At 45.5% G+C, this 72,089-nt stretch overlaps 1 protein-coding gene across 1 annotated transcript; it reads right to left on the bottom strand.

Moving 5' to 3' along the window:
• Nucleotides 1-26,722: 26,722 nt before the first annotated feature.
• On the bottom strand, nt 26,723-63,511 carry GJD2 (gap junction protein delta 2). Its single transcript, XM_069209040.1, has 2 exons — nt 61,968-63,511; nt 26,723-29,195 (listed from the first exon to the last, which is right to left on the bottom strand). The coding sequence occupies exons 1-2, from the start codon at nt 62,036-62,038 to the stop codon at nt 28,352-28,354; spliced, it is 915 nt and encodes a 304-aa protein (XP_069065141.1). The 5' UTR covers nt 62,039-63,511; the 3' UTR covers nt 26,723-28,351.
• Nucleotides 63,512-72,089: the final 8,578 nt, after the last annotated feature.

The following is a 72,089-nucleotide window of genomic DNA, read 5'->3' as shown; positions in this document are numbered from 1 at the left end:
GCCATTTTTCCCATCATTGTTAACGCCTGCCCAGGGAGGCATTAAAGTGGTGCTCCCATTGTTTCCAATGAGCCTCCCCACGCATTGCTGGACTAGTGACATCATTTTTGGCGTTAGTCTACCAATGCACTAGAATAGCATCAACAGTTTTGTGCTAAAGTGTGCCATGGTGCACTGTATTGTAAGTACAGCGCTACCATGATGACATTAGGGGTGCAGGGGGCGCAAGAAAAGTGGCAGATCTTAGCTGATGCAGCGCTTTCTTGTAAATATGCACATCGGGCAAGAGTGAATCCCATGTCCTGCATCTCCACACCCCTCTTCTTTTCCTCATCAGCATTGCCGTTATTTAGAGAACCACTATTTGTAAAATGCTGAGCACATCCGTTGTATGTCTTCAGTGAACTTAGATTTATGCTAATGTTGTAAATATCTGTATTCTGAGCCTTGTTTACCACCCTTTACCCTGCCCTCTTTTCCTCTAGGACTCAGGCGTGCTCCTTATCTTCCAAACGTGTATGAAAAACCTGCTGCTCCCTCTCCTTCACACTGCCCGTATCCACAGCTTGCTCGTCCGCAGCAAACATGGCCAAGTTACTCTTCCTATCAGGTTGCTCCCTTTATTCATTCTCTTCACTGGACAAAGTTGTCCATTTTGCTACACAAACTCTCTTCAGTCACCTCAGACACACACCTTCCTCAGTGCACTGTGCATGCTGGGTGTCCCCGACAAGTGCTTCTGACACAGTCTCCTATGGAGCCCCGCATTCGAAGACATATAGATGTGCCTTCTGTCCTGACGTGCCTTTAGGTTGGTGCTCAATGGATGGCAGGGGATCCCCTTCTTGCCCAATTCTGTGCTCAGTAGATCATTTTTCTTTTTGTTAATAAACATTTTCAGACTTCTGATTGGGCGTGAGTGCAGATTTCTTTGACGCCTTGGTCTTTAAAACCGTAGGTAACTCCTGCCAAACTACCTCTCGGTACTCCTGATTCAGTACACTCAACCTTGACATCTAGTTTCACTCAGCAAACCTGGCTTGAACCAAAACTGCAGGGCAGGTCTGCTAAGTTTTTATGTAGAGCAGAAAAACAGTATCCTTCCAGTACAAAAACTATGCTTAGTTCTTAATAATACTTACTGCGAAGTATTAATACTTAAAACTTTTCCCACTTTGTATATGTGCTGTACAGAACAACAAACATGAACAGTTAGAAAATGTGCACCACTGTTCGCCCGCCTTGAGGAGGCATAATGTACTTTTTGGCACACAATTCTGTCTACAAATGTTAGTAGAAAGGGATTTGTGTCAAAACTCCCATGTGGTTGCATGGGACAACCCGTGTACCACCCATGGGACCCCCCCCCACCCCGACATAAAGTAGCACACAGCATTACTTTAGGCAAAATCCCAGCGCAATACTTTATACTGGGTTTGCATCACTTTGGTGTCGAAAACTCCAACACAAAGCGTTAAGTTTTCCCTCCATGTGGTCTTCTAGGTTCCTTTCTTTGACTGGGGTCGCTTCCCTGGAACTCCCCAACAGCTGAAATTCTTCCAATCACTCCGCTCACATGGTTTAAAGCTGCTCTCAGGGAGCCCCACGTCTTACTCGAAAAGGCTTAAATGCCACCTATATGGTAATCTGTAAGTGCCATTTCGTACATTGAATAAAAGCATGTGCTCTTATACTGATCACCAGTCATCATTCACCACATGCAAGTGCCATCTCTAAGCACCCACCCTAAAGTGCTGTGAAGTCGCGTGCATTGTGTTTTGTTGATAATGCACAACATTTCTTGTAATGATCTACGGTCCGCAATTAAATTTAAAAAAAATCAGAAACTCATATATTTCCGGTGCACACACAATTTCGGACAGCCCTCCAAATAAAAATTGTAAAATGAATGACCTATCGGTGATAAAACGTATTGACGAGTACCCCTTAGTCCAGAATGCTGAGACTGAGACACCCAATCATGTGGCTTAAAACAGCAGTCCATAACTACTGATAAAAGCCCTGTGCTGCAGTGCTTACCACAAACACCTGGTACTGACAGAGTTGGAAGCTTCACATATCAGCATCACTGACCTGGGAGCCCGTCAACTACGTCACTGCTGTCCCGGGGTCACCTTAAACCCACCGGTTCATCAGCAGCTCGGTTTTGTAAATCTGAGGAGAGTTTATAATTATCAGGCTTAACTGGTTTGGACGGAAATTGAGCTACAATATTCTCTCTGCGGCAAATTCATTGGTATACCTAGAAAATCCACATTTCCCTTTTTCTACATGACGTTCTCCCGTGCTTTTAAGAAAAACCCCGACATTTAAGCCAAAATGCTGCACTTTTAGTTCACATTTTTAGATTATCACAGTTTTGTTTTCTAAATATTTTCGCCCAAACACTAATTAATGGGTTGAATTTTGTGGTGGATAAAATTCCATATTTTGGGCCTAAAAAGCAGATAAAGCTTTATCTGCTCATCCTGAAATCCGCAATCCCAAGAAAGAAACCGCCCTAAGAAAGTGGTCACGTGATAACTCCTGGCCAATAGCTGTGCACGGTTTGGCGACGGCCTTCTTGCCTGATAACAGGGAGGAAAAGCATCGCTTGAATTATTAGTATTGATGATTTACACATTGATTTACTGAGCGATAATCATTGCGACCACCACTATGAGAGATTAAAACTCCTACCCAAGGCATCCAGGCAGCCTGACCTATAACCTTTTCGCCTGACTTGACAAGATGCTCCCCTGCGACCTTCCCTACCGTTAATATAGCCGTGATATATGATGACAAAGTTTGTAATAAAGTGCAAATATGGTTCTCATGCCGGGAATTCCCCTGATAACGTGCTGCCCTCCCATAGATAACACTTGGAATAAGATTGCTGCATTCCACCGACATGAAGACTGAAGTAGGACTTGGACCACTGTCTATGGCAGAATTAAGATGGCAGCCATCTTGGAAATGTGTTATTGGCTTCTTCTTAGAGTATATGTAGGGATACAAACACTGCAGCTGGAACATACAGGGGGTCATTCCGACCCTGGCGGTATAATCCGCCAGGGCCGTGAACGACGGAAAGCACCGCCAACAGGCTGGCGGTGCTTTCCTGCCCATTCTGACCGCGGCGGTAAAGCCGCGGTCAGAAAAGGGGATCCGGCGGTTTCCCGCCGGATTTCCCACCGGATTTCCCGCCGGATTTCCTGCCGGATTTCCCGCCGGATTTCCCGCCGGATTTTCCCTGTCTGGGCTGAATCTCCATGGCGGCGCTGCAAGCAGCGCCGCCATGGAGATTCCGACCCCCTTCCCGCCATCCTTTTCCTGGTGGTTTTTACCGCCAGGAACAGGATGGCGGGAACGGGTGTCGTGGGGCCCCTGGGGGCCCCTGCACTGCCCATGCCACTGGCATGGGCAGTGCAGGGGCCCCCTAACAGGGCCCCAGCATGATTTTCACTGTCTGCTTAGCAGACAGTGAAAATCGCGACGGGTGCAACTGCACCCGTCGCACCCCTGCAACACCGCTGGCTCCATTCGGAGCCAGCTTCTATGTTGTAGGGCCTTTCCCGCTGGGCCGGCGGGTGCTCCTTTGGCGGGCGCCCGCCGGCCCAGCGGGAAAGCCAGAATGGCCTCCGCGGTCTTTTGACCGCGGAGCGGCCAAATGGCGGTGATCGCACACAATCCTTTACTTGCTAATAGCAGGAGTCCAAGACACACGCTGATATACATGTCAACGGACCTGATTCCGGCTGGAGACCGCCTGATTTTTTAAACAAATAATGACCGTATTTTATCAGTCTCCCTCTTAAAATTGCCTCTGCTTCTCCAAGTCAAAAAGGAAGATCTTCCTGCAGTCATTCTGAAGTCATCGGATGACTTCAGCTGTACTATTCCTGTAATTACCTGCTGAAGTCATCCCAAGCCGTCCTGAAGTATGTGTATAGGGCGAAATATTTAAATGAGATGACTCCAGAGACATCACAACAACTACTCCAGGATGATGCTGCGATTACTCCTTTGGAAAATGTGTGATTATCTTTAACTACTACAGGGTGACTCCAAGAGGAAAGGGTGTTGAGTCCTTTTCTGTGATTAGAAGGCAAATAATGTGAAATCACGCAGCAGTGGGGCTGGAATAAATGCAGAGACGGATGAGCTAACAAGCTGATGTGGCAGTGGTCTGGCTTGGCTCTGAGAGTCCGTTCACAAGCAGAGCCATGCATGATTGACCTGTAAATTGTGCAATAAGGCTCTTGAAACAAAAGGTCTCTTAAAAATTAAACAAAAGTGTTTTTCTTTAACATCCAGAAATATTTCACTTTCAAATATCAAATGATATTGATTTACTGAGTGGCATTTATTAGAACTGATAGTTTTTAAACATAAACTTAGAGACATAGAGATTGTTTCAAGTTTTTGTATTAGAGCAAATTGTATACTGGTGTATATACATTGCATTTTTAAGTAAGTAAAGACTTTGATGTATTGACAACCAAATCGCTGTACTCTTTTATGTCAAACTGCTAACGTGCATTCGCCAAGCCAAAAGGTTGTCTTTTTTAGGCGGATGTTTGCTGTTGTATAACAAGTGTAGCTGCTCACGGACAAGTATCCAAACACTGGTCAGGTTATCTGGAGCACATAATTTTAGTTTACGTATTTTAAAGCATACTATTAATTGCATAGGCCACGCCCATTTTAGAGGTCCCCTCCCCGCCTTATTAATTCCACTTAAAGCACTGTGGTCTACTATAGGCTTTCACCTAAAGATAGTAAAAAGCTATGTAGAAAGCAAGACCTAAAAGTTGTGACGTAAAGCTGTGGAATCCCTAGAGTTCAATCTGAAACGTGGAGCAGTGAGAGCGAGCAACTGCTTTACTCCTCTGTGGCATTGACTATGTAGCATCCCCGGGAGGGCATGGTCAAGCATGGTGTTACATGTCAGAGAAGGGGAGTCATGCACTTCAGAGAAGTAAGCGGGGAGGGAAGTCTGATCTCCTGCACTGTAAAACGTGTCCCGTGCTGTGAGCTTGTGGGTCCTGGGGCTTTGGGTGCTACTGACCCCTGAGAGGTGCAAGTACAACATTTGTTCCCTTGCAAAATGATCCAAAAGTCATGCCCCTCTTTTATTCCCAAGCAAAGCAGATCTAAATATACTCGGCTTCTCTGGGAGTCAAGCGCTAGAGATACAGATGAGGCTTCTTTGCCAGACAGCAGACCACCTGAGTAGGTTGGACATCGCTACATCCTACCCTAGCTCACGAGCCTTTGTAAGGGGACTGAGTGTGACTAGCATCCCCTTCACCCCTCTTCAGCTTGTGCATTGATGAACTCAACTATTTTATTAAGACTACAACACTGGCTGGAGTTTACACAGCGATTTCTGTACTAGATGCTGAACCATTCCCTGTATCATTTTAGAAAAAAAAGACTCCTGCAGATTATCAACTGTTTTCTGCAGCAGGTCCAACTATGCCACTCATATATAAATATGTAGTCCACAGATTAAAAAGAGATACCTGTAGCAAATAATAAACTCATGCACATATTGTTACTAGACGGAGATGTACCAGTAACATTCGAATAGATCTTGTCAGGGAGTGAACTGTCCCTTTATTGATGATTGAAACCTCCACCTTTCAGTTTACACATAGATTTCTAAGCAGTAATCCAAGTAATTGCGCTATCATATTGGAACTGGTGCATGGCCTAAAGGTAAAAGACAGATCTCTGCAGCAGGTACTGTAAGTCTGTTATACATTTTTCTGTGGTTAGAACCTAAGAATGAAGGATACATAGAAGTGGATACAATAGGTAATAAGCCCACTGAGCTGTCTTGCTGGGAGGAATTTGTAATTTGTATGTTACACAAGGAACCCCTAAAGAAACGTAATTCCCTTCTCCCCAGTAAGGTATTTCATGGGATTATACATGTGATTTGCAAGTTTACAGAGACTTTAACAGTACGTTTACTTTTTGCATACAAAACAAAACAACTCCCACTGTGAATTACTTTGCATGCATTTCTTAAATCATTCAGCACAAATTCTACTTTACTAAGATAAGCTTACTTTAAATGGTTGATATGCTTGTGAAGTAATCAACAATTGTTTCTTTACTTGTTTGGAAAAGTTTTGAATGAATACAAAATGTTCGCGCTCTTGAAATAATCAACAAATCATGTTCAAATCATCCTCAGGTCATCAAGAACATTCTCATCTTGTGACATAATCAGATACTCATCCTCAAATCATCAGGAACAATCCCTTTTTGTGACGTCATCAAATACTAATTTTCAAGTCATCTTCAGATCATCAGTCTCAGGTTTCTAAGCTTTGCTGATGACTTCAAGAGCTTGATGATGTCTGGCAATCAGGAAATTACTTCTAAGGTAGTTTTATCCAGTGACTCTGGGATGGCTTCTAAAGTAATCCTCTTTGACCTGGTCAATATAAGTAAATGGGGAAAATATATTCCCCACTTTTTTCAGTATCACCCACTTTACAGTTTTAAAATGTTGCAGCTATCCCCGTACCATTACTGGGTTCCTGGGTCGTTATTGAAAGTGAAAGTTAGGCCACTGAGGCCTCAAGCCCTGGTTGCCCTCAATGTAGGACCCTCACCTCTTCAATCATAACCTCAGTTCAGAACATGTCGGGACTGACACTGTGACTGTTCATCCTGTAAACCAGCTCAATTTGAAGATCAACAGCAATACCCATAAAACCTGTGGCTTCTTCTGCTAGTGAGCACTCCACAGCTCTAGACCAGGCCAACCTAGAAACCAAGACCCATCGTCTACAAGGTCATGTCTTCAGCTGCTCTAATTCTGGTTGCCTCTCACATAGTCCTTCTCCGTTGAGATTCCAATAGCATGCTCACCTCCTTGGTGCAACCTCAAATAAGCCGCATGTAAGTCTTCAGTTGCACTGCCAGTCCTCACAGAGTACCAGAAAGTTTCACTGGGCTAATTGACGATTTATTCTGAACCCATAAAGAGATTTTCCACTATATAAGGGAGCGTGCATGCTATTAGCAACTTCTACTTCTGCAACATTATTTGGGTAATGAAACTAAGTAGAAGTAGTCAAACTGTTCACCACTCATGGCGATTACCTGGTGAAACATTAATATCAGTGGCTTTTCTGCCACTGTGAAGTATGAAATGCATTACTCTCATAATTGGAGAGCGATGGCTTTTTTCTGTAGTGCACTCTATGGGATTGCTGGCTTTGTCTTGCCGAATCATGGGCGTGCCCATCATGGTGCCAGCGTTTGTTACTGAAGTCACTCATTCACCATTGCGACAGGTTGCTAGTGCCAAACCTATTCCACAGAGGATCACAGCATAAATCAGACAATCAGTCAGTATTTTTTTGCTGATGGTTATAGGAGCAGCAAAGAGATTGCAAGCACCAGCTGGAGAGTGAATGGAGAACGTTCTGGTCACTTTACTCGCCTTCAAATCCCTGTGATACAGAACTAACTGTTTTAGAGTGTTTGATGCAAGACATATGGACATATAGTACCGATGAGGGCACCTGCTCCCATAAAATAAATGCATGAGCGCCAAAACATGTTGACAGAAAACACATGCTGGGTCATCCACTCAAACGTCCTGTTTTTTGTTTTTAATGTTTTGATGGGGAGGCACCAGGACACAATATTTTAGCCCATCCACACATAATTTTAAGATAGATTTAGCAGTCAAGAAAAGTGGAGCACTCATTCTGACAAATGAGACGTCGCCTACTGGACTCTCACACTTTGAAAACTGTACAAGTATAGAGCAATTGTACTCTCTGTGGGCTCCCACCAGCATATGAACAATTCTGTGATAAAGAATGAGAGTAGGCGATGAAGATTTATCTTCCTGCATGACTACAGGAAAGCATGTGAAATCCATGAACAGGACTGGCCATTCCCTTTAGGGGTGATGAATGAAGGAGAGACCTGTCAAAGCAAATGTGGCACACTGCAACATCCTATCTATCACCTTTGACTCATTGACTTAATATTGTGAACACAATCACCTGCAGAAGACTGGAGAGGTGAGAATCCCAAATGCAGCCAAATCCATCCAGCCTTTCCTACTAGAGTGAAATGTACATTGCATATCTACTAATTATTCAAATGTTTATCTCTAAAAGCACACTGAGTTAAATTCAAAATAATTGCATCAGAAAGCACGTGAGTTCCAAACACTCCCCTTGTGAGCCTTGATAACCCATGTTCACTAGACCTTCATGGTAAGTTTACAAACGTATGATCCTGGCTATCCAGTCTGAGTGCAGCTACCTCAGGCAATGGGACACCAGAGGACATCTATACAGCACCCTCCCTACTGCACTGCAAACTACTGCCTGACCCAGCACCGCAGACAAGTCCACACACAGTCGCACAAAGAGTCATGCACATGGTGAAATCAGGGCATGGATGGGCCAAACTGATAATAAACCGGAAGCCAAGCTGACTGAAAGCACCGACTTGCTTCAGTCAGACAAGCTGTTAGCAGCTCTGCACATACAGATGGGCACGTCCCCGGCCTATTGTTAACATACAATATTGCAACAACAAATGTATTGGTACATCCTCCGATTTAATGGGACAGTTAACACCACTGACACAAAACATATCTCAACAACCCCTGTCAGCAGAATTCACTGTGGTGTGTAGAGGAGTGAGATCAATCACAGCAGCCATCCCAGGTGGGAAGAGTCTAACATCACATCACCTTGGCACCTGCCAAGCTCTGCCTGAAGATGTTCTGATTAGGAAGCATTTGTTGTTTGACTGTGTGGGAGCTTACGCTGTTTGCTAATCACCCATGCAAGTGCACATATGCTTTGGAACAAAAAAAAAAGCTTTAACTGCAACAACATGTTATCGAGACAGCAGTGTGAAAAAAATGCAGTGGCACGGGGGATTTGCAAATGGCCTTGGCTCCATAAGGATAAACAGAACATGCTTCCTAATCAAAAAAGCCATAAACCAACAAATGTCATCATGTCTGTAAAATAAAATAAATACACCAAAGAACAGTGATTCGCTCTGAATTGAACACTATGGGCCTGATTACAAGTGTGGCGGTGTACCGCCACACTCGCGGTGACAGTCTGGACCGCCACCAATGCGGCAGTCAGACCGCCACATAACAACCCTGGCGGTCGGACCACCAGGGAACTGCCAGCTCCTCCGGGATCTCAGATCCCAGCGTTCTGGAGGATGGTGGCAGTCCTAATCCAGCAGGGCGACACAGCTCTTAGAGTCACAGCGCTTGGACCAAACATGGTCTTCGTTTGTTGGGGCACAGCACCATAGATTAGCTGCAACCAGGGTATTTGGGCCACAGCCACACAGTGACAAGTGGAGTCACAGTTCTTGGATCATAGCAGCACGGGACAGCTGGGTTCACAGTTTCTGTTGCCCCTTATGTTGCCCACTGACACTTTACACCTTCCTCTATCCTGGGTTCTCACTTAATGTGGCTCCTCCCGCACAGTCACTCCTCCTGTAGGATTAGCAGGCACCTTTCCACTCTAAGCAGGGAGCTGGCTTCCTATTACTTGAAGTCACATGAACAGCTTCTCCCCACAAGACATTGCTGATGTTCCCTCCCTTCTGGCAGGCTGACTGTTCAGCAGGCACCAGCTCTGGTGTTGCCTCTCCCTTTCTTGGTCATAGAGAACTTGGATCTGGAACAGCAAGTGGATCAGTGGATCCCACTTTTATAAGGTGAAAGCAGGCAGGAGATGTGGATGTGCACTGTCTGAACATTCAGAACCAGATCAACTTTCAAGTGTCTTTGGTATTGTGTAATGTGAATATGACTTATTTTGGTTAGATGTCTAGTGTATGTGATTAATATACATTGAATGGTCGGTTCTATTTGCAAGATGTATACAGAAAGTGTCCTACATTCCAGATATAGGGAAATGTACACTTGAAGAAACAGTAGACACTGCCTGGTCATTTGCATGTAGGGGCATTTTTTGCTTTGCTTTCTGCGCCTGATTGTCATGAGCGACACTGGAGAGAGATGGGAGGGAAGTCAAAATGTGGCCCTTAGATAGACTTTGCTGTTTTTAAGAGTTCATTTCTGTGGATTTTCCAAACATTTTGAAATTGCTGTTCATCTGTGATTATTCAGCTGCCTGATACCCAAATTAGCCTAAACCTCTGTTTTCCTGCATTTACAGCACATGTTGCTGTTTTGCAGTGATTTTAGGCTATGTATGGGACTATTTACAAGCCCCTACTGATTTTCTGCATTACAGCGTAAATTTTTTAATGCTAATGTAGTGTTAGGAAGGCTTTTTTTATGCACAGTATTTACAAAATGGTGCAATGCACACATAGCGCCACTTTGCACCCCCTTGCGCCGCATTATGCCTGCGTCAGGCATAATGTATGCAAGGAGAGCGTTCCTGCGCTCGGAGGCCCGCAAATATGGCACAGTGAAATCTACGAGATTTCACTGCACCATTTTTGGCAACATTTTTAATGCCTGCTCAAAGCATGCATTAAAATGATGCACCCATAGAAACCTATGGGCCTCCTTCCACTTTGCTGCACCAGCGTCACAATTTTTTATGCTAGTGCAGCAAAGCACCACAATAGCGTCAAAATTGTTGACGCTATTGGCCTTACTACTGCCATGGTGTGCGTATTGTAAATATGGTGCACCCATGGTGTCGTTAGGTGGGGCGGGGCAATGTAAGAAAACTGATGCATGAGCACCGATGCGCCAATTTCTTATAAATATGCTCCACAGTGTCTTCCCACTGGTATCGAGTCAATGGATTCATGATAGACTGTGCTACCCAAAGGCTATGCACTGCAACCTCACCCCCTCACTAACTTTCACATGCCCTCTCTGACATCTCATGACCATTTACACTTACTGTCTGTCTGACTAACAGAACTATTAGTGGATTAGGAAAATGCTATATTCAAATATTTGTAATAAATTGCGGGACAAATTTGAGAGGTCCTTCCCCCACTCCTTATTACATACTATGACATTGTAAGGACAGTCAACTGTGGCAATATCATGCTACAATGTGGAACTTTTACAATTTTGAATCACACTAGATTCCTTTATAGCTGCTGTAGTTCCATGGAGATCCATAGATCCAAAGTGACCTCTTGTCGATTGTCGCACTTTAAGTCAGTTCTGATGTTTTAACCAGCATGACATATATGTATTATAGGATTTGACATTTTGCTATTTAAATTGTAAGTATGGGCCCAAAAGCCTCAGCAGTAAAATGCAGTTGGATAAAAAGCCAGGATTAACTGAACATGTCACACATGACATTGGGATGTCTTGCATCCATGATTTCTTGTTAGCTTGCTGTATTGGTATGTGAAGAATCTTGTGACATGCTTTCACCAATGTGCCAAGCACATGATGACAACACATGTTTCACAGGTACCTATAGCTTCATCTTGCAGTGAATGTTCAAAGCCTAGGTTGTTTTTACAGTTGATCTTCTCTCGATTTTGATTTGTGAGCAAATGAGCCTGATGTATTAAAGGGTTTTACTCTGTCAGAGTCTACTGAAAAGTGTGATAGTATATATTGTCAAAGAGTCATGTGAACCACCAATGTATCCAATCAGTGACAGAATTAAACACTGCCAAAATATCAATTATGGTTTTTATACTCCCAGATTCAGTGCACTGTATAGCATAGTTGGATCAAACTTGAAGCCATGCATCTAAACCCTGCAACTTTAATGTAAACTGTAAAAAACAAAAGAAAAACTACAACAGTTTAGTGCAATCTTTAAATAGCAAAATTCAAGCACTCTGATACTAGGCCAGTCTTTCTTGATGCTGCCTTGTACAACAAAATCACATTGTGTTGCCCCTTCATGAAGAATAACAACTGCACATTCTCTCACATTTTCTTTGAACTGTATTTTAGTTTGAGAACGTGCAGGCGTTTGTTGGTGTTTATAGGTCTACACTGATAAGGACTATTTCACTTTTCAGTGGGGTTTCATCAGTTATTATATGTTTACTTCTTAAACAGGAAACGTCCACCTAAGCGGTCTCTTTCACCTTGAAGAACAGAAGCTACAGTCTCACTCATCACCCTAGCAGGTACCAAATAGATGTGCTACAGGAATACCAATCAGTAGCTCTACTCATCAAAAAGCCCAATCTACTTACTAAAGGGGATTGTCTCCCCTCTTTCCTCTCAAGTGTCTAGGTCTCCTCCCTCCAGCTTCAGCAATGTCAGCAATGCACTTGCCTTGTCTGGAAAGCAACATCACCTGCATCTGCAACAGGCCAGGGTCTCCTAAAATGGAACCAACAGGCCTCCATTATTATGGCTAACTCAAACACAGAATGCATGTACCACACGAGCCACAGTCACAAACAGGTACATCATACACTTGGGATGTTAGTGTAGATTTCAGGTTACCGGATAGAAGTGGATCTTTACACAAACAGGCCAGAACGCCTCCACTCCAGTGACACAGATGGAAAGGTCTGTTTAAAACTATAGATTCACAAAACACACTATGCTGACACCACACCGTGGTACTAAATCTGTGTACTAAACCCATGACAGGGCCAGCAGTTGACTTTCAGTGCAAAGAGAGGATGCACGATGCACCCTTCAGGTCACAGGAATTCTCTCAAGTAAAGGGACAGGACTTGGCCTCTGCACATACCCTAGGGTACAGTGAGACTAGAACCAACATCAAACACCAGGATACCAGCATCCAGGATGTATGTCTGTCCCAACAGGGTGGATATAAGATTCAGTAAATTACAGTGATGGTAGACAGGACAGTGAAAGAGGAATTGGGGTGTGGCCTAGTGGCCTAAAAAAAGGCAATCAGGCAGCTTCATTCTGAATTAAATTCAGTGAGGTCATTAAGCAGAACCTGTACTTAACAGTACATTGTAAATGGTGGTAACAGTGAGATTAATTAGGATCTGGGGTGAATTAGAAATCATTGGATGAATGTCTGAGAAAATGGGTAGGCCTGAGTGAAATATTAATTATGGAAATTTCAGTAATTTTGCATTACTCTTTTGATGCAAAGTTTCAGAAAATTACCAAAAAGTATGTGATTATGCTGCTGGCATACTTTGGAGTAATTCACTGCAAAAATGCCCAGTGCAAGAGCACAGGAACAGAGGTTGAGTGGCTGCTGCTGTTCGTGTTCTGTTGTATTGAGCTCTGTTTTCTTAGCACAGAATGCATCCTTGGGTCTATTTTGGACACAAGGGTTCATTTTGCATCAAAATTACTGCTAAATTCAGGGTTACACTCCTTATGTAATTCTGCATAGTCTTGCATAATTGTAATGTAATTTGTTTAATTACGCTACAGCAAATTAAATGAGTTACCCCCACCACAGAAATGGGGTGACTTAGAGAGCGTAGGGTGATATCAATGCACTTTGAAAACCAGTAGGAAAACATAACTAAATACATTGGAAGCCTTTATACAAATCACTGGCAAATTACTGCTTTCAAGCCAGAGCACAGAAAACAATAGTTTAATTGTTTACTAGTCCTATAGCAGTGAAACACCAGAATTTGATGGTGGTGCTCTAAAAGAAATCAATCTGCGATGTTCTCGGATTTTCCATGAACCAGAGATAGTTGGCAGAATGCGGGCTGAACATTCATTGTCTCGCTGTCTACTTCCTTTACCGGCATCTGCAGACCCAAGTGAGGTAGAGGAATTCAGGCAGTCCCCTAGTGCACTAGCCATCATAATCGCTGTCAGCCCTGGGTCTGCGTGGACCTACAGTAGACAGGATTGCACTCTGTGCCGACAGAGACCAAGGGCCTGATTTAAATGTTGGCGGTAAGCATTCTCTGTAACAATGGAGACCGAGTTTGTCTACCACCAATAGAAAGGTCTGCCCACCAAATTTATATGTGGGCAGGCCATAGTTTGGCAATGGCCGACCGTGGTCAAAGTTCATGGACAGCCACCTAATTTAGATGGGTGGACGTGTAGTTGTTTTTTTACTGCTCATCACCACCAGGCAACCCCTGGCTGTAAGTGATACTAAAACAATTAAAAATGCCCCCCCCCCCCCCCCTTGGCATGTGAGGTGGATCCCATGGCGAGGTGGGCATTTTTTGTGTTTATTTTCAAAAAGAAAACCCCACTTCAGGATTTTCATTTTGAAAATTAAAAAAAAGTTTCATGGGAGGCTCTGTTATGTTGATGCGACAATGTTTCAAACTTTAAAAAGCATTGTCAGGAACCGCCATGATGGTGGTTCCTTCCAGTGCTTTAGAAATTGCTGCTAGCTTGGCAGTCATTCCTAAATTTGGCAAGAGGTTACTTCGTCAGGGTGATGGAGTAATTTACTCGCTACACCAAAGAATACATCAGGCCTTAAGTCAAAGACACTCTCTGCATATTTCAGGTGTTCTGCTTTTACACTGGAGCAGAGAGTATGGCTTCAGATGGAGGGGAGCATGTGGAGCGGTGGCTTAGAGGATGGTGGGAGAGGGTGCCATTATACATGGTACTGATTCTCATTGATGTGCTTTGGAGGGAGACAGACACCAAGTATTTTTCTTTTGTATTTGAACACAAAAACCAAGTGTACTGTTAAGGGTAGTGAGGAAGGGAGGCAAAATCCCAGATGTCTTTTTCATATTAGGGTTTAGATAGATAGATAGATGGATAGATGGATAGATGGATAGATGGATAGATGGATAGATAGATAGATAGATAGAGAGATAGATAGATAGATAGATAGAGAGATAGATAGATAGATAGATAGATAGATAGATAGATAGATAGAGAGATAGATAGATAGATAGAGAGATTGATTATTGGTCCCTGATAAATATTACCCGTTATGGACATTTTCTACTGCTTGAAGTAATGCTTTGTGTTTTTCATATTCTGTAGGACTGAAAATTCATGGAACAAGCTTTTTCAGAGCATTGTGACTCATGAAACATACCTCTCCCACCTGCTATTCATGTGTATGCTTACTTCTTCAGTGCCTTTTCCGCAGCACTAATCGAGGCTATGCTGTACTTTGGTATAAGAGAGTCCAGGTTTCGAAACATTAAAAGAGAGAACAGTCAATGTGGTCTGCAATAAATTGCTTCCCTGTAACCTGTGTCTACCCCATGATGGACTCGCTTAGCAAGGTTGCAGGTGCCCCTCAGCGCAGACTGATTACATGCAATGGCATTATTCAGTGCATACAGTCTGTGAAAACATAGGGCCTCATTTACTAGAAAATGGCGCAGCTCGGTGCTGCAAGCAGTTTTGCTGCATCAAGTTGCATCATTTCCAGAACACAGGGATGCACCGTATTTTTAAAAATATAGTGCAACCCTGTGTTCTCCGCTGCATCTGCACTAAATTAGCTGCCTAGCGCCAAAGCATGTACCCTTGCACTATAGTGCAAGGGTGCCTGTGTTGCAGTGAATTATCGTTTATGTGCAGGAAGGTGTCACTTCAATAATGTTGATTTGTTACCTCTATGTGAGCTGCAGAATGCAGCACACATAGAAGTAGCAAATCGTCATTATATAATGATTGTTTATGTGCAGGAAGGGACACCTTCTTGCACAAAAACAATCATTAATGGCGTTTTGCTCTTTCCATGTGTGCTGCACCTGTGGCTTGTAAATGAGCCCCATCAATTGTAAAACATATTAACTTGCATCACGCTAACTCTAGCCTGCTTCAGCCATGTTTTCTTGCTAAGGCTAACATTGCCCACAGGAAGTGCTCATCTCTGAATTGGCGTCCTTTTTGCATTTTAGTTCGAACAACTGAGAAGAGCTTGCTCAGCCAAAAGTGTTTGTATTTCTTTTACTTTCTGAAGGCCATCCTATCCTGCTCCTGTGACCTCTAGCTATGCACCTGCTTGTCTTCATTGTAAGAATATATCACTTCACTACTGTTTGAATGGTGTGCACAGCAGAACATACATGTGAGTGTTGCCTCTGTCTATGGGATAACCTCCTCTAACCTTGCCAGGGGACCTCCTAGCGGGCTGACTCTGTGATTCATTAACTATTAATTTTCTTTTGCCAGTAAATCCTTCAGACTCTGATTGGTGCGTGGGAGATTTTTTTGACAAAACATGATAAGTAGGCCTGGGTGAAAGTTTAATGGGTAATTCGCATAATTTGGGGAAATTTACATTACTCTTGTTACACAAAATTCCAAAATTACACCAGGTAATGCCTCAAGTTGGCTAGACACAGTGCCTGAGGCTCAGCCAGATCCCCATATAATATTCCAAGGTACCAAAGACAAAGGGTTCTCCTTGGGCAAGCTTGGGTGAAGGATGGAACAGACAGACAGTATTCAGCATGTTTTAAAATTGTGTAATGTGGTTCTGATTGTCTTTACAGTCTGTACTTAGTACACTTTGGCCCTCATTATAACATCGGCGGTAAAAAACGCCTACCGCCGTGGCAACGGCTGCCAAAAGACCACAGACAGATTTCCGTCACAAGAAGGGTGGAAATCCGTCTGTGGCCATACTGGCGGATGGCGGTAAGGTGGTGCTGCTACCAACAGCAGTGCCACGCCAGTAGACCGCCGCAAGCCTTATTATGAGAAATAATACGGCCTGGCTGTGTTCTGCTGGCGGGAGCTGCTGGGGGTAGCAGCGCCCAGTCCCGTCTCCTGCCAGAAGACCCCCTGGATCCAGGTAAGTCGGGTCTCCGACAGGGGAGGGTGGTTGAGGGGTGTTGTGTGTGTGTGTGGGTGTGTGCATGTATGTGTGTCCATGATTGCGGGTGTGTGTTGAGTGTTGATTGCATGCATGAATATATGGAAGTGTGAGTGTGTGTATGTATAGTAATCATGATGTGTGTATGTTTTGAAGTGTGTGCGGATGTGTGTGTGATTGGATGTATGCATGCATGTATGTATGTGTGAATGAGTGTGTGTCTGCGTGTGTGTGAAGGGGGGTGTGGATGTGGGGGGTCTTTGGAGAGGTAGGCGGAGTGGGGGGTCTTTGGAGAGGTAGGAGGGGTAGGGGCCACCTATCAGTGACAGGGAACTAATTCCCTGTCACTGATAGGGCCTACCGCCATGGTTTTCATGAAATCATGGCGGTAGGTGGGGGTCATAATCCTACAGGCGGCACAATGGCGGAGGCTGGGCTGGAGATGGTTATCTCAAGCCCGGTGGCTGTTACCGCCATGGTGGTCGGAGTGGGACCAACCCGCCAATGTCATAATGTGGCAGTGCATACCGCCAGCCTGTTGGCGGTACTACCGCCTCAATATCGCAGAGGTCATAATGACCCCTTTTTGTTTCAATTCAGATTTTTTGTTTGAGTGGGTGACAATGGGATAAATCTCGGGATGTGTGTAATTTGCAGAATTCTGTGTAATGTCGCAGGTGAAATTACCTAGAATTAGACATGATTAATGCAGATTTATGCAAGAGAACAGTAATTCTGCACATAGCACTATTTCTGAGGGCAAAATGCCTTTTTACATAAAAAATGGACACAGAGCTGTATTTTGCACTATGAAATAGGGCTAAATGCAACAGCTATTGGGGTATGATTTTTCCCCAACTTACTCCCAGCATTGAGCATTATTTTGTTTGAGCAAAATGCACCCTGGATGCAAGGATGCATTCTGTGAAAAAAAATGGAAATGCAGCAGAACACGAATAATGTGTGTGAGCAGCCACTCAAGCTCACTAAATGTGCTCTTGCAGTAGGAGTTTCCCCCCAAAATCACTCTTAATTGTGCAAGCTAGAGTAATCACATTATTGTTGGTAATTCCACATCAAAGAGTAATGCGGAGTCATCGAAATTACTCTGATTTCTCTGGCATAATTGAAATTGTGCCCAGGCCGAGATAAACCAGTTTTTGTAGGTGGGGATAGACTTAGGATTTAAGGAACTTGGGGGCATATTTAAGAACCCCAAGCGCCACCTTAGCACCACCATAGCATAATTTTATTTACACTAAGGTGACGCTGAAGTGGCTTTTTCCACATGCCATATTTACAAAGTGGTGCAATTCATGCGTTGTGCCAATTTGTAAACCCTGCACCACATTATGCCTGCACTAGGCATAATGTATGCAAGGGGGGGTGTTTTGGTGTTAGGAGGCCTGCAAAAATGGTGCAGTGAAATTTAACAGATTTCACTGCATCATTTTTGGCATCATTTTTAACGCCTGCTCAGAGCCGGCGTTAAAATGACTCTCGCATAGAAACCTATGGGCCTTCTTGCACTTTGCTACACTAGCGTCAATTTCTTTCACGCTAGTGTTGCAAAGCTTCACAATAGCATCAAAAGTTTTAACACTATTGTGCTAATGACCACCATGGTGCGCCGTATTATAAATATGGCGCAACCATGGTGTTGTTAGGTGCAGGTAGGGTGGAGCAGAAAAAGTGATGCATCAGCTCTGATGCACCACCTTTTCTTAAATATGGGCCTAAATGTGCATCTGTGTGTTGAAGACGTGTCTTGTAGTTGTTTTGTTATATAGAATCTATATGTAAGTCACATATTCAGTTGATTTTGCATATCATTACAATGTACTCGTTTGTTAATAAGAACATGGATTTATGTTCTGTGGAGTGACAATCATACTCCAGGCTGTAACTAAACCGCTTTGATTGGTATATAGCCTTATATATCAAGTTTGGTCTACGTCCCAATTGATATGTAATTATCCATGGTTATCGTAAAATGGTCTGGGAATGCTGTTGATTCCCCTTACCGACTCCATTTAATAATGGCGACCGCATTACTGATGTAATACTTCTTGTATACATGGCACGCGTGTAACACGTCAGGCTTCCGTGGTTACGATGCAACAGTTCAAAGAGCACGTCTCTAAGGGTAAAACAGTGATTCACCCAGACGTCAATGCGATGTCACGTTAACCGGCAGTGGAACGAAGGAGTTTTTTTCCCTTGCCCTACAAGAGAAATAAGGTTAGTGAAGTGGATTAGTCCAATAACACGTATTATAAATGCTAGAAAATATGTTACGTAGTGCTTTGTGCTTAGCATGTGTAGGACCTCCATGTTCTAAGAATATTTGCCTCACTCTCGTAGGTGAAATCAGCAGCTGTAAAAGTATATAACAACTAAGGGCATTTGAGAGAAATGCAAACATCGATTTGGCTGAATATAACTTGTTTTTTATTTAAAAAACCTGATAAGGTCAGTGCTATTCAGGTTCCTTATACCACTGGATAAAAGGATTCTGTTGATTGGTTGCACATAGTTACTGGATTCTGTCCCACTTATTGTATCTTACACGGTGTGGTGAACACCAGTTCCTGACATAGGGGGTCATTCTGACCATGGCGGTAAAATCCGCCAGGGCCAACGACCGCGGGAGCACCGCCAACAGGCTGGCGGTGCTCCCATGGGCATTCTGACCGTGGCGGTACAGCCGCGGTCAGAAACGGAAAACCGGCGGTGTACCGCCGGTTTCCCGCTGCCCTGGGGAATCCTCCATGGCGGCGCAGCTTGCTGCGCCGCCATGGGGATTCCGACCCCCATACCGCCATCCTGTTCCTGGCGGTTTTGGCCGCCAGGAACAGGATGGCGGTAAGGGGTGTCGTGGGGCCCCTGCGGGCCCCTGCAGTGCCCATGCCAATGCACCCGTCGCACCCCTTCCACTCCGCCGGCTCCATTCGGAGCCGGCATCCTCATGGAAGCGTGTTTCCCGCTGGGCTGGCGGGCGGCCTTCTGGCGGTCGCCCGCCAGCCCAGCGGGAAACCCAGAATACCCGCGGCGGTCTTTTGACCGCGCAGCGGTATTCTGGTGGTTCCAGCCAGGCCGGCGGCTTCCGCCGCCGGCCGGGGTCAGAATGACCCCCTGTGTGTCCAAATGTGCATGAAAAGCCTACATAAGGGTTAAATATTTTAAATAGGGCCACAAGGTGTTCTATGTGTTCAGTTGCATTAAAAAAAATTGGTGAGCAGGGTGATATGTAACCCTGGCGGTTTTGTCACTTTTAGGATTCAAAAAATATATATGAGTGTTGAAAAATATATATGAGTGTGATTTTATGTTTAGGTATCTATGTTTTCCTATGTCCTGAAGAGGCTTCAAAATAATTGAAGCCGAAACGAGTCAACAAGATCAAGATCCTTGGGGAGAAATGGAAATTTGTGAATTGGACGGATGAAAAGATGAGTCCATGGAAATGAGTCAGAATGGCATAATTGCCAATGGTGCTGGACATTTGCATTTACTACCTCAAAGGAGATGACTGCTTTGTGAAAAGTTACATATAGCAGCTCATTTGAAACAATTGAGAGGCATTTTCCTTTGATACCTTTTTAACAATGTGATATTATTGTGTTGTTTTGTGGTGTTATGTGATGTGGTGGTATTGAACAAGTGACAGTAAATGAGGAGTATATATGGATTTGTACATGAATATTGGGGAAATAGATAACTGTATGATAAAAAAGAGGTTTTAAAAATAAATATAGTATAAATAAATACAGTACATGCAGGTGAACAATTCATGTGTCACTTTGAAAATAATGAGGAGATATTTATCCCTACTATATGTGTATTTTGTTATTAGCTGGATTTCCACTCCAGAGATAGTGGGGTTATAAGGACTGGCCCCTATGGTTTAATACATTCTCTGTAAAGGAGGCACACTAAACCTTTGTGACTTTGAAACATGCTTTGTTCTCCACACATGCTCTGGGTTTGACCCCTCCAATTACCCCAAACCTTTTTTGCTATTCTATGATGGGAGAGGGTTTCTTTCTTTAGAGGTACTTGTCATTGTAATCTAAACACATTTTTTGATGACTACTCCTCTGACTTCAGTCCTGTGGGGCAGGGCTGCCTCTGAGTCTCAGCACAGTTAAGGCAGCTTCCCACATTGTTAAATAGCCTAACAATATTGTCCTTAAACACCCCTTGCTATTACTGCTACATTGGTTTGATGTCCTGTTTTGAAACTAGCTTCACTGTCTTCTACGATGAAGAACCACAACTGTATACTCACACTGCCCCAAGAACCGCATGACTGTATACTCACCACTGCTCAAAGAACCACATGACTGTATACTCACCACTGCCTGAAGAACCACATGATTGTATACTCACCACTGCTCAAAGAACCACGTGACTGCATACTCACCACTGCCCGAAGAACCACGACTGTATATTCACACTGCCCGAAGAACCACATGATTGTATACTCACCACTGCCCGAAGAACCGCGTGACTGTATACTCACCACTGCCCCAAGAACCGCGTGACTGTATACTCACCACTGCACGAAGATCAGCATGACTGTATACTCACCACTGCCCGAACAACCACGTGACTGTATACTCACCACTGCCCCAAGAACCGCGTGACTGTATACTCACCACTGCACGAAGATCCGCATGACTGTATACTCACCACTGCTCAAAGAACCACGTGACTGTATACTCACCACTGCCTGAAGAACCACATGATTGTATACTCACCACTGCTCAAAGAACCACGTGACTGCATACTCACCACTGCCTGAAGAACCACGACTGTATATTCACACTGCCCGAAGAACCACATGACTGTATACTCACCACTGCCCGAAGAACCGCATGACTGTATACTCACCACTGCCCGAACAACCACGTGACTGTATACTCACCACTGCCCCAAGAACCGCGTGACTGTATACTCACCACTGCACGAAGATTCGCATGACTGTATACTCACCACTGCCCACCTAACGTAGCCCAGTGTTTATCTCACTGTTGAATCTCCACCAACTTGTAATTTTGTATACTATGTTGATGGTTCTTGTCTAATAGATGCTGGAAAAAACAATTTACTGGTTAGGCTATTTTCTCAAAATATGAATTTGTGAGAGTCGGGGCTTATTTATAAGAAGCATGGGCCACCAATGCGTCACTTATTTCGATGCTACAAAGGGGTAAGCCTCTCAGCCATATCTATGAGGCCACACACACTTTGCTTGGCTTTGCATGACCTCATAGATATGGAGTAAGGCAAAGCAGTCACTGGGTTGCCTTACTCTGTGGCAGGGAGGTTCTGCGGTAGGTTTTCCCACACAGCATCCACTAATTTTGACACTGCACTACACATACTTCATCATGTAAAGCTGGGGCAGCGCCAAAACCTTACACATCCCCAGAGCAGGCATAACAAGGAGCAATATTTGTATTTCTCCTCGTATTTTCTCCTTTCCATGTGTGCTGCATTGTGCCTCTTCCTGCTCAAAAACAATCCAGCATGCAACGCAGGCACCCTTGCACCGTGGTTCAAGGTTGCCTACATTGGTGCTAGGTAGCTAATTGTGCGCCGGCGCAGGGGGAAAGGACAGGAATGTACCATATTTCATATATACGGTGCATTTCTGCCCTTTCATATGTGCATAGGGCAGCACCGCAAGAAGACTTGAGGAGCTGCACTACGCCTATTCCCCCTAAATATAGGCCTCAGTGTTTACCCCAAATGCACCAGGCACATGCATTTGAGCCTCCCAGCAAATAGTAATTAATACCAAGTATGCGTTTGGAGTTTCTTGTGATTTTGGGCTCATCTGGATGCAGCAATGGTCCCTCACGTCAGCTGGGTCCCCGATCAAAACTGTTTTTTGTTTCAAGGGCTTACTTGATGCTCTTCAATTGCCTCTAAAAGGGGGTGTTGTTGATTGTGCTGCTCATTAATACATCCAAGGCAAAGCTTCCAAGGTTACAACTTTGGGTGACTGTGCTGCTGAAAATGCTGCGTCATCCAATGGCTCTGAGATAACCCCATATGAGCCCCATGTTATTGAACCACCACTGAGATCTCACCAAGGGACAGAGTACTTGGGTTAAGGTCAAATGTCAAGCTCACACCAACAGACTCTGATGAAATAAGAAGGGAAGAGTGGCAGCTCCCAAACTGTTGCTCCCACATTTTGCTCAACTGTACCATGGGAATGCTATGTTAGTCCAGGTGGATTAATATCCACCACTGGCACTAATTGGTTTGCTCTGTTTTTACTCTTATGTACTAATGTTGCTCTTATGGTTATGTGCTAGTGGTAATGTGTATGTTTTCTGGGTGGGCCAAAGCTTGCCCTTGTGCTGGTTGATGCAATATCTAAAGCTTAGAGAATGCTATAAGGCTTTGTTCCTAGGTTTGAAATGTATCTCCAGATCAGGAGAGACAAAATAACTCAGTTTGTGGTTACTGATATCCAACACCACTCACACTGTGTGTACCACCCTGAGCTTATTGAAAAAGTCAAGAGATTCAAAGGAACTCTGAAAAAATATGGGCCCAGATTTCTGAAGCCTAGGCATTGTCCTTGTGTCATGCAAGATGATGCAAGGACAATGCAAAGGTTTCAGTAATATTTAGACGCAAGAGGCAATTAGTGCCTCCTTGCATGGCTTTGTAAAGAAATGTAATGAAACGCAGTGGTTTGCACTGCGTTGGATTATATTTTAAGATGGGAGTCATTCCATGGTGGAGCATGGGCATTCCCATGAATCCACCCATGGATTTTGGCCCGTTCCCAGATTTACAAACGCTAGAGAATGTAGGAATGCACCATATGTTATGCTGTCTCCAGTGAGGAATAACAAGGACAAATATTTTTATTTCACTCGTTACTTCACCTCTCTCTGTGTGATGTATCCTGTATCACACGTAGAATGAGGAACATACCTCTAAGGATTGTTGTGCAGGAGGGTGTCCGTTCCTGCACAAAATAAACCCTGCCCATAATGCACGCACCTTTACACTTTAGTACAAGGGTGCCTGCGTTGTACCTAGGCTGCACCCAGTGCACTTGTGCAAGAAGAGGACAGAAATGCCCTGATCTTTGCAAATGTTTTGTAGGGAAAGAAGATCTTTGAATTCATCTTGATCATTTTTGTCATTCTCTTACTGATTTGCATCATTTCTGAGCCTGTGTTGCATCATCCTTATGTCTTACTAGTGGCAAAGGCAGTTACTTATTTTACCCTTTGATGACCCAAGATTATGGCAATGCTGATTGGAAACTGAATATGAAACTTTATAACACCATGAAAGTGATGTGGAACAGGAAGCTTATAAATTGATGACCAACAAAGTGTCTTAACTCGTGCAAATAAAGTAGAGGAAGAGGATGAAATTGAAACATTGGGAAGCATTTTTTCTCCATTAGTGTAACTGTAGCCAGATTCAGCAATGTTTTATTGCTCAGGCTAACACTGCCGAAAGGAAAAACCCATATCTGATGTGGAGCAGCGTTTGCATCTTGGCTCCTGAGGCATAAAAAAATAAAAAGAGCTTGATCAGTAGAAACTGGTAACATCTATGTGACTTTCTGAAAGCCATCCTTTCTGATTCCTATGTTCTCAAGCTAGGCACCTGTTTGTGTTTATTGTATGAATTTATCACATGATTACTACTCAAAACGTGTGGGCATTACGATATAACTTTGAGTCTAGTTCTTCTGTCTAAAAGCTATGAGTCTATGAGCTAGATGTCACTAACCTTTGCTGAGCTGAGTGTTCCTTTACCAATAAAACATTTCAGGCTCTGGTTGGCCTATAAGGAGATGTCTTTGAGTGACACGTCAGCATGAACCCCTCTTGTCTCTCATTTCAAAGGGGTTCCCAAAATCCATAGCATCCCATACAAGGCCCCTCCCTTGGACAGTGGGGCCAATCATTAAAAGTCACAAGACTCAGCATGAATGAATGAATTACCATTTTCTTGGTTAAACGTCAATGAGTGCTAGAATTCAAGGCTACACAAGTTATTGCTCTAGGATAAGCACCAATCAAAATCAAGGTACTTGGTTTAAGACCACTTGAATGTTCTTGGTTCAGTAAACATGAATGTGCATCTTCTTGGTTCATCCATAATTGCCATCTATCTGTGGTGTAACTACAACAGTGGTTGGAAGTCCATATTATGAATATTGATATTTGAATATCAGGACTGACACCACTGATGTTCTTGGCTCGGTCTCAGTGAACATCGCCGGCCTATAGACACTCCAGGCTCCATACCAATGAGCATTAATTTTGCAGCCTCAAGAAACATTTTTTTTTTTTTAATCAGCAACAATGAAGTTTGATGTTCCAGACTCTCTAACAATGAAGAATCTTGTTCGAGACTCAGGAACAATGGGCCAGATTTAAGAAAAGTGGGGCTGCACCAAGTGCACTTTTCTTTCACCCCTTAGCGCCCCCTAACACCACCATGTGTGAGTTGTAACTAAGATTCAGCGCACCATGGCAGTAGTTAGGGAACTAGCATCATAATTTTTTACGCTAGTTCAGAGCTTTGCAGGATTAGCATAAAAAATGTTGACGCTAATCCTGCAAAGTCCATTGAGGCCCATTGTAAACAAACAAGGTGTGCCTCCTTTTAACACCTGCTCTGAGCAGGTGTAAAAAGTGCCCGAAAAAGTGAGGCAAAGAAATTTCCTAGATTTCTTTGCACCATTTTTTCGTCCCCCCCAATGGGGGAACACCACCTTTACATACATAATGCCTGGCGTAGGCATAATGTAGTGCAACGAGTTACAAAATGGTGCAATGGATGCATTGCTCCACTTTGTAAATTTGGTGCAGTGACTTTGGCCTCATTGGGTCACATTAGTGTCAAAGAAAATAATGCTAATGTGGGGCAAGGAGACGCTAGGGGCTCTTAAATCTGCCCCTATGAGCATTAATATCAGCCCTACTAAACGTTGACATTTCTGGTTCAATAAATATGATCCAAGTATCATCCATGTTTATTGAGGCTGAAGCAATCATTTTCATGTTCAGAGGTCCTCTATGTTCATGAGAGTAGGATCCATGTCAGGTTTGCAAGATAACCATTGTCTACATGTTATGCTCCAAAGAATATCATGGACGAAATATTAATTTATATAAATATTTTCTAAGTATCCTGGCCTAAGTATTACATACCAAAATATTTACTATACTTACCTCCACCTATATGTACCTTAACAATATGTATACCTTCAAGGAAGGTGGATGTAAAATTAAGAACGGTGAATCTATGCTTGCCTTCATGATATGTTAGTACTTTCAATTTAGGCTACAATGCTTGTGCAATTCAATACTTTGCTGAGTATATTCTGGCATATAAGTGTCTTAATAAATTACTTGTATTTAGTTTTCTTGTACTTAAACTTAAATCTATCTCAAACATATTTTTGAATATTTTTCATGGATCCAGGCATCTGGGATCAACACTTGACATCCCAGGTTTATTCAATATTTTTACAACTAGGGTTGTCTGAAACACGCTTAATTTGCTTTAATATAATTAAGTGAAACATCAGAAAAATGATGCTAAAATTACACATAATTGCACAAAGTACAAATCCTTCATTTAGCATTATATTTTAGCGCATTATGCATTTCGCACTAAGTAAGTAGCACAAAACTCAATTGCTGCGAACAATAGCCACTCACGTTCTGACTGTTTACATTGATCCCACACTCCAGCGCTATGACTGTGCAATGAACGTCAGAGTAATTATATGATGTGGCTTAATAGCGTAGTTTAGGAAATTTCATGTACCACGCGTGAGGCACAAATTATGTCAGCGTAATTTAAATTTCGCCTGGGCCTAAGTACAACCTGAACTCAGATCTTACCTAGAGGTGAACAAGCTTTGATTTTTCCCCTCTGTCTCTTTCAGATTATAATGCACAAAATATTAGCAATGTCATGGAATAGTGAAGGGATTCTTATGGTTTTTGTCAAACTTACTTTATTGCCTGTGAATAAAGGAATACAGATCAAGGCGCTATGAGAGGTTCACGAGGCCCAACTAGGCTTTGGCCTAGTTGCATTGGCCACACAGTCTTGGCTTTATGTACCCAAGAGAAACCTTCGTTCAGCTACCAATAAAAAAGCCCCTTATTTTTATTTCAAGCATGAAAACCTCTAGAATTTGTTGCCCCGCCCCCGCCCCACCCCTTCAGCAATGCCAATATAATCATAAGGCCATTCGAAGAGAGAGGAAACTTTTGAAAGTGTTTGTGGCTCGTATATCCTCGGTCATTCCTTTTTATTTACAATTTGTCTATGATTTCATATTAGCACCATAAATCCTTGAGGTGTCCAGTAGATGTATAAAATAAATAACTAAAATGATAGATAATTACGTTCTGTCTAAAATTTGGAAGGGGAAAGTTTGCAAAATAGTATCTTCCAAGAAAAAATGATGTTGCTGTTTTTAGATTTCTTCTCGGTTTTTCCACATTATAATTATGAACAATTCTCAACAAAAAGGAATATTTACCGAGGGTTATTTACAGCATAGATGTTGTGCTTCGAGTATTTCCCAGCAAAATCATTGTTTGCTGATTCATTCAGTGTGAATTTTGTGCTTGGAATATTTATTTTTTCCAGTGAGCAAATATTTTCCTAAATAAAAATCTGCAATTTACATTTTTGCTGAAAATGTATACAAAGTATATGTTAGTAGTAGATTATGCAGTAAAATTCATCTGCAAATGAAAACCGCAGTAAGTGAGTAAACACATCAAATATGCCATAATTTCCTGAAATGAAGAGTCCTGAATATTTAAAAATCCCGACCACAATATTACAAAAATACTGCTGCCTCCACTCCTCCTAAAAGTCCCTCCGCAGGAACAATATCAGTTAAGCCAATGTAGAAAGATTTTATTTTTTATTTTATTTTTAGAAAGTATTGGCAAACGGCTCTTATGCTGGGATAACTGCCTGCAAGTGAATTCATCATACCGCGTTGTACGCGAAGAAATGTGACGTAGCCTTGGGGGCAGTTATCACAGAGAAGAGCCCTTTGCCCATCAAGAAACAGCACCAGTGCTCTTTGAAAACAAGATGCAGGAGAACGCACAAAAACTGTGCAAAGCAGGATTTGTAGTGTTTCTGTATGTCTTTTTCTTCCCTGCCAATGCTGCTCTGTACATTCGAAAACCTTTGTTCATATATTGGAGCATCCACAAACTCTTTGCCGATTGGTCGTCGACTGGCCTGGGTCCTTGTTGTGACATCAGTTAGTTCCTCTTGACTCCACATTTTGACATCTTATTGGCCCGTATCATCGGCATCAGCTTTTGAGTGGTTTGCATAGTCCACTCAAACTTTCCCAAGTGTTTCACTCAAAGATGGCTCATTTCGTGCTTTTTGAGATGTTACATAGTGGGGCTCTGTCCAGTGTTCTCCTTGAAAGAATACCGCTAGCAGTCAACCTACCCCCATTCAGAATGATTTGAGAGATCCCCTGCTGCCTATGGGCACCACATGGAGAACATGTGCTAGCTGCTTGTCCCACTTTCCATCCAAATCCCAGTATGGCTTGAGTTTAATCCTTGATGGGTCTTTGCCCCATCCCTTCACACATAAGCTGAGTCACTGGACTGTGTCCTTCCAAAGTTGGGCACATTCATTCTTGGAAGGTCCTTGTTCCTAATCTCATAGATGGATTTCCGTTTGGCCTGCACCCCTCTGACCGCTGTTTTGATCTTCCTCCAACCGAGGTGGTTGAGTTCGGCCAAGTTGAGCACCACGCAGAGACCGCTGACAGCAAACATGAAGACGAGGAACACCGTCTTCTCTGTGGGCCTGGACACATAGCATTCCACCTCCTTGATGCAAGGGTATCTGTCACACTCGTACATGGATGGTACATTGAAGCCATAGAGGAAGTATTGTCCCACCAGAAACCCTATCTCCAGAGCATTCCGGAAGACCACCTGGATGATGTAGAACCTGGATATGCCCTGTTGGCGTGTCATCTTAGTTTTGGGAGCACGGATGGTTGGGTGGGGAAGCTCCTTCACCTCGAGGCAATCAGGTTCAGCCTCCTTCGTAGAGTTCTCAGTGTTCTGGAGCACTCCGTTGACTATGGTGTTTTTGATCTTTTTGCTGTCCTCGCGTTTCATTGAGTCTTGGTCCCGGTCAAGGCTGAGAAACACAGTAGAGTATCGCCTTTCCTTCTGCTTGGCCGACTGGTGGACGGAGTACGTGATGAAGCATAGGCTGGGGGTGCAGACCATGATGATCTGGAAGACCCAGTAGCGAATGTGTGAGATTGGGAAGGCTTTGTCGTAGCATGCCTGGTTGCAGCCCGGCTGAAGGGTGTTGCATACAAACATGGTCTGCTCATCGTCATAGACAGTCTCTCCAACAATGGCAACGATAAGGATCCTGAAGATGACCACTACTGTCAACAGAATCCTGGAAGAGACAGAAAACAGCAGGAGACTGTGAGTGGGGAGTACATGGGCAAAAACACACAAGAAGGCCAACAGACTGTCAATCATTTAATGCAGCAGTGTTAACTAGCAAAGCACCAAGATGACCAGTGACTATATAGTAAGAGGTAGCTGTCATTACCTTAGCCACCACCTCTTCTTCACCCTTAGCTTGCCTGAATGTTATATGCTAGTTGGTCTACGTGGTAAGACTGAGTGGGTGAATGACAATGCTGTGGGTGTAGAGAGTGCGGCTATTTTTTGTGTCCTGTTGCTGCTGACACTTTAACGTTTTGAGCTGGGAGTGTTTGAGAACCAGCATGTGTTGGGGAGTGTACACGCTGTATCTTGTGCTTCCATGTAACTTGCAACTAAGGCAATAGGCTCCCTCTCTCCGTACAGGACCAGAGGACCTCGTTTTTTCACTTACTAGTGAATATATTTTAAAACTCAAAGGCTTCACAAGTGCACATCTTTTTAAACGTTGGCACCTTTGGTAACCAAATATTCCACCTGCTACTTGGTTCCCGGGATGGTTTTAGGGTGGTGCGACCTGTGCAGCTGCACCTGGTGCTTACTTTAGTGTGGGCACTGCATTTAAAAATAACTTATGGGTTTATGTACCAGCAGTTTTCAGGCAAGAATAAAAATGTCAAGATAACTCTGGTGATTAATGTTACTGTTGGTGAGCAGTCAGAATTTGGTCTAGTGGTAATTTTTCCTCATCGAAAAGTAATGCAGAGGGATAATGTGCCTGCTGCAAAGCACGTGTACCGTGCAGATCACAAAACGATGTGAGTGAACTATAAGCAGGGCTTAAAAAAATTAAGTATATATCAGAGAAGGGCTATGGAGAGATGAGAGGCACCGCTGGAGAGTGGCATAGAGGGAATTCATGTAGAAGCAGCCATGGGGGAGTGTGTGTGCAAAACAGACTGTTGCACCAGGTGCCACCAGAGCTAAAGCCGGCAATGCTTGGGTCTATAAGTCAGCTGTCAATGCTCAGCTGCCATGCAGTGCCACTCATTATCCAATCATTTTGCCTGACCTATGTGAAGCTCTGTAGAGTGGACCTACTAGTAGGCGGGGATTGGGCAGGGTGCAATGCATCACCATCCACTGCAAGTCCAACCTTTGAAAGTGAGACCTCTGTTGGGCAGGAAATGGACCTGGAAATGGTCCTTATTACAGCATGTCCATGCAGTCATATAGAATAGAGGACAGATCTGGGTGGTAGCGAAGAAAACTAGAACCACTTTGCTAGTTGGCACATCAAGCTCCAAGTTATTTGGCTTGGAGAAGCTGAGCTTTGCTTCAGGCAAGTGCAGGAAACACACGAAACTTTACCTGCCTTTGTGAAGTGTGAATTCCTTCCTTGGCAAAGAGCAACGTTTTGCAACTTCACTAGTGTAATATCAACTTTGCACACTGCTAATTACACTGCAATTACCTTGATCTCTGTTACTTCAACATTCCCTTGATCTCTGTTACTTCGACGTGCCTCTTGCATGGACTGGCCTTTACCTTGACTTGGCTGATTTTCTCTTCTAACTCTACTATTAGGCACTTTGGAGGAAACTGCTATGTGGAAGTACAAGGCGCAGAACGACAAGTTAGTCAAAGACATGGTGGTTGGATCACGTGGTTCGAGGTGAAAGACCTGAGATAATGGAGACACACCTTTTTGGAAGCGTCTCATAGACTCAGGCAGATGGGAAGCAGACCACAGTGCATAATACCCTACGTATAGTTAGAATATCATCAACAAAGTTGCAAGTTTGGCATATCTGTTTGTTTATAAAAACAAATGACAACTACAGTGAATATTGAAACTCTATAAAGTCAACACCAGGGAAAGATATGCAAATGTGGTGTGGAGGGAACGCTGCCAAGATGCTTGTTAGGCACTCCATGCGGCATCACAGTGTTTACGCTGTTGCTGCAGGGGATCAGAGCCATCTAAGGTTTCACAGCAGCGGAATAACCTTCCCCGCCCTTGGATCACCAACGAGAAATGTAGCTGTGTTTAGAAGTGCAGACCACGCATTGTTCCTACTGTTCTAAAAATAAATGTGCTAATCAAATGCATTAACTGCTCCTCTCACTTGACACATGGCACAAGCAAAGCAAAAGTTCAGAAACCTCCAGTCGTGGCCTCAGAAAACAAATAAATATACATATATTCGATCTGCTATTAGGATCGTTGCTTCACAGGAGCTATCACGAGGGGATGCCTGGTGCTCACGAGTGTGGCTGTTGTGTAAAGGTCTTTGGGAGCTAACCTGTGCGGTTCTTGTGTAAAATTCTATGGGCGCTGTCCAGTGCTGAAAGGTTGGCTGTGTAATGGTCTATGGGAGCTGTCCAGTGCTGAAGAGTGTGGCTCTTACGTAAATTTCTCTGGGAGCTGTCCAGTGCTGAAAAGTGTAGCTCTTGAGTAAATGACTTTGGGAGTTGTCCAGTGCTGAAGGGTGTGGCTGTTGTGTAAATTTCTCTGAGAGCTGTCCAGTGCTGAAGAGTGTGGCTGTTGTGTACATTTTTCTGGGAGCTGTCCAGTGCTGAAGAGTGTGGTTCTTACGTAAATTTCTCGGGGCACTGTCCAGTGCTGAAAAGTGTAGCTATTGAGTAAATGACTTTGGGAGTTGTCCAGTGCTGAAGGGTGTGGCTGTTGTGTAAATTTCTCTGAGAGCTGTCCAGTGCTGAAAAGTGTAGCTATTGAGTAAATGACTTTGGGAGTTGTCCAGTGCTGAAGGGTGTGGCTGTTGTGTAAATTTATCTGAGAGCTGTCCAGTGCTGAAGAGTGTGGCTGTTGTGTACATTTTTCTGGGAGCTGTCCAGTGCTGAAGAGTGTGGCTCTTACGTAAATTTCTCTGGGAGCTGTCCAGTGCTGAAAAGTGTAGCTATTGAGTAAATGACTTTGGGAGTTGTCCAGTGCTGAAGGGTGTGACTGTTGTGTAAAGGCCTTTGGCAGATATCCGGTGCTGAAGACGGTGGCTGTTGTGTAAGGGTCTATGGGAGTTGTCCAGTGCTAAAGAGGGTGGGAGTTGTGTTAAGATCTTTGGGAGCTGTACAGTGCTGAAGAGTGTGGCTGTTGCCTAAAAGTCTTTGGGAGGTGTCCAGTGCTGAAAGTGTGACTGCTATGTAAAAGTGGCCCGTTGACAAATTGTATTTTATAGTACATATAGTTGTCATAGAATAGTAACACGAATGCACTACAAAAATGCTATTCATAAACGTATGTGTGGAGATATCCGCCTCGACCTTTCCTTTTCCTTTTGTACCTCGACTGCCGAGCTCTCTGCACATGTAAGTACATGTTTAAGTAGTAAGGGCATGACTGATACTTTTTTGCGCCGCATTTGCGTTACTATTTGACGCAAAAGCAGTGCAAACACACAATTAAATTATATTTTGTAAGTTTCACCGCTTTTGCTTAAAAAAATGACGCAAATGCGGTGCTAAAAAAGTATAAATCATGCCCTAAATGTGTGAGGAACAGAGGGGAGTGGCTGAATATTTGGTAATATTTATGACTGAAAGGGGAGAGGATAAGGGAGGAGTAAGAAGGGGGTTTGGAAGGTTAAAGGGGGGGTTTACGGAGTGACATGCGCCCACCCACAAACAGGAAGCCAATTGCTCTTCACAGACTGCAGTTACAGCCTAGAAGGATCCAAAACAGTAGTAAATGTGCTCCAGCGCAGACCTGACTAAAGCCCATCGCTACACATGGCCAAGCGCTTTTACTGAAACACTCTCCCACAGGGAATAATGGAGGTAAAGCCTTAAAATGAAGCCTCATACAAACTCATTTTCAATTCTATTAAATTATTATACTATTTAAAATAAAGACACATTTAATTTAATTAATGTAACATTACATTTTTATCGAAATATATTTGAATCATGCTGAAATAGATTTTATACATCACTTTTAATAATTTTGAATAAGAATAGAATGAATATTTGTTCTCAATGTAAACATCAGAGAAGTTATTTAATTTTATTTTAATATGCTTGAAAGATCTACATGCTGCAGCTATTTCTAAATTGTTCTAAAGATGAATGAACTTTTGTAATTTTCTCATACTTTACTATAGGGAGAGCTCTGCCTCAATTGTGGAGTGTTCGCCAGGTGTTCAGAACAATAGAGTTGTGAATCCACCGCTAGTATTTCCTTTTCAGTTGTTTATGACTTTTTACTGACTCTACCTCCAGGGGGTGGGAGCATGTATGTCTACGCTTCTGAGTAACTTCACACTAGTAAAAGGTGAATACCTAAAAGTAGGAAAGTTAACCAAAAGTGTACTTTGTGAGCAGGGCCCATCGTCTTTCAGAGTTGCTCAGTGCTACAGAGTGCGGTTGATGAGTAAACCTCTTTGGAAACTGTCCAGTGCTGTGGAGTGTGTCTGTTGTGTAACAGTATATCAGAGCTACCTGTGCTGCAGAGTGTGACAGGTGTGTCAAAGTCTTTTGTAGGTGTCCTGGGTTGTAGAATGTGGCCATTCTCTATAGGCCTTTTCGGAGCTGTACAATGCTGAAAATCGTGGCTTTTGTGAATGTGCCTTTGGAATCTGTCCTGTCTTGAAATACGTGGCTGCTGGGAATGTTTTGAGAGGTGTCCACTGATGAAGTGTTTGGATCTTTTTTCAAAGCCTTTTGGGGGCTGTGCAGCACGGTTAGATCCATCGGGAGTTGTCCTGGAGCCGTGAGGATTACAACGGTGCACGTATCAAAGGGAGCAGTGGGGCACCGATAGGGTTACAGCTCTGTGTTACTGAAAAGGAGCTGTATAGTAGTAAAGAGGACTGTGCAGTACAGAAATAAAAGAGGCTTGTGTAATACTAAACAGCTCTGCAACAGTTCACATATTAAGATGAGCTGGCCAGCCCTCCTCCAGTGCAGGGAGCTGTGTATTACTAAAGAGCACTGCAACATTGTGCAAACCAAAGGGAGGGGGGCCAAGAGAAGATAAATACTACACACATCAAAGGAAGCTGTGAAACACTAAAGCTGACTGCTACAGCATACAGCTCAAATGGAGCTGTGCAGCGCAAAAGAGGACTGCAACTTTACGCAGATCAATGGACGTTGTGTAGCTTTGAAGGGGGTCACTGGAAGACGCATCACCAGAAGTCATGTAGCAGTAAATAGGAGGCATTAGCATCCAATTGAAGGGGACTAGTGCAGCAATAAAGATGGCTCCTGCGGACACATCACAGGTAGCTGTGCGGTATTACAGAAGAGCTGTCTAATACCAAAGAGTACTGCTGCAGTACACTAATTAAATTCATCCATGCAGTGCTAAGAAAACCCACAAGCGTGGACAATGCAAAGAAGAATGTTACTAAAAAGGGCTGCTACGGTGCACATATCTGGGGACTATTTTGAGCACTAGGGAGCCCTCCCTTACCGTCTGGTTTAGAGGGCACTGCTAAAGAAGAGAGGGAAAGAAGACGGAAGGAATGTTGGAATTAACATCAGATTCTTAAACAAACTTTTTATTAGCAGATGTGACTTGTAAGCAGCAGTACAATAACATTTCGGCGTACATTTGTCAACGCGCATCTTTTCAATGTTGCCCCCAAATGGTGTATACTTAGTGACTGTCTATTACACAAACCTTCTCCCCTCTGACCCCCCCCCCCCTCTAGTGAGTCAAGTCCAATATGCTTGGGGTGTAGACTATCGTTGGGCCATCTATGTCTCATATTCATGCAAGCGGGATATCTCGGCACATTGTTCAGGTTAAATCTGTGATATCGTAGGGGGGGGGGGGGGGGGCAGTAGGGCCGAATCAGCCCATAGACGGGTCCAGGGCACTCCGGGTCATCTCCGTCATACCATCCACGAGGGTTTCCCATGCCCTTGCCGTATCTAGAGGTCTCAACCCGCTCTTGGGAGCTGCTGCTGTATACTGTACAATGGGAACTGGGCAGCACAGGAGACGACTGATACTATGTACGGTGCATTAGGGTCAGTACAGCACTGAGGAGGACTGATACTATATACGGTGCATTAGAGTCAGTACGGCACTGAAGAGGACTGATACTATATACGGTGGGTGACAGTCAGTAAAGTACTGAGGAGGACTGATACTGCATACAGTGCATTAGGGTCAGTACTGCACTGAGGAGGACTGATACTATAAACGGTGCATTAGGGTCAGTACAGCACTGAGGAGGACTGATACTATAGACGGTGCATCAGGGTCAGTACTGCACTGAGGAGGACTGATACTATATACGGTGCATTAGGGTGAGTACTGCACTGAAAAGGACTGATACTATATACGGTGCATTAGGGTCAGTACAGTACTGAGGAGGACTGATACTATATACGGTGGGTGAGAGTCAGTACAGTACTGAGGAGGACTGATACTGCATACAGTGCAATGCGAACTCTGCCACCATCGAAGGCTGCCTCTGCATGCAGTGCCATGGGAGCGGTGCGGCGCTGAAGAGGGCGGTTACTGCATGCAATGCAGCGTGAGCCGCGCAGCACTGCAGAGACAGCCAGAATTACACAAAGAGGATGTCTGCTGTGAAATGCTGGGGAGTGAACCTGCCACAAGAACTCACTGAAGCAGGACCACACTGGAGAGGAGGGATTGCTTCAGTACGCAGGGCACCGCTGTCACAAACTGCACCTGTATTCAAGTCAGAGGAACCCCCCAAGTGTTTTAGGGGGGCTACTAGAGTCCGGTAGTCAGAGGTCCTAGTGCATAAGGTTACTACTGTACACAAGCCAGAGGGAGCTGGGGGTGCTGTACAGGGTCACTACTGCACACAAGCCAGAGGACCTGGGGGTGCTGTAGAGGGTCACTACTGCACACAAGCCAGAGGACCTGGGGGTGCTGTACAGGGTCACTACTGCACACAAGCCAGAGGACCTGGGGGTGCTGTAGAGGGTCACTACTGTACACAAGCCAGAGGACCTGGGGGTGCTGTAGAGGGTGAATACTGCACACAAGCTAGAGGACCTGGGGGTGCTGGAGAGGGTCACTACTGTACGTAAGTCAAAGGTACCTGGTGCGTGCTGTAGAAGTTCACTACTGTATGCATGTCAGAAGGAGCTGGGGGTGCTGTAGAGGGTCAATACTGCACACAAGCCAGAGGACCTGGGGGTGCTGTAGAGGGTCCATACTGCACACAAGCCAGAGGACCTGGGGGTGCTGTAGAGGGACACTTCAAGTCAAGGGCCGTGGTGCGTGCTGTGGAGGGACACTACTCCATGCAAGGAAGAGGCACCTAATGTGTGCTGTAGAGGGTCGTGACAGCCCACAGGTCAAAGGGACCTGGTGCATACTGTAGAAGGACACTACTGCACACGAGTCAGAGGGAGCTGGTGGGTGCTGTAGAAGGACACTACTGCACACGAGTCAGAGGGAGCTGGTGGGTGCTGTAGAAGGACACTGCTACATGCAAGTCAGAGGGAGCTGGTGGGTGCTGTAGGGGGTCACTACAAGTCAAGGGCTGCGGTGCATGCTGTAGAGCAGAGGACTTCAAACTGGGGGGCGGGCCCCCATAGGGGGGCCTCAAGTGATCCCAGGGGGTGCGCCAAACTCTGGCCAAAAGAAATATCATACAGACAACATGCCTTTGTTTTAAGCAGAAACATGTTATTGCAGTTTTAAAAGTTAACAGTACTTAACTGCAATGTTTAAATAGGTTTACACATATTTAAACATTGCCATCTTTCTAAAATAATTGTGAAAAATTCTGAGGGGGGGGCAATGATTTTTATTTTTCAACTGGGGGGCTTGGCATTAAAAAGTTTGAAGACCACTGCTGTAGAGGGACACTACTGAACACGTCAGGGGGACCTGGTGCGTGCTGTAGAGGGTCACTACTGTATGCAAGTCAGAGGTACCTGGTGCGTGCTGTAGAGGGTCACTACTGTATGCAAGTCAGAGGTACCTGGTGCGTGCTGTAGAGAGTCACTACTGCACACAGGTCAGAGGGAGCTGGTGCGTGCTGTAGAGGGTCACTACTGCACACAGGTCAGAGAGAGCTGGTGCGTGCTGTAGAGGGTCACTACTGCACACAGGTCAGAGGGAGCTGGTGTGTGCTGTAGAGGGTCACTACTGCACACAGGTCAGAGGGATCTGGTGTGTGCCGGAGACGGACACTACTACATGCAAGTCAGAGGCACCTGGTGCGTGCTGTAGGGGGTCACTACTGCACACAAGTCATAGGGTTCTGGTGTGTGCTGTAGAGGGTCACTACTGTACACAAGTCAGGGGGAGCTGGGGGTGCTGTAGAGGATCACTATAAGTCAAGGGCTGCAGTGCGTGCTGTAGAGTGTCACTACTGCAAACAAGTCAGAGGCACCTGGTGCGTGCTGTATATGGACACTACTGCATGCAAGTCAGAGGCACCTAATGTGTGCTGTAGAGAGTCGTGACAGCCCACAAGTCAGAGGGACCTGGTGTGTGCTGTAGAGGGTCATTACTATTTACAAGCCAGAGGAAGTGGGTGAGTGCTCCAGGGGGTCATTACTGAACACAAGTCAGTGGACCTTGTGCATACTGTAGAGGGACACTACTATACACAAGGTAGAAGGAGCTGGTGGGTGCTGTAGAGTGTCACTACTGTACACAAGTCAGAGGGAGCTGGTGGGTGCGGTAGAGTGTCACTACTGTACACAAGTCGTAGCAACATGGGGGTGCTGTAGAGGGTCACTACTGCACACAAGTCAGAGGATCTGGGGCGTGCTGCATAGGGACAGTACAAGTCAGAGGCACCTGGTGCGTGCTGTAGATGGACACTACTGTATACAAGCCAGAGGGAGCTGGGGGTGCAGTAGAGGGTCACTACTGTACACAAGCCAGAGGGAGCTGGTGGGTGCAGTAGAGGGTCGCTATTGCACATAAGTAAGAGGCACCTCGTGCCTGCTGCAGAAGGACAGTACTACATGCAGTCAGAGGGAGCTGGGGGTGCTGTAGAGGGTCACCACTGCACACAAGTCAGATGCACCTGGTGCGTGCTTTAGATGGACACTACTGCATGCAAGTCAGAGGCACCTAATGTGTGCTGTAGAGAGTTGTGACAGCCCACGAGTCAAAGCGACCTGGTGCGTGCTGTAGAGGGTCACTACTGCACACAAGTCAGAGGCACCTGGTGCCTGCTGTAGAAGGACACTGCTACATGCAAGTCAGAGGGAGCTGGTGGGTGCTGTAGGGGGTCACTATTTTATACAAGTCAGAGGGAGCTGGTGGGTGCTGTAGGGGGTCACTATTTTATACAAGTCAGAGGGAGCTAGTGCATGCTGTAGAGGGTTACTAAAAGTCAAGGGCTGCGGTGCATGCTGTAGAGGGACACTACTGCACACAAGTCAGAGGGAGCTGTGGGTGCTGTAGAGGGTCACAACTGCACACAAGTCAGAGGGAGCTGGGGGCGCTGTAAAGGGTCACTACTGCACACAAGTCAGATGGAGTTGGGGGTGCTGTAGAGGATCACTACAAGTCAAGGGCTGCGATGCGTGCTGTAGAGGGACACTACTGCACACAAGTCAGAGGCACCTTGTGCGTGCTGTAAATGGACACTACTGCATGCAAGTCAGAGGCACCTAGGGCCAGATGTAGCAAGCCTTTTGCATGTCGCTAACTGCGAAAAACGCAGTTTGCGGCATGCAAAAGGCCGAACGCGATGCTCATCCTCAAATTGCGAGTCAGTACCGACTCGCAATTTGGTGATGAGACTCGCAAATAGGAAGGGGTGTTCCCTTCCTATTTGCGACCGCATCGCCATGCTCAGTTGCTTTGTGACCGCGAATGCGGTCGCAAACCAACTCGCAGTTACCACCAGTGTCACAATGGTGGTAACTCATTCGCAAAAGGGAGGGGTCCCCACGGGACCCCTTCCCCTTTGTGAATGCCGAAAAAAATATTTTTTCAGAGCAGGCAGTGGTCCTATGGACAATATTTATGAGGTGGGCAAAATGCGACCCACCTCATGAATATTGATGAGGTGGGTCTTTGCGACCCCATAGCGAGTCGCAGAAGGTGTCTGAGACACCTTTCTGCATCCCATTTTGCGAGTTGCAAATTGCGAGTCGATCAGACTCGCATTTTGCAAGTCGCAAAATGTTAGTTTACTACATCTGGCCCCTAATGTGTGCTGTAGAGAGTCGTGACAGCCCACAAGTCAGAGGGACCTGGTGTGTGCTGTAGAGGATCACTACTGCACACAAGTCAGAGGGAGCTGGTGTGTGTTGTAGAAGGTCACTACTGCATACAAGTCAGTGGGTGCTGTAGAGAGTCACTACTATTTACAAGCCAGAGGAAGTGGGTGAGTGCTCCAGAGGGTCACTACTGAACACAAGTCAGTGGACCTTGTGCATGCTGTAGAGGGACACTACTATACACAAGGTAGAAGGAGCTGGTGGGTGCTGTAGAGTGTCACTACTGTACACAAGTCAGAGGGAGCTGGTGGGTGCAGTAGAGTGTCACTACTGTACACAAGTCAGAGGAGGTGATGAGTGCTCCCGAGGTTTACTACAGTACACAGGTCAAAGGAGATAGTGAGTGCTGTATAGGCTCACTACTTCACTTACATCAGAGGGCTTGGTGCATGCCATAGAGAGTCACTACTGTATGCAAGTCAGAGGTACCTGGTGCGTGCTGTAGAGGGCCACTATAAGTCAAGGGCCGTGGTCCATGCTGTAGGGGGTCACTACTGCACACAAGTCAGAGGGACCTGGTGCGTGCTGTAGAGGGGTCACTACTGTATGCAAGTCAGAGGTACCTGGTGCGTGTTTTAGAGGGTCACTACTGTTTGCAAGTCAGAGGTACCTGGTGCGTGCTGTAGAGGGACACTATAAGTCAAGGGCCGTGGTCCATGCTGTAGGGGGTCACTACTGCACACAAGTCAGAGGGACCTGATGCGTGCTGTAGAGGGCCACTACAAGTCAAGGGCCGTGGTCCATGCTGTAGGGGGTCACTACTGCACACAAGTCAGAGGGACCTGCTGTGTGCTGTAGAGGATCACTACTGTATGCAAGTCAGAGGTACCTGGTGCGTGCCATAGAGAGTCACTACTGTATGCAAGTCAGAGGTACCTGGTGCGTGCTGTAGAGGGCCACTACAAGTCAAGGGCCGTGGCCCATGCTGTAGGGGGTCACTACTGCACACAAGTCAGAGGGACCTGGTGCGTGCTGTAGAGGGTCACTACTGTATGCAAGTCAGAGGGACCTGGTGCGTGCTGTAGAGTGTCACTACTGCACACAAGTGAGAGGGATCTGGTGTGTGCCAGAGACAGACACTACTACATGCAAGTCAGAGGCACCCCGTGCGTGCTGTAAATGGACACTACTGCATGCAAGTCAGAGGCACCTAGTGCGTGCCGTAGGAGGTTGCTTTAGTTCACAGGCCAGAGGAAGTGGGTGAGTGAGCTAGAGAGTCACTACTGCACCTAAGTCAGAGGGACCTGGTGAGTGTTGTAGAGATGGCGTCTATTGTTCACAGGTCAGAGAAAGTGAGTGCTCCAAAGGGACACTACTATACAGAGAGGGAGCTGTTCAGGTTTTTACAAGGCTGTTAACACACACAAGTCAGAGAGAGATGGTGAGTGCCTCTGGGAGCCACTACTGTACACAAGGCAGAGGATCTTGTGTGTGCTGTAGAGGGGGCTGCTACAGGTCAGAGGGAGCGAATGAATGGTCCAGACGGTCACAGTTATACACAAGACAGAGGGAGCTGGTGCGTGCTGTGGAGGGAGATGCTACAGTTCAGGAGAAGTGAATGAATGCTCCAGGAAGTAAATGACTGCTATTATACACAAGTTAGAGGGACCTGGTGTGTGCTGTAGAGGGACAGTACTGCACACAAGTTAGTGGAAGATGGTGCGTGCTGTGGATGGCCATTACTGAACACAAGCCAAGGGAGCTATACATGGTCACTGATGTAGTGAAGTCAGAGAGAGTTGTTGGGCGATGCTGAGGGCCACTCGTGTGTACAAGCCTGGAGTGATGTTGGGTGCTGTAGATGGCCACTTCTGTATGTAAGCCTGGAGTGACGTTGGGTGTTGTAGAGGGCCACTCGTGTGTATAAGCCTGGGATGATGTTGGGTGTTGTAGAGGGCTACTCGTGTTTATAAACCTGGAGTGATGTTGGGTGTTGTAGAGGGCCACTTGTGTGTTCAAGCCTGGAGTAATGTTGGGGGTTGTAGAGAGCCACTCGTTTGTCTAAGCCTGGAGTGATATTGGGTGTTGCAGAGGGCCACTCATGTGTACAAGCCCGGAGTGATGGTGGGTGTTGTAGAGGGCCACTCCGTGTACAAGCCTGGAGTGATGTTGGGTGTTGTAGAGGGCCACTCATGTGTATAAGCCTGGAGTGATGTTGGGTGTTGCAGAAGGCCCCTTCTGTGTATAAGCCTGGGGTGATGTTGGGTGTTGTAGAGCGCCACTCGTGTGTACAAGCCTGGAGTAATGTTGGGGGTTGTAGAGAGCCACTTGTGTGTCTAAGCCTGGAGTTATATTGGGTGTTGCAGAGGGCCACTCATGTGTACAAGCCCGGAGTGATGGTGGGTGTTGTAGAGGGCCACTCCATGTACAAGCCTGGAGTGATGTTGGGTGTTGCAGAGGGCCACTCATGTGTACAAGCCCGGAGTGATGGTGGGTGTTGTAGAGGGGCACTCCGTGTACAAGCCTGGAGTGATGGTAGGTGTTGTAGAGGGCCACTCATGAGTATAAGCCTGGAGTGATGGTGGGTGTTGCACAAGGCCCCTTCTGTGTATAAGCCTGGGGTGATGTTGGGTGTTGTAGAGCGCCACTGGTGCATATAAGCCTGAAATGATGTTGGGTGTTGCAGAAGGCCACTCGTGTGACTAAGCCTGGAGTGATGTTGGGGGTTGTAGAGGGCCACTCATTTATAAGCCTAAGGTGATGTTGGGCGTTGTAGAGGGCCACTCATGTTAATAAGCCTGGAGTGATGTTGGGGGTTGTAGAGGGCCACTCATGTATAAGCCTAAGGTGATGTTGGGTGTTGTAGAGGGCCACTCATGTGAATAAGCCTGGAGTGGTGTTGGGGGTTGTAGAGCGCCACTCATGTGAATATGCCTGGGGTGATGATGGGTGTTGCAGAAGACCACAACTGTGTTCAAGCCTGAAGAATGCTTGGTGCTGCAGAGGGTCATTACTGTGGGCAAGTCAGAGACATTTCTGGGTGCTGTAAAGAGCCACTGCTGTGAATGTTTCAGAGACATGTCAGGTCCTGTAGAGGACCACTACTGTGTACAGACTGGAGAAGGAATTAAAGGATACTATGGTGAGCTGCTGGATGCTGGGTAAAGTCAGAGGGAGCTCTCGAATACTTTGGGGGGCCTACTGGTGCTGGTGGTAGCAGCGCCACCTTACCACTCTCTGCCACCATGAACACTGCCGTATTCCCGCCTTTCTTGTGGCGGAAGTCCGGCAGTGCTCATTATATGGCAGATGGATGGTAGCTGCGGTGGCCCTATTTTGGCGGCTGTCACCGCGGCGGTAGCCGGTTTTTACCGCCAAAGTCCAAACGATCACCTAAGTTTTGAAGATGATTGTAAACAAGTCATTAGGGGTTGTACAGTTCTGAAAATGAGGATTTATTGAAAACAAGGTATAAGTAGCAGTACGGTGTTTAGTGTATTCAAGTAATTGAAAATTGTCCAGTACTCAAGATGATATTGATAGTTAATTTCAAATGGGTCATTGGGATCTGTCCAGTTAATTTCAACACCTATGGTGGGTGTTTACTTACTGTAAACAAGTCACTGGAAGTTCAGCTGTCATATGAATATTAGGGCATACTGTAAATAAGTCACAGGGAGCTGCCAGATTCTGAAGATAAGGATGTACTGTAAATAAGTCACTGGGGGCTGCCAGATTCTGAAGATGAGGGCATACAGCAGGAGCTGCCAGGTTCTGAAGATGAAGGTGTACTGTAAACAAGTCACCGGGAGCTGCCAGGCTCTGAAGATGAGGGCGTACAGCAAACAAGTCATTGGGAGCTGCCAGGTTCTGAAGATGAGGGCATACAGTTAACATGTCAATGGGAGCTGTCAGGCTCTGAGGATGAGGGCATACAGCTGGAGCTGCCAGGTTCTGAAGATGAAGGTGCACTGTAAACAAGTCATTGGGAGCTGCCAGGGTCTGAAGATGAGGTCATACTGTAAACAAGCCACTGGAAGCTGCCATGTCCTTAAGATGATGGTATGCTAGGTTCTGAAAATGAGGTTCTACTGTGAACAAGTTACTGGGAGCTGTCAGGTTCCGAAGATGAGGGCATATAGTAAACAAGTCATTAGGAGTTGCCAGATTATGAAGATGAGGGCATACGGCAAACAAGTCATTGGGAGCTGCCAGGTTTTGATGAGGGTATGCTGACAACCAGTCACTAGGAGCGGCCATGTTCTGAAGATGAGGTCATACAGTAAACAAGTCACTGGGAGTTGCCAAGTTCTGATGATGCAGAGCGGACAGTAAACAAGTCACTGAGAGTTGCCAGGTTCTGAAGATGAGGGCATACGATAAAAAAGTCACTGGAAGCTGTGAGTTCCAAGGACAAAGGTATTCTGTAAACAAGTCAATGGAAGCTGCCAGGTTCTGGAGATGAGGACGTACTGTAAGCAAGTCATTGGGAACTGCCAAGTTCTGACGATGAGGGTAAACAAGCCAATTGAAGCTGCCAGGTTCTGGAGATGAGGACGTACTGTAAGCAAGTCATTGGGAACTGCCAGGTTCTGACGCTGAGGGTAAACAAGCCAATTGAAGCTGCCAGGTTCTGGAGATGAGGACGTACTGTAATCAAGTCATTGGGAGCTGCCAGGTTTTGGAGATGAGGACGTACTGTAAGCAAGTCATTGGGAACTGCCATGTTCTGATGCTGAGGGTAAGCAAGCCAATTGAAGCTGCCAGGTTCTGGAGATGAGGACGTACTGTAATCATGTCATTGGGAGCTGCCAGGTTCTGAAGATGATTGTGTGCTGAAAGCAAGTCATTGGGAGATTCCAGATTCTGACTGAAGATGAGGTCATACAGTAAACACGTCACTGAGAGTTGCCAGGTTCGGGAGATGAGGGCATGCTATAAAAACATGATTGTGTCCTGCCAGGTTCAAAAGATGAGAGTGTACAAAAAACAAGTCACTGGGAGCTGCCAGGTTCTGAAAATGAGGGTGTATTGTAAACAAGTCACTTGGAGCTGCCAGGTTCCTAAGATGAGGGTGTGCTGTAAACAAGTCAGTGCAATCTGCCTGGTTCTGAAGATGAGGGTGTGCTGTAAACAAGTCTCTGGGAGCTGCCAGGTCCTGAAGATGGGGGCATACAGTAAACAAGTCACCGGGGGCTGCCAGGTTCTGAAAATGAGTGTGTACTGTAAACAAGTCACTGGGTGCTGCCCGGTTCTGAAGTTATGGCCGTACAGTAAACAAGTGACTGGGAGCTGCCGAGTTCTGAAGATGAGGGCTTACTGTAAACAGTTCGCTGAGAGTTGCCAGGTTCTGGTGATGCAGAGCATACATTAAACAAGTTACTGGGAATTGCCAGGTTCTGAAGATGAGGGCATACTGTAAAGAAGTCACTGGAAGCTGCCAGGTTCTGAAGATGAGGGCGTGCTATAAACAAGTCACTGGGAGCTGTCAGGTTCTGAATATGAGGGTGTGCTGTAAAGAAGTCACTGGGAGCTGCCAGGTCCTCAAGATGAGGGCATACAGTCAACAAGTCACTGGGAGCTGCCAGGTTCTGAAGATGAGTGCATACTGTAAGCACATCACTGGTGCTGCCAGGGTAAAAAGAGATGGGCGTACAGTAAACAAGTGACTGAGGGCTGCCAGGTTCTGAAGATGAGGACGTACTGTAAATAAGTCACTGGGAGTTGCCAGGTTATGGAGATGAGGGCGTACAGCAAACAAGTCACTGGGTGCTGCCAGGTTCTAAAGATAAGGGTGTGCAGTCAACAAGTGACTGGGAGCTGTCAGGTTTTGAAGATGAAGACGTACTGTAAACAAGTCACTGGGAGTTGCCAGGTTCTATATATGCAGATGGTACAGTAAACAAGTCACTGGGAGCTGCCAGGTTCTGAAGAAGAGGGCATTCAGGAAACAAGTCACTGGGAGTTGCCAGGTTTTGAAGATGAGTGCATACTGTAAACAAGTCTCTGGGTGCTGCCATGTTAAAAAAAGATGTGGGCATACAGTAAATAGTGATGATGCAGAGCGTACAGTAGACAAGTCACTGGGAATTGCCAGGTTCTGAAGATGAGGGCACTCTGTAAAGAATTCACTGGAAGCTGCCAGGTTCTGAAGATGAGTGCATACTGTAAGCACATCACTGGTGCTGCCAGGGTAAAAAGAGATGGGCGTACAGTAAACAAGTGACTGAGGGCGCCAGGTTCTGAAGATGAGGACGTACTGTAAATAAGTCACTGGGAGTTGCCAGGTTATGGAGATGAGGGCGTACAGCAAACAAGTCACTGGGTGCTGCCAGGTTCTAAAGATAAGGGTGTGCAGTCAACAAGTGACTGGGAGCTGCCAGGTTTTGAAGATGAAGACGTACTGTAAACAAGTCACTGGGAGTTGCCAGGTTCTATATATGCAGATGGTACAGTAAACAAGTCACTGGGAGCTGCCAGGTTCTGAAGAAGAGGGCATTCAGGAAACAAGTCACTGGGAGTTGCCAGGTTTTGAAGATGAGTGCATACTGTAAACAAGTCTCTGGGTGCTGCCATGTTAAAAAAAGATGTGGGCATACAGTAAATAGTGATAATGCAGAGCGTACAGTAGACAAGTCACTGGGAATTGCCAGGTTCTGAAGATGAGGGCACTCTGTAAAGAATTCACTGGAAGCTGCCAGGTTCTGAAGATGAGAGTATACTGTAAATAGGTCACTGGTAGCTGACTGGTTCTGAAGATAAGGGCATACAGTAAACAAGTCACTGGGGACTGCCAGTTTCTGAAGATGAGTGCGTACTATAAAGACATCACTGGGTGCTGCCAAGTTCTGAAGAAGGAAGCATACTGTAAACAAGTCGCAGAGGAGTGACAGGTTCTGAAGATGAGTGCGTACTGTAATCAAGTCACTGGGTGCTGCCAGGTTCTTAAGATGAGGGTATACTGTAAAGAAGTCAATAGGAGCTACCAGGTTTGGAAGATGAGGGCACGCTGTAAACAAGTCATTAGGAGCCGCCAGGTCCTGAAGATGAGGGTGTACAGTAAACAAGTCACTGGGAGCTGCCAGGTCCTGAAGATGAGGACATACTGTAAAGAAGTCACTGGAAGCTGCCAGGTTCTGAAGATGAGGACATACTGTAAAGAAGTCACTGGAAGCTGCCAGGTTCTGAAGATGAGGGCGTACTGTAAAGAAGTCACTGGGAGCTGCCAGGTTCTAAAGATGAGTGCGTACTGTAAAGAAGTCACTGGAAGCTGCCAGGTTCTGAAGATGAGGGTGTACAGTAAACAAGTCACTGGGAGCTGCCAGGTTCTGAAGATGAGGACATACTTTAAAGAAATCACTGGAAGCTGCCAGGTTCTGAAGATGAGGGTGTACTGTAAAGAAGTCACTGGGAGCTTCCAGGTTCTGAAGATGAGGGCGTACTGTAAAGAAGTCACTGGGAGCTGCCAGATTCTGAGGATGAGGGTGCGCTGTAAACAAGTCATTGGGAGCTGCCAGCTTCTGAAGATGAGGGCATACTGTAAAGAAGTCACTGGGAGCTGCCAGGTTCTGAAGATGAGGGCTTACTGTAAAGAAGTCACTGGGAGCTGCCAGGTTCTGAAGATGAGGGCGTATTGTAAACAAGTCACTGGGAGCTGCCAGGTTCTGAAGATGAGGGTGCGCTGTAAACAAGTCATTGGGAGCTGCCAGGTCCTGAAGATGAGGGCGTACTTTAAACAAGTAACTGGGAGTTGCCAGGTTCTGAAGATAAGGGAGTACTATAAAGAAGTCACTGGGAGCTGCCAGGTTCTGAAGATGTGGGTGTGCTGTACACAAGTCATTGGGAGCTACCAAGTCCTGAAGATGAGTGCGTACTTTAAACAAGTCACCTGGAGTTGCCAGGTTCTGAAGATGAGGGCGTACTATAAAGAAGTCACTGGGAGCTGCCAGGTTCTGAAGATGAGGGCGTACTGTAAACAAGTCACTGGGAGCTGCCAGGTTCTGAAGATGAGGGTGCGCTGTAAAAAAGTCATTGGTAGCTGCCAAGTCCTGAAGATGAGGGCGTACTTTAAACAAGTAACTGGGAGTTGCCAGGTTCTGAAGATAAGGGCGTACTATAAAGAAGTCACTGGGAGCTGCCAGGTTCTGAAGATGTGGGTGTGCTGTAAACAAGTCATTGGGAGCTACCAAGTCCTGAAGATGAGTGCGTACTTTAAACAAGTCACCTGGAGTTGCCAGGTTCTGAAGATGAGGGCGTACTATAAAGAAGTCACTGGGAGCTGCCAGATCCTAAAGATGAGGGTGTACAGTAAAGAAGTCACTGGGAGCTGCCAGGTTCTGAAGATGAGGGCATACTGTAAAGAAATAACTGGAAGCTGCCAGGTTCTGAAGATGAGGGTGTACTGTAAAGAAGTCACTGGGAGCTGCCAGGTTCTGAGGATGAGGGTGCGCTGTAAACAAGGAATTGGGAGCTGCCAAGTCCTGAAGATGAGGGCGTACTTTAAACAAGTAACAGGGAGTTGCCAGGTTCTGAAGAGGAGTGCGTACTATAAAGAAGTCACTGGGAGCTGCCAGGTCCTGAAGCTGAGGACATACTGTAAAGAAGTCACTGGGAGCTGCCAGGTTCTGAAGATGAGGGAATACTGTAAAGAAGTCACTGGGAGATGCCAGGTTCTGAAGATGAGGAAATACTGTAAAGAAGTCACTGGGAGCTGCCAGGTTCTGAAGATGAGGGCGTACTTTAAACAAGTAACAGGGAGTTGCCAGGTTCTGAAGATGAGGGCGTACTGTAAAGATGTCACTGGGAGCTGCAAGGTTCTGAAGATGAGGACATACTGTAAAGAAGTCACTGGAAGCTGCCAGGTTCTGAAGATGAGGGCGTTCTGTAAACAAGTCACTGGAAGCTGCCAGGTTCTGAAGATGAGGGCGTACTGTAAACAAGTCACTGGGAGCTGCCAGGTTCTGAAGATGAGTGTGTACTGTAAACAAGTCAGTGGGTGCTGACAGGGTCTGAAGAAGAGGGCGTACTGTAAACAAGTCACTGGGACATTTCTGGTCTTGAATATGATTGTTTTCTGCAAAAAGGCCATTAGTAGTTTTCCAGTTCTGAAGATTACTCTTCAGTGCACAGGTTAATGAGAGCTGTCCTGTACTGTGGCGATTGTTTACAGGGTACAAGTTAGCAGGAGCAGAGACCACTACTCATGTCATGGTTAGTGTTTACTTTGTAGACGTGGTTAGGATTTTTCCAGTTCTGAAGATGGTCCCATATAACATGCCAGTTACTGTGCACTGTCCAGCATTGATGGTGACAGTGTACAGTGTACAAGTCAGTGAGATCCAGTGAGATCCAGTACTCATGGACAGCGTTTACTACGGACAAGGGGTTGGAAGACGTCCAGTTCTGAAAACGATAGTTTAATCTGAATACTGTGCTGTTCTGAAAATGATAGTTTACTGGTAATGAGTAATCAAGAGCTGTCTAGTTCATTTTAATGCTCATGGTGGATGTTAACTGTGTACAGTGTCACTGGGAGCTGTCAATGTTTGAAGCTGATAGTCTGCTATAAACAAGTAATTAGGGGCTTTGCACTTCTGAAGATCCTTTACCGTCATGTGTCAGTGGGAGCTCTCCAGTACTGGTGGAGACTAGAGTAGAATTCAACAAGAACAGTCCAGCAGCCCTGGCTAGTCTTTGTTGTGCACAAATGGATGGGGCTGTGAGGTTCTCAAGACAATCGTTCATTGTGAACCACTCACTGGAGCTGTGCAGTTGTGAATATGGTATTTTGCTGTAAAATAAAGTCAGTAGGAGCTCTCCAGTACTGGTGGCGACTATTTACAAAATAGAAATCAGGGAGAAAAGTCCATTGGCTAAGGTTAGTCTTTATTGTGTACAATTAGGTGGGAGCTGTACAATTCTGGAGACAATAGTTTATTGTGAACAAGTCACTGGAGCTGTGCAGTTCTGAAGATTATACTTTGCTGTAAAGAAGTCAGCAGGAGCTGTCCAGTACCGATGGTTACTGTGTACAAGTCAGATTTACAAGGAGATCGTTTCTGAAGATGTGTTTCCTTTATAACAGTGGGTTGGAGCTGTCCAGTTTTGCTGGTGAGTGTGACTATGTACAACACAATACTAGCGACACTGAAGCCACTCCATTATGTCACAGTCCAGTTTTGATGGTGTTTACTGTGTACAACGCAATACCAGCCACACGGAAGCCACTCCACTAAGCCACAGTGAGTGGACCACAATCCTCCAAGAACAAGGAAGACTTTGCACATTGACATCGTACATGATGTTTCCAATGCATTGAGCATCATGCAGAAAGTTCCCTTCTATTTGTCACCTGCCGATTACCAAGCGAGCACTAGAACGCAGGGCCTGCAAGGAGTGTGCGTAGTCTGTGCTACGCAAATGCAGTCTCATGTGGACAGTTGGACTATTCGTATGTACGTTCACCGTTTTTTCTTAAGCAGTTTACGTAATTTCCTCTTGCAAGACCTTTGTTAGAGCAGAAATGTCCCAAAAGAATTATGAAACCAGGGGAATGCAACCGTTGTTCTTGCTGCAACCTTTTTTAGGTACCAGGCGAGCATTTGGTACGAGTGTTCACACTGCATGTGGCTTTTTATGAAACACACTCCAGAGCGGCGACGTCACGCACGATGCGTACTCTCCATAGTTTTTGCAACAAAGTTGGGTGATGCTTCTGGACTTTGCGCACCCCTATGTGAAACCATGCGTGACATCTTGACTTTTTTTCACAAATGTAATAATGCTGGTATGGCTACACCACGTGATTAATTACATAAAGATTTCAAAATAATATTGTTTTACATAACATTACTGTTCAGATTCTAGTAAATTAAAATATGCGCTAATCCTTCATCCTCCTCCATGGACATCAAACCAAATGTCAGAGTAAGAGTTAGATACGATATTGCTGAAGATAAAAAGGTAAAGACGTGATATAAACTGAATGAGAGTGGAAAAAGGAGAAAGGCGAGTACAATCTAATAAAGATTTATTTGCAGCAGAACACTGTTTGTTACAAGCAAGAAACGAAGCGTGCGCAAGTAGCGAGAGAAGATGTAGGGCCAGATGTATCAAACATTTTTGAATTTGAAAATGGTGCGAATCGCAAAATTGGTCCGTTTGCGAATGAGCGTTCACTGTATGCAAGTCAAGCTGTGCAGCTCTGGAGAGGACTAGTTACCAATCATGTTACTGGGAGCTGCTCAGGGCTGAAGATGGTGTGTGTTGTGAACAAGCCAACAGGAGCTACCAAGGGCTGAAGACGTGTGTACTGTGTACAAGCTACGGGGAACTGCTCAGGGCTGAAGCTGGTGTGTCCAAGTGCTGAAGATGTTCTGTACTGTGTACAGGCCAACAGGACCTGCCAAAGGCTGACGATGATCTGTACTGTGTATAAGTCATTGGGAGCTCCCCAAGGCTGAAAATGGTGTGTACTGCGAAGAAGCAAACAGGAAATGCACAGAGCTGAAGATGGTGTGCACAAGCTACTGGAAGCTGCCCAGGGCTGAAGATGGTGTGTACAAGCTACTGGGAGATGCCCAGGGCTGAAGATGGTGTGAACTGTGTACAAGTCATTGAGAGTTGCCCAGGGCCGGAGATAGTGTCACTGTGTACAAGCCACTGGGAGCTGTCCAGGGCCTGAACATGGTGTGAACTATGTACAAGTCATTGGGAGTTGCCAAGAGCTGGAGATAGTGTGAACTGTGTAGAAACAACTGGGAGCTGCCCAGGGGCGGAAGATGGTGTGAACTGTGTACAACTCATTGGGAGTTGCCCAGGGGTGGAGATTGTGTGTTCTGTGCTAAGGGAAGCTGTCTCTGGATGATGTTAATGCCCGCTCTGCGCAAGGCAATGGGAGCTGATGAAACTCACTTTTGATCAATGTAGACAAATAAGAGAAGAATTTCAATAGTAAAATACGGTAGAAAAAAAGAGAAAAAGCAGACAAGGGAGAACAAGTTAATAAGATACAGAGTTTATAGGTACTAGTGAACAGATAGGAACAGGGGTATTAGGGTATATTTAGTGCTGGTGGGTAGAGGGAGACATATAAGGGTATAATCAGCATGGAAGTAAGGTACACCTTCTATAGAGTAGGTTGGGTTTGAGATGCTGCGGTATAGGTAGGGGTATAGATACTAAGTGCTGGGCTTCAGTAGAGAGAAAGGAAACAGGGAATACGTAGGGGTGGAGGTACTCAGGCACTGGCATGGGTACTGTAGGATAGGTAAGAGTAGAGGTGCTAGTGTTGTACGGTAGTGGTAACAGGGAGGACTAAAGGACAGGGATAAATGAGAAAGTAGTTTGTCCAGAACAGTTTTCCTCGAAGGCGTTTCCCTGAATCACATACAAACCTAGTCATTAGAATCTCTCCGGCTTGGAAGAGGATTTCTACCCATGCACAAGTCACGGAGAGCTACGCTGGTCTGAGGGTGATTGCGTACTGTGTACCTGCCAATGATAGGTGACCACTTCCGAACATGATTGATTAATGTATGCAAGTGATTGGGAGTTGTCCAGCTCTGAAGGCCACTCATTTACTGCATCCAAAGGATTGGGAGGTTCTTGGTTGGAAGGTTCTTGTTTACTGTATAAAAGTCCTTGGGATCTGCCCAGTTCTCAAAATGAGTATTTTACTACTTGGAAATCATTGGTAGGTACACACATCTGATGATAAATGTTCACTGTATACAAGTCAATATTTCTGTCCAGCACTGACGAGGAATGTTTTTTGTGTGCAAATCATTGAAGGATGCAAGATTAATATTTTCTATCCACAAGGCATTGGAATATGTCTGGTGCTGCTGAACAGGATTACTGACAACAAGTCCTTGGCAGCAATAAAATGCTGAAGATGAATGTTTACCATATGGAAGTAAGTTGACCTATCCGGTGTTGGAGATGAATGTTTATCATATGGAAGTAAGTTGACCTATCTGATGCTGAAGATTAATGTTTACTGTAAGGAAAGTAAGTTGACCTATCCGATGCTGAAGAGAAATGTTTACAGTAAGGAAGTAAATTCACCTATCTGATGCTGAAGGTGAATGTTTTCCGTATGAAAGTAAGTGGACTTATTTGATGCAGAAGATGAATGTCCACTGTAAGGAAAGTAAGTTGACATATCTGATGCTGAAGAGAAATGTTTACCTATGGAAGTAAGTGGACTTATTCGATGCTGAAGATGGATGTTTACCGTATAAAAGTAAGTAGACCTGTCCCAATGCTGACGATGAATGTTTCTGCATGGAAGTAAGTGGACCTATCTGATGTTAAAGAGCAATGCTCACTGTATGGAATTAAGTGGACCTATCTAATGCTGAAGATTAATGTTTACTATATGGGCGTAAGTGGACCTATCTGATGCTGACGAGCGATGTTTACTATATGAAAGTAAGTTGACCTATCTAATGCTGAAGATTAATGTTAACTATATGGACGTAAGTGGACCTATCTAATGCTGAAGATGAATGTTTACCATATAGAAGTAAGTAGACCTGTCCAATGCTGAAGATGAATGTTTATTGTATACACATCACTGAGAGCTATCCGTTGATGAAGACAAATGTTTACTTTACATCCACTAGTGGGTGCTATACAGTGCTGAAGATGAATGTTTCTGCGTATCCCATACTGAAAATTGATGTTTACTCTATACATGTCAGTGGGAGCTATACAGTGCTGAAGATGTATGTTTACTATATGCAACTCGGTAAGAGGTATGAAATGCTGAAGATGAATATTCACTGTCTACACATCACTAGGAGCTATCCGATGTTGAAGATGAATGCTTGTTGTATATTACCGTCACTGGGAGCTATCCGCCACTGAAGAAGCATGTTTACTTTATACCCATCAGTGGGAGCCATCCGATGCTGAAGATGAATGTTCAATGTATACACGTCACTGGGAGCTCTCCGCTACTGACGAAGCATGTCTACTTTATACCCATCAGTGGGAGCCATCCAGTGATGAAGATGGATGCTTGCTGTATATGAATCACTGAGAACTATTGGGTGCTGAAATGAGATGTTAACTGTTTGCACATCATTGAGGGCTATCTGGTGCTGAAGATGGATATTTACGTTATACACATCAGTGGAAACTATCCAGTGTTGAAAGGGGATGTTTACTGTACACACATCAGTGGGAGCTAGTGGGTGATGAAGATAAATGTGTATTATTTACACATCAGTGGCACCTGCTGGGTGCTGAACATGACTTTTTACTGTATACGCGTAAGTGGGAGCCGTCCAATGGTGAAGATGTATGTTTACTACATACAATTCACTGAGAACTATCTAATACTGAAGATGAATGCTTACTGAATACCAGTCATTAAGAAGCTATCCAGTGCTGAAGAGGAATGTTTACTGCATACAAGTAAACAAATTACCAGTGGCTGAAATTAATTTAAGCATTACATTTATCACTTTTTGTATACTTCACTATGTTACCCTAAGTGGGACAGGAATGCCCAGATGGGGGTCCTGTGCACACTGTGTCATTGGAAGCAAGCTATAACTGGATGATGGGTCCATAACTAGGATGAAACTGGTTCAAGGTTGCTTATTTTCTGGTTCAAGGAACACTGGCTTGGCAGTTTGGGCTAGACTGTTCCTACTGGAGCAGGATCAAGACTGATTTGCATATGGCTGGATCCAAACTGACGTGTTATGGTGTGCAAAATAACAATTGATTAGGATGCGCCCCCTAGTAATTACCAGTGGCTGAGATTAATTCAAGCATTCAATCCATCACTTTTTGTGTACTTTATCATATACAAGTCAGTGGGAGCTATACGCTGTTGAAGATGAATGTTCAGTGAATATATGCCTGTGGGAGCTATCCAGTGCTGAAGATCAATATTACCTGTGAACAAGTCACTGGGAGCTATCTGATGCTGAAGATGCATACTGTAAACAAGTCAGTGGGAGCTATCAGTCCTTGAAGAGGAGTTTTTACTGTGTACTAGTCACTAGGAGCTATCCGGTGCTGAAGATGAATGTTTACTGTATACAAGTCAGTGAGCGCTATCAGGCGCTGAAGATTAATATTTACTCTGTACAAGTAACTGGGAGCTATCCAGGGCTGAAGATGAATGTTTACTGTAGACAAGTCACTAGCAGCTATCCAGTCTTGAAGATGAATACTTACTATAGATAAGTCACTGGGAGCTAACCAACTTTGAGGAAAAAGATGTACTGTTTATAGGTCAGCAGGAGCTATCCAGTGCTGAAGGTGAATACTTACTGTATACACATCACTGGGAGCTACCAGGCACTAAAGATGAATACTTACTGTCTATAAGTAACTGTGGCATATCCAGTGCTGAAGAAGAATGTTTGCTGTATACAAGTAACTGGGAGCTATCCAGTGCTGAAGATGAATGTTTACTGTATACCAGTAACAGGGAGCTATCCGGTGCTAAAGATTATTGTTTACTGCATACAAGTCAGTGGGCGCTATCAGGCGCTAAAGATTAATGTTTACTCTGTACAAGTAACTGGGAGCGATCCAGGGCTTTAGAAGAATGTTAACTATAGATAAGCCACTGGGAACTATCCAATTTTGAGGAAAAATATGTACTGTGTACAGGTCAGCAGGAGCTATCCAGTGCTGAAGGTGAATATTTACTGTATACACATCACTGGGAGCTACCAGGCACTATAGATGAATACTTACTGTATATAAGTAACTGTGGCATATCCAGTGCTGAAGAAGGTTTGCTGTATACAAGTAACTGGGAGCTATCCAGCGCTGAAGGCGAATGTTTACTGTATACAAGTAACTGGGAGCTATCCAGTGCTAAAGATGAATGTTTACTGTATACAAGTAACCGAGAGCTATTCAGTGCTGAAGATGAATGGTTACTGTATACAAGTAACTGAGAGCTATTCAGTGCTGAGGGTGAATGTTCACTGTATACAAGTAACTGGGAGCTATCCAGTGCTGAAGATGAATGTTTACTGTATACAAGTAACTGGGAGCTATCCAGTGCTGAAGGTGAATGTTTACTGTATACAAATAACTGAGAGCTATTCAGTACTGAAGGTGGTTGTTCACTGTACACAAGTAACTGGGAGCTATCCAGTGCTGAAGATGAATGTTTACTGTATACAAGTAACTGGGAGCTATCCAGTGCTGAAGATTAATGTTTACTGTGCACAAGTAACTGGGAGCTATCCAGTGCTGAAGATGAATGTTTACTGTGTACAAGTAACTGGGAGCTATCCAGTGCTGAAGATGAATGTTTACTGTGTACAAGTAACTGGGAGCTATCCAGTGCTGAAGATGAATGTTTACTGTGCACAAGTAACTGGGAGCTATCCAGCGCTAAAGGCGAATGTTTACTGTGCACAAGTAACTAGGAGCTATCCAGCGCTGAAGGCGAATGTTTACTGTATACAAGTAACTGGGAGCTATCCAGTGCTGAAGATGAATGTTTACTGTATACAAGTAACTGAGAGCTATTCAGTGCTGAAGATGAATGGTTACTGTATACAAGTAACTGAGAGCTATTCAGTGCTGAGGGTGAATGTTCACTGTATACAAGTAGCTGGGAGCTATCCAGTGCTGAAGATGAATGTTTACTGTATACAAGTAACTGGGAGCTATCCGGTTCTGAAGGTGAATGTTTACTGTACACAAGTAACTGAGAGCTATCCAGTGCTGAAGATGAATGTTTACTGTATACAAGTAACTGGGAGCTATCCAGTGCTGAAGGTGAATGTTTACTGTATACAAGTAACTGAGAGCTATTCAGTGCTGAAGGTGATTGTTCACCGTACACAAGTAACTGGGAGCTATCCAGTGCTGAAGATGAATGTTTACTGTATACAAGTAACTGGGAGCTATCCAGTGCTGAAGATGAATGTTTACTGTGCACAAGTAACTGGGAGCTATCCAGTGCTGAAGATGAATGTTTACTGTGTACAAGTAACTGGGAGCTATCCAGTGCTGAAGATGTATGTTTACTGTATACAAGTCAGCGGCAGCATTCCAGTTCTGAAGCTGAATGTTTATTGCACGCAAGTCATTGAGAGATGTCCAGTGGTAAAGAGAGATGATTCCTTACCGACAGGTTGTCGGGATGAATTAATATCAAAAGCCGCAGAGAAAGGAAGTGCATGCCGAGAAAAGAAGCGCGTGTGCATGGTCGTGGTGGGTGAGGGGAGGATTGGCTGGCCCATGATATTAGAACAAAAAAGACGCGGACCTGCCTTGAGGTTAGCACACATATTATTTATTCATAATCCTCATCAGAACCAAAGACTACAGACCGGCGTGTCCCACCGCCCCATCACACAGCCAGCTTCAAAAGAAACTAGAGAAACAGAAGCTGCGTAAGAACACATGCAACTCATGTACCCCCAACCTCATCTCGGTTGTGTTTCCATCCTTCTTGGACACAGAACACACCGTTGGCGCATGACCTGTAAACCTATGTCTATCACTGGAGCTTATTAGTAGCAGAGGGGCCCTTCCCCTCCCCAGAAACTACTGAGCTAGGGCAAATTAGATGCATCAATAGGTCTATCCCACTACTCCTGCGGTGGTGAAAATCAATAGCACTTCAGCTGATTAATTAGACTCGACTAATGCTACGTGTCAGGCGCGTCCAGGAGGCTGACGCTGACATACAGGCGTGCCAGTAAACGCGTCCGGCTAAAATCTCTGCATGCACTGCACTTTGCGGTCAACATGATGCCGCTCTCTAAATAAACAAATTAAAATATGAAGTATTCATACAATCATGTTGAAAAAGGGGGGGAGTTTGAAGTTTGTTTTAAAGGGGATTATCTCCACTTCCAATGTTTTATTCAAAAAGACTTGCAAAGACAGAACAGACTCTTCTGTCCGCCTTGTTTCCTCTCAGTGTGTGACGCAGGGAGGGATATTCCTATGTGCTTTATAGGAACTCTCACCCACTAGAGCACCTAGTAGCATGCTTCATCATTGAGATCTGGGCAGACTCTACCTTGCACCTCAAGGGAGCGCTCTGAGTCAGGGGACCTATGATTAAAATTGCCCGCAGGTTTCCGCACAAATCTCAGTTAATGGCTCAGTCATTTTTTGCAGTTATGTGATCATGATTTTTTCTTATAGGATCATTCATACCAAACCCATTGGGAAATTCCCTCACTTTGTTGCATTCTTAGGGGGTTGATATGTTGTCCCACAGAGGGTCAGAGGTGGGCAGACCATGTTGTCACACTCCATCCTCTGGTATAGATCTGAAGGTATCGAATAGGCTACAGACTGGTGTTGATCCTTGAAGAAGGTGTGACGAGAGGGTCCCTCGACCTCTAACCCACTATGGGGCAATAAATAAACCTCGTAATTGCATAAAGGAGTGCACCATCAACCAGATACTATGTGCAGAGGGTTCCTCACAAAATCCAATAGACCATTATGGCACATTAGTTGAAATGTGTAAAACTATAGATGTTAGAGCACAATTAAAAACTCCAGTGGCATTACCTTCTTGTTTTTAAGATTGCCAAAGGACCCAGGAATAAAACTAAGATTCGTGAAGCTACCAATAGACAATTTTCATCTTTGGTCCACTGACTCTATAATCAAGGAGCTCCCTTGAGATTCAAGGTAAAGTCCTCCCAGGTAGAGTAGCAGGTACCTGGGTGAGAACTCATTGATGAAGCATGACAATAGGTACTCTAGTGGGTACTAATGTGATAACGTATGTTTTTTTTGTTGTATACAGACACACGTGAATATATACTCAATATGTTCTAGGTGTATAATTATGCATATATATATATATATATATATATATATATAATCACACAAGAGAAAAACATGCACTCCCGGGGAATTCTTTAGCAAGTTAATTTAATAACAGGCAGAATTTCTTAAGCAGCATAAATCAAGCTCCATGACGCGTTTCGACATCTCGTCTTTATCAAATGGTTTAAAGTCTTTTTCAATGCTGGTTTAAAACGTCTGTCTTTAGTGCGCAGAGGCATTGTGGGATTTATACCTTCATATCCCACACCTGTGAACTTCATTATTCTGTGAGCACTTGAAAAGACAAGGCAGGTGGCACGAATAATGTTGGTGCAGTGACAAGTAAGTAGTGTACTGTACTTGGAAGATTGGAACAGACTGTGAAGTCAATAACTTCCAAAGCGCCTTTGCACCAACTTGTTTGTGGAAGAGATGGACTTATCTAAATTATGGTGAGCATATGTCTCTTCATTTCATGATTCACAGCACCAATGCGACCCTTTTAATTACATAGAGGGTCCGGGGATAAAGCATTTGAACACCAACAGTTATTGTGCACAGTGGTTAAATAAGACACGAAATGGATTTCTGTGAAATAACAGTGCAGGTATTGGAGCATATGCACGAATGTTGAAGTGCGGAGAGTTGAATTATTGAAATAATGAAAATATGAACAGATATTGGGAAGATTAATGGTACAAACTACTTACTTGTCACTGCACCAACATTATTCGTGCCACCTGCCTTGTCTTTTCAACTGCTCACAGAATAATGAAGTTCACAGGTGTGGGATAGGAAGGTATAAATCCCACAATGCCTCTGCGCACTAAAGACAGACGTTTTAAACCAGCATTGAAAAAGACTTTAAACCATTTGATAAAGACGAGATGTCGAAACGCGTCATGGAGCTTGATTTATGCTGCTTAAGAAATTCTGCCTGTTATTAAATTAACTTGCTAAAGAATTCCCCGGGAGTGCGGTGTTTTTCTCTTGTGTGATTCTATATTAAGGATCGTGGTCTTGACCCTTACACCAGCACCAGCAGCCAGAGTGCTTTGCTTCCAAGAAGACTGCGTTGAGGTTGAAAATATATATGTATATGTATATATATATATATATATACAGATATATGAATATATATATATATATTAGTGTAGATAGATAAGGGGATAGATAGATAGATAGATAGATAGATAGATAGATAGATAGATAGATAGATAGATAGATAGATAGATAGATAGACTTTTATGTACACATGCACATACAATTATCTATACATGCAAGCATATGGGTGTATGTTTGCATAGCTCTGTGTACACATACATGTATATACTTACGTTTGAGCAAATATATCTACACACATGCAATATGTAAGCTCACACGTGCATACTGTATATAAGCTTGCTACAGTCCCAAGATTTGATATCTCTATAAATATGGACCAGGTAGACACACAGTATTCATTCGGGTGGAATACATAAAATATTTTCCAGTACATGCCCACAGTACTGACACACAGACACATTAGCACACGTACAAACAGTAGGAGAACACATATAGCAAGCGTTTCTAACTCACACACTACATATAAGCAAATTATGTTGAAAGAAGTAAACACAGGCAGCTGCAATGAACCCCCTAAAATTAGGCTAAAGATTGGTAACTGCTGGGGTAAGGTTCCCTTGGGCCCCAGGTTAATAACAACTATGTGCTCATAATTGACTGCTGTTTGATTATGGTGTCCTACCTCCAAACCAGTGCCCCTAAACTGCAAATCACTGTCGCGTGCTAAATGACACAACAGTCCCCTTATGTCCCCAGGCAGATTACTGCTTAACTTCTAATCATTACTGAGTGCTCTTAGAATACATTTCATCAAGTCCTCCAGGACCAGTCGGCCACCTACTTCCAGATTGCAGTTGAGTGGTGGTGAACCTTTGTTCCCTGAAGTTCTACCGGGCAGGTCATCCAACTACTTTCTGATCACAGTTGAGTGGTGGTGAAATTTAGCTACCCAAGTCCTACCTGGTAGGTCACCCAGCTACTTCCTGATCACAGTTGAGTGGTGGGAACCTTAGTTACCCAAGTCCTACCGGGCAGATCACCCAACTACTTTCTGATCAGTTGAGTGCAGGTGAACCTTAGTTCCCCCAAGTCCTACCGAGCAGGCCACCCAACTACTTCCTGATCACAGTTGAGTGCGGGTGAACTTGAGTTCCCCCAGTCACCCTCTTACATTCGGAACACTATTGACTACTATTAGACTGCAGTTCCCCTTTCTTCTTGATTACCACTGAGTGCTACTGAAGACCCCCAAGCCCTCAAAAGAGGGGTCAATCCTTACTTGCTGATCACTGTTGAATACTTTTGGACTTTAGAGCCCCAAGTCGTTTGGGGACAGTCACGCCCTTACAAGCTAATCCCCAATTTTTATGTGTTTAGACTGCAATGACCACGCAACACCCAGTTATCTTCTTACTTTCAGACAGTGGATTACTACAGTCCGAATACAGTGTGTCCACTGGTGCTTCACCTGTTCACCCTCTGACCACCAATCATCGGTAACAGTGATTTAGCTTCAATTCATCTATTTTCTTTCCTTCTTGCACTATGACTATTACTGACTATGGTTGGACTGCAGCGGCTTCTACTCTCGCCTCATCACCCTTCTGACTACTGTTCCTCGTTGAATGTTGTTGGACTGTGCAGCTCACTTGCCCCCCTTTTGCTTGGGAAGGGCACCCTTTAACACATGGTCACTGGTAAGTATAGAGCTGCTGTCCCCCCTTCCACAGGCTATTCACTCTGTTAACGCCTGATCACTGCTCACTCGCTTTGAATCACTCTGCTCTACCTGGTTCCCCCGCTGGACATCCATTATTTTGTAGCCAGCATTAAGTGCTTGCAGTCTGTAAGACTTACCCCGGACGGCCACCTCCTTACATCCAAGGAATCACTGAGTGCATTTTAACTGTGGTGTCCTCCACCCTGGTGCCCAGTTTGTCCCCAAGGTCGGTCACGTTGCTCTGACTCCCCGCAATCTTCATGAGTATGTTTGAATTGCAGCTGCCCCAGTCCCTCTCCACCATCTGCTTAACCGCCTTGGCTCAGTTACCTCCTTAGCTATCAAATACTGTTGGGAGCTCTTGGGCTTCATTGTCCCTAGTTGCACTTTTAGGTACCCCTGGCTAGTCAGCTTCTCATTGCTCAATCATTGTTTTATACTGTGGTTCTCTACAACCCCTTTGGTCTCCTTTGCCACTCACTGCCATCCATTCCTTTACTCTCTGATGACCACTGAGTGCCGCTGCATTGCCCCGCTTGTACTCCCTGGACCTCCATGGCTGTTCTCAACTTTCAATAATTCTTTTGTCTTGTTGGAGTCCAGTGCCACCCTTGCACTATTTTGTCCCTCTTAGCTGCTTACCCTATGACCTCCCTATCATTGTTGGGTGCTATTGGATTTCAGTGAACCCATCTTATCCCCCTTAGCACCAGTCACATCCCAATCTCTTGATTATCGAGTTCTGGTTGATTTTGTTGCCTATCTCTTTAGGCTCCACTTAGCTCCCTTGGCACTGGTCACCTCCCAACCTCTTGATCATCATTGAGTGCTGGTGGACTTTGTTGTCCATCTCTTTAGGCTCCACTTAGCCCCCTTGGCACCAGTCACCCCCCTACCTCTTGATCATCATTGAGTGCTGGTGGATTTCGTTGCCCATCTCTTTAGACTCCCCTTGGCCCCCTTGGCACTTGCCACCTCCCTACCTTTTGACCATCATTGAGTGCTGTTAGACTTCACAGCCCCCCTTGTAATGCTTGTCTGCCCCACCCTGCACCCTCTTACCTCCCGATCATCGTCGAGTGCTGTTGGACCGCAGCCTCCAGCAGTCGCTCTAGGATGGTCCATTCTCCCATCGTGGTTCATCCGGAGACCTGCCCGTGTTGGTGATGCCGTCCTGGCTTCTCCTGGGCACACTGAAGCCAGAAGCTGTTGATGGTCCAGAGTCCTGAACTCTACTTGCGGGACGGGTGGAGATCTTTGCTAACCTCAGCTGTTCCTCTTGGTTGCAGATAGCAAGCAGTCCTTTTCCTTAGGTGGCATCAGTTGCCCCTCTCTGGGACATGCAGTAATTGTGGGTTAACGTATCTGCCCCTCTCTGGGGCAAATAAATATCCTGGGTGATATCAGCAGTTACTGTCTGAACTGACAACAGTGCTTTACCCAAAGCTGACTTTACCAGTGACTTCTGGAGGTCGAGAGTATGTGCTCTGTATGACGGGGGTCCACGGGAGCCCCCAGAAGAGCATGTGGTCTTTGGCCTACGCTGACTCCTTCACCCCCTCTGCAGGGCAGGGTTTTTTTCCTTGGCCCCCTCAGGCACCCATTTCCGGGTCAGATAGCAGATTTAAGTCCAGGGTTAACCCTAGGCAATCCCTCTCTGGGGCAGGTGTTCTGGTCTCCTAGTCTCAGTAGCTCCTAAATCCGGAATATCCCCAGAAGGAGCTGTCAGCAGCACAAGATGAGCTGGGTCCCAGGTTGGTCCTCTCAGGGGTCAAGTAATCTCCTCTCCAGACGACCTGGCTTCTTTTCCGTCCCCAGTAGACCTTCTCAGGGACAGATAGCAGAGTGACCCGAGGCTGACCCCAGCAGCCTCTCTGAGGAGGAAGGTGGTCCGTTTCCTTGGCTGACCCCAGCAGCCTCTCAGGTAAGGGCTCCTTGGCTCACCCGAGAGTCTCTCTGAGATAAGGTTCCTTGCTTGGCCCCACAAGTCTCTCTCAGGGGCAGGTGGTCTGGTTCCTCGCCTATCCCCGCAGCCACCCTCAGTGGCAGGATTCCTTGTCTGACACCAGCAGCCTCTCTCAGTAGCAGATGCCCAGCTCCTTGTCTTAGCCCAGCAGCCTCTCTCGGGGGTCAGGGTTCCTTGTCTGACCCCAGTAGCCTCTCTCAGGGGTCGAGGTTCCTTGCCAGAACCGAGCAGCCTCCCTCAGGGACAAGGTATGTTGCCTGGTCCCAGCAATCTCCCTTAGGGCCAGGTGGTCCGGTTCCTTGCCTTACCCTAGCAGCCTGTCTCAGGGGCAGGGTTCCTTGTCTGACCCCAGCAGCCTCTCTCAAGTGTCAGGATTCCTTGCCAGACACGAGCAGCTCCTCTCAGGGACAAGGATCCCTGTCTGGCCCCATCAGCCTCTCTCAGGGGCAGATGGTCCGGTTCCTTGCCTGACCCCAGCAGACCTGCCTTCGCCCAGGGTGACTTGCTGAGGACACCAGCCTCACCTCGGTGTGATCGCCGTAAAGCCTCCTATTTCGGGCAGGCTGAGCCGGGGGTGGGTGCTCCGTCTCGGCGGACAGGCGTGGATTTAGACCTCGCTGGCTGTAAGCTGCCTTTAAGTGCTCGTGCTGCTGCCTGCGTCACGTGCCGCCGCCTGGAAGCCAGCCCAGCCCCGGCTTTTACTTTTCATCATATTCCTGGGCAGTGAAGAAAAGGGAAGGCGCAGACACAGGATTACAGGGTAATAGAGTGATTGGGTTTAATCCGGGGTTACCGGGACTCTGTCTGCCCCACGTCTTCCTTCCAGCTGCAAACGGGGTCATTATTCAGGCAGCGAGGTGTGTCTGAGCGAAGGGTGTAGTGTGGGGCTGCTCGAGTGATGCGCTTCAGGCGAGAGTGTAACACACCCAAATAGTGAGCAGAGGGGAGTGTGCAACACACCCAGATAGTGAGCAGAGAGGAGAGTGCAACACACCTAAATAGTGAGCAGAGCAGTGTGCAACACACTCAGATAATGTGCAAAAGGGAGTGTGCAACACAAACAGATAATGTGCAAAAGGGAGTGTGCAACACACACAGATAGTGAGCAGAGAGGAGTGTGCAACACACCTAGACAGTGAGCAGAGGCGAGTGTGCAATACACCTAGATAATGTGCAAAGGGGAGTGTGCAACGCACCCAAATAACAAGCAGCAGGTGATTGCTCAACACACCCCGATAATGAGCAGCAGGGACCATGCAACACACCCAGATAATGAGCAGCAGGTGAGTGTGCAACACACCCTGATAATGAACAGAGGGAAGTTTGCTGCACACCCAGATAATGAGCAGCAGGTGGGTGTGCAACACACCAACATAATGAGCAGAGGGGAGTGTACAACACACCCAGATAATATGCAAAAGGGAGTCTACAACACACCCAGGTACTGAGAAGAAGGGAGAGTATAACACACACAGATAATGAGCAGAGGGGAGTGTGCAAAGCACCCAAATAATAAGCAGCAGGTGAGTGTTCAACACACCCCGATAATAAGCAGCAGGGACCATGCATCACACCCAGATAATGAGCAGCAGGTGAGTGTGCAACACACCCAGATAATGAACAGAGGGAAGTTTGCTGCTCACCCAGATAATAAGCAGCAGGTGAGTGTGCAACACACCCAGAGAATGAGCAGCAGGTGAGTGTGCAAAACACTTAGATAATGAGCTGCAGGTGAGTGTGCAACAGACCCAGATAATGAGAAGCGGGGAGTGTGCAACACACCCAGATAATGAGAAACACCTAACTGCAGTTTCTCATGCCTGAGATTGGCTACTGGATATCTCTATAATATCGTGATCAACATTCATTCTTCACATGTGTGATTGTGTACATGTGTGATTGTGTACATGAACAATGAGCAACTAAAGTTTTTGTATTTTCTGCCTTTCAGTTCATTGGATGTGCTGAAAGTCATGCAATTTAATTTAATTTCCTTATTTTAGGGCTCTGTGTCCTAAATCCCTTTGGAAGATCTCCTATTATTAAATATCTTTTATATTGAGACTGTACATAGACTTCATTGTATTTCTATGTGTAAATTATCATTTATATTGAAAGGGTAAGGGACCCCTGTTCCCTGTACTACACACCCAGACAATGAGCAGCAGGTGAGTGTGCAATACACCTAGATAATGAGCAGCAGGTGAGTGTGCAACACAACCAGATAATGTGCAAAGGGGAGTCTGCAACACACCCAGATATTGAGCACAAGTGAGTGTGCAGCACATCCATCCAGATAATGAGCACAGGTGAGTGTGCAAACATCTACATTTATGAGCAGAGGGGAGTGTGCAATGCACCCAGATAATGAGCAGGAAGGAGTGTGCAACACATCCAGATAACGTGCAAAGGGGAGTCTGCAACACATCCAGAAAATGAGTGACAGGTGAGTGTGCAACACACCCAGATAGTGAGGATAGGTGAGTGTGCAACACACCCAGGTAGTGAGCAGAGGGGAGTGTGCAACACACCCAGATAATGTGCAAAGGGGAGTCTGCAACACACCCAGATACTGAGCACAGGTGAGTGTGCAACACACCCAGATAATGAACAGCAGGTGAGTGTTCGGGTAGTAAGATGTAGGTAAGTGAATAATGCACCCAAGTAATGCGATGTAGTTGAATGTGCAAGACGCTCCGGTAATAAGCTGCATGCGAGGGTGCAACACATCCAGGTAATGAGCAGAGGTGAGTGTGCGACACACGCAGATAATAAGCAGCAGCTGAGTGTGCACCGCACCCAGCTGATGAGAAGCAGACGAGTGTGCACACACCCACTTAACGAGCAGCAGGTGAGAGCTCGAGTAAGTGAGTAATGCACCCAAGTTATTCACTGCAGGTGAGTGTGCAATTCGCTCAGGTAATGAACTGCACACAAGAGTGAAACCCACAGAAAATGAGCAGCAGGCGAGTGTGCAACATACCAAGGTAGTGAGTAGCAGGTGAGTGTGCAACATGCTCAGGTAAGAAGGAACAGATGAGTGTGCAACACACTCCAGTAAAGAGAGCAAGTAAATGTGCATCACACTCAAACATTGAGCAGCAAGCTTGTGTGGAACACTCAACTAATGAGCTGCGAGTAAGTGTGCAACACACTGGTAAAGAAATGGAGGGGAAGTGGAAGGCCTTCAGGTACTCACTGTGCTTAGGAAGTGCAGATGGACCAGCAGCAAACTTAGGAGGTGATCTTGAAATGAGTGTGAAGGTCACTTAGGTGATGGGCTGTAGGATAGTTGTAACCCACTCAGGAAATGGCATGCAGGTAAGTGAGCCACACTCCAAAGATAAGCTGTAGTTTAGTGAGCAAAATATTAAAGAAACAGACACGGGTTGATTGAGCAACATGCTGAGGCAATGCAAGGTAATCGGCAACATACTCAGGAAACTGAGTGTGCAAGGGTGTCACATAAAGGAAGGAAGGTGAGTGATTAAAACAATCAAGAAATAGACCAACGATGAGCAAGCAACACACTTAGCAAAACGATTGCAGATGAATTTGTAGCACACTCAGAAAATGATCTTGAGATGACGAGTGAGTGTGCAATATTCTCGAGTGATGGACTGTGTGTGACTATGCAAGAAACCCGGCGATGTATAAGGAGTAAGCTAGAAATCCAAGAGTTAGGGAACAACAGGTGAGTGTGCAACACACTGATGAATGGACCTGTTGATGAACGATCAACAAATTCACGTAAAGGACCTCTGATGAATGAGTGATACATTCAGATAATGAACTGAACACCGGTGTATTACACACTCAGGAAATGGGCTCTGGCTGAGTGAGCCGCAGTCTCAAGCGCAAGATTGGAGGCGAGTGGGCAACACCCTCAGGTATTGTGCAAATGAGTGTGGATTTGACAAGACAACAGATGATGCAGTGGAATGTGGCCCAGAGTAATTACCAATGACTAAGGCCACCTGAAGCATTTCCCCCTTCAGTTGCTGCAAGGGGCTAACCCAGGTGTGGGGGCTGTGCTTGCTGTGTCCGGAGACACAGGCTGCACCCCACTGATGAGACACCCCCAGGTCACTTCTGTTTACTTCTGTTCCCGTTCAGAGTGAACTTGTCTGGCAGTTCAGTCCTTTTTTTGGGAGGGGGGGGGCAGTGTTGTCCAGAATGTTTGCATATGATTGGTCTCTGTAATGGCACCATTAACATAAATATTTAAATATTGATGGAATAATACCAGACCAATTACCAGTGACTGACATTTATTTAAGCACCCCTTTTGTGTGCAACACAATCAGGAAACGATTTGCAGCTAATTGAGAAATTCAGGTAAGTGACTGTGGGGAGTGTGCAACACACTGAGATAAGTGGCTGTGAGGAAGTGTGCAACACTTTCAGGTAAGTGACTGTGGGGAGTGTGCAACACAATGAGGTAAATGGCTGTGGGGAGTGTGCAATACTCTTAGGTAAGCGGCTGTGAGGGCATTTTGAACACACTGCTGTAAGTGGCTGTGAGTGATACTGCAACACACTCAGGTAAGTGGCTGTGAGGAAGTGTGCAACACACTCAGGTAAGTGGCTGTGAGGAAGTGTGCAACACACTCAGGTAAGTGACTGTGGGGAGTGTGCAACACACTGAGGTAAGTGGCTGTGAGTGAGACTGCAACACACTGAGGAAGTGGCTGTGGGGGAGTGTGCAACACACTGAGGTAAGTGGATGTGAGGGAGTGTGCAACAGATTCAGGTAAGTGACTGTGGGGAGTGTGCAACACACTGAGGCAAGTGGCTGTGAGGGAGTGTGCGACACAATCAGGTAAGTGACTGTGGGGAGTGTGCAACACACTGAGGTAAGTGGCTGTGAGTGAGACTGCAACACACTGAGGAAGTGGCTGTGGGGGAGTGTGCAACACACTGAGGTAAGTGGATGTGAGGGAGTGTGCAACAGATTCAGGTAAGTGACTGTGGGGAGTGTGCAACACACTGAGGCAAGTGGCTGTGAGGGAGTGTGCGACACAATGAGGTAAGTGACTGTGGGGAGTGTGCAACTCACTGAGGTAAGTGGCTGTGAGTGAGACTGAAACACACTGAGTAAGTGGCTGTGGGGGAGTGTGCAACTCTCTTAGGTAAGTGGCTGTGAGGGAGTGTGCAACACAATCAGGTAAGTGACTGTGGGGAGTGTGCAACTCACTGCGGTAAGTGGCTGTGAGTGAGACTGCAACACACTCAGGTAAGCGGCTGTGAGGGAGTGTGCAACACATTCACGTAAGTGACTGTGGGGAGTGTGCAACACACTCAGGTAAGTGGCTGTGAGGAAGTGTGCAACACACTCAGGTAAGTGACTGTGGGGAGTGTGCAACACACTGAGGTAAGTGGCTGTGAGTGAGACTGCAACACACTGAGCAAGTTGCTGTGGGGGAGTGTGCAACACACTGAGGTAAGTGGATGTGAGGGAGTGTGCAACATATTCAGGTAAGTGACTGTGGGGAGTGTGCAACACACTGAGGCAAGTGGCTGTGAGGGAGTGTGCGACACAATCAGGTAAGTGACTGTGGGGAGTGTGCAACTCACTGAGGTAAGTGGCTGTGAGTGAGACTGAAACACACTGAGTAAGTGGCTGTGGGGGAGTGTGCAACTCTCTTAGGGAAGTGGCTGTGAGGGAGTGTGCAACACAATCAGGTAAGTGACTGTGGTGAGTGTGCAACTCACTGTGGTAAGTGGCTGTGAGTGAGACTGCAACACACTCAGGTAAGCGGCTGTGAGGGAGTGTGCAACACATTCACGTAAGTGACTGTGGGGAGTGTGCAACACACTCAGGTAAGTGGCTGTGAGGAAGTGTGCAACACACTCAGGTAAGTGACTGTGGGGTGTGTGCAACACACTCAGGTAAGTGGCTGTGAGTGAGACTGCAACACACTGAGGAAGTGGCTGTGGGGGAGTGTGCAACACACTGAGGCAAGTGGCTGTGAGGGAGTGTGCGACACAATCAGGTAAGTGACTGTGGGGAGTGTGCAACTCACTGAGGTAAGTGGCTGTGAGTGAGACTGAAACACACTGAGTAAGTGGCTGTGGGGGAGTGTGCAACTCTCTTAGGTAAGTGGCTGTGAGGGAGTGTGCAACAGATTCAGGTAAGTGACTGTGGGGAGTGTGCAACTCACTGCGGTAAGTGGCTGTGAGTGAGACTGCAACACACTCAGGTAAGCGGCTGTGAGGGAGTGTGCAACACATTCACGTAAGTGACTGTGGGGAGTGTGCAACACACTGAGGCAAGTTGATGTGAGTGAGACTGCAACATACTCAGGTAAGTGGCTGTGAGGGAGTGTGCAACACATTCAGGTAAGTGACTGTGGTGAGTGTGCAATACACTGAGGCAAGTGGCTGTGAGTGAGACTGCAACACACTCAGGTAAGTGGCTGTGAAGGAGTGTTCCACACATTCAGGTAAGTGACTGTGGAGAGTGTGCAACACACTGAAGTAAATGGCTGTGAGTGAGACTGCAACACACTGAGGAAGTGGCTGTGGGGGAGTGTGAAACACATTCAGGTAAGTGACTGTGGGGAGTGTGCAACACATTCAGGTAAGTGGCTGTGGGGGAGTGTGCCACACGTTCAGGTAAGTGACTGTGGGGAGTGTGCAACACACTGAGGGAAGTGGCTGTGAGGGAGTGTGCAACACATTCAGTTAAGTGACTGTGGGGAGTGTGCAACACACTGAGGTACGTGGCTGTGAGTGAGACTGCAACACACTGAGTAAGTGGCTGTGGGGGAGTGTGCAACACTCTTAGGTAAGTGGCTGTGAGGACATTTTCAACACACTGCGATAAGTGGCTGTGAATGAGACTGCAACACACTCAGGTAAGCGGCTGTGAGGGAGTGTGCAACACATTCAGGTAAGTGACTGTGGGGAGTGAGCAACACACGGGGGCAAGTGGCTGTGAGTGAGACAGCAACATACTGAGGTAAGTGGCTGTGAGTGAGGTTTCAATGAGGTAAGTGGATGCGGGGGAGTGTGCAACACAGTCAGGTAAGTGGCTGTGAGGGAGTGTGCAACACATCCAGGTAAGTGGCTGTGATTCAGTGCGCAACACATTCAGGTAAGTAGCTGTGAGGGAGTGTGCAACACACTGAGGAAAGTGGCTGTGAGTGAGATTGCAACACATTCAGGTAAATGGCTATGGCCAGGTAAGTGGCTGTGATTCAGTGTGCAACACACTCAGGTAAGTGGCTCTGAGGGAGCGTGCAACACACTCAGGTAAGTGGCTGTATTTCAGTGTGCAACACACTGCGGTAAGTGGCTGTGTGTGAGACTGCAACACACTCAGGTGAGTGGCTGTGAGGCAGTGCACAACACACTCAGGTAAGTGGGTGTGATTCAGTGTGCAACACAGTAAGGTAAGTGGCTGTGAGTGAGATTGCAACACACTCAGGTTAGTGGTTATGGGGGAGTGTGCAACACACTCAGGTAAGTGACTGTGAGGGAGTGTGCAACTCACTGATGTAAGTGGCTGTGAGGTAGTGTGCAACACACTCAGCTAAGTGGCTGTGTGGGAGTGTGCAACACACCCAGGTAAGTGGCTGTGATTCAACGTGCAACACACTGAGGTAAGTGGCTGTGAATGAGACTGCAACACACTCAGGTAGGTGACTGTGAGGGAGTGTGCAACACACTCAGGTAAGTGGGAGTGTGTCACTGCGCAACACACTCATGTAAGTGGGAGTGAGTCAGTGCGCAACACACTAAGGTAATGGTTTGCAGGTAAGAGTGCACCATTGTCAGTATGTAAACAGTACAATCAGGTAATTGTTTAGTGGTGTGTGAAAGACTTACAGCATGAGATATTGTGTGCAATTAACTCAAGAAATGACTACTTGTGAGTGTGCAGCACAGTCAACGGATTGTGTACAGTGCAGGATCCGGGTCAAGAAAATGCACTTCCGGATTCATGTCCAAGACACTCAGGTAATGGGGCGCAGGGGGTGCATAAAACACTCATGTGACATACTGCATGTGAGCAGGCATTATATTCAAATTATGGCCTTCAGCTGAGTGTGCAACTCACCCAGCTAATGGGCGGAAGGAGGAATGAGGGATTCTCTGAAGATGGGCTCTAGAATGTGTCGGATAAACAGTCCAGTAATTGATTTTGTTATTAAAATGTTTTTTTATATATATATATATATATATATATATATATATATATATATATATATATATTTATTTATTTTTATCTCGATCTGAGTAGTGCGCCCCATCATCACTGCTCTTTGGAAATCATCTGCTGTGCCCATTGTTACAGACTCTTTATAAAAATGGGTAGGGTCAAGGGCATAACAAAGGCACCCGCAGCCCCCGTGGAGAGGGAGGGCCCCGGATTCCAGGGGGTGCGACGGATTCCAGGGGACCTCCTCAGCACAGCACCTGGCCTGAGTAAATTCCGGGGGAGGGGGCTACAGTTTTGTTACGCCACTAGGTAGGGTCAGCAGAAACTGAAAAAATAACGCAAGATGTGGGTAAGTTTGCTAAATTATGGACTGAAGAATAGTTTCCTACTGAATATGTGAATGTTTTTAATAAGATTGTTCATTTATCTTGGTAAAAACGTGAACATTTAGAAACCGAGCATGACATTTTACAGTGAAAGTTTAATTATATAGTGCTTTCTAATCATTAAATTAGTACTTTCTCTTTTTGAATATTATTTTTAATTGTTTTTCGTTTATTTCTTCATAAATAATTAAAGTTTTAAAAACAAGTGTGTTTATGCGTGTGCAACACATGAGTAGTGTGCTGCTCGGGGAGTGCGCACCGTGCTCATACTCTGAGAAGTCGCAGTTCATGCTCAGTAATCGGGATTCATACAACACTGCGTAAATCACACGGACGGCGGGGAGGGCTGTAAACTACAACTGACCAATGAGCGGCAGTGGGTGTCAGACTACAGACTACAGGTGGAGGGGTGTGTATTGCACACATCAGTGAGGTGCAGTGGGTGTCAGACTACAGACTACAGGTGGAGGGGTGTGCACTGCACACATCAGTGAGGTGCAGTGGGTGCACAACACCCATAGATGATGGCGCACAGCAGGAGGGTGTGCACTGCACACATCAGTGAGGTGCAGTGGGTGTAGAACACCCATAGATAATTGTGTACAGCTGAAGGGAGTGCACTGCACACATCAGTGAGGTGCAGTGGTATACAACACCCATAGATA

Source organism: Pleurodeles waltl, chromosome 9 (assembly GCF_031143425.1).
Source record: "Pleurodeles waltl isolate 20211129_DDA chromosome 9, aPleWal1.hap1.20221129, whole genome shotgun sequence".
In the NCBI taxonomy this organism is placed as follows: domain Eukaryota; kingdom Metazoa; phylum Chordata; class Amphibia; order Caudata; family Salamandridae; genus Pleurodeles; species Pleurodeles waltl.
Note: the sequence above shows the minus strand (reverse complement) of the source record. Positions and strands in the feature narration are given on the sequence as shown.

What these genes read in the sequence shown, in the direction of transcription:
- GJD2 (XM_069209040.1), bottom strand. Translation starts at nt 62,038, where the DNA reads ATGGGAGAATGGACCATCCTAGAGCGACTGCTGGAGGCTGCGGTCCAA. An exon ending in CACTCGACGATGATCGGGAG is followed by an intron (nt 29,196 to 61,967) that starts GTAAGAGGGTGC and finishes TGTCTCTTCCAG; the next exon opens with GATTCTGTTGACAGTAGTGG.